Source organism: Muscardinus avellanarius (genome assembly GCF_963383645.1).
Source record: "Muscardinus avellanarius genome assembly, chromosome: 19".
Taxonomy (NCBI): Eukaryota; Metazoa; Chordata; class Mammalia; order Rodentia; family Gliridae; genus Muscardinus; species Muscardinus avellanarius.
The window spans coordinates 23,436,794-23,508,025 of record NC_137805.1 but is presented as its reverse complement, the minus strand read 5'-3'; the positions used below and the strand labels follow the sequence as shown (position 1 = coordinate 23,508,025).

The following is a 71,232-nucleotide window of genomic DNA, read 5'->3' as shown; positions in this document are numbered from 1 at the left end:
AAAAGCATTTAATATTTTAAAACTGGGAAAGAAGTCCAAAAAAGTGTTAGGATTTCTCTTATCTGAAGGCACAAAGAATAAAGTTGGCAGGTAACTGGTACAATCTGACTCGCGTAAACACAATTTAAAACAATTTAGAAGTATAAAATTTGTGAACTACTTTTTCCTCCAGGGCTCTGGCTAATGCTGAAAATACACCTCTGGTCTATTTGGTAACAGGAATTCCAAAAGTCAAAGGCTGGAAAATTGATGCTTACAAAGAAAAAAAAAAAAAAAAAAAAAGACAGTCAAAATTGCCGTAATTGTGAAGGTCACTGTTGCTTGAAGTTGGGTAGACCCCTGAAAGCTGAAATAACTTAAGGCAGGATTTCAGCTTCACACCTAGACAGAATGGCCTGATAATGTGCAGAGAAACACAATTTCAAACACGCACAAGAGAAATACATGACACTGGAGGAGTAATGGCTGAGGGAGGGCTGCTGCTAGTTCAAAGACTTGAAGCTTCATCTGCGTCTCAGCTGTCGATGTAGGAGACACAGCCCCAAGGCCCAGAAATGGCTGTGTGGTGACTGAAGAGGCATACATTTCTGGCCTATTAATAGTTTCCATGTTAGAAGGCTTTAGACATTGGCAAGCAAACCTGGTCTCAGGTTTTCCTTGTCCCGGGGCAGGAAAGCCTCGAGAGATCACAGTGCAGGCCACACTACATTTTGTTTACAATGGTCACAAACACAGAACGGGTCTTTAAAAAAAAAAAATGCTTATTAAACCCAGAATATTCCTGAGAAGGCGATCACTATAGGCATAAGGTCCCAGCATCACAATAATAAATAACAATTCCATAGAGACAGACATACATACTCAGCCCACATGCAAAGGCCTTTCTAGCAGGAGGCAGGCCGTCCCAGAACCCTCCGAGGATAGGCCCGCATTCCCATGCACCGCCCTCCCGCAACGCGAAGCAGCCTCCCGGGTCTTTTGACCACCCGAGGCTCCTGTTTAGACCAAGACCCAGTGATGCAGATGTTTCACCTACAAGGCAGGTGGCAGCGGCCAGGGCCCAGGCCTGCCAGACCGCAGGTCCGGCAAGGCCGGGGCAGGGAGGAGGTCCGCCCGAGGCTGCGGCTCAGATGAAGTGGATCCAGCTCTCCTCGCACTCCCCGCGGGGCAGGTGCAGGGCGTGCTGGCGGCACGTGAGGCTGTAGTCCCGGCCGTCGTGGTTGTCCCAGTACTCGGCTCCGGCCACGCGGTAGCACAGGGCGAAGTGCACGCGCGAGCCCAGCCCCAGCAGGAAGGGGGGCACCGGGAAGCCGAAGGCGAAGACGTCCTCGGCGCCCTGGACGCCCGCCGGCCCGCGCCACCGCGCCGCCGCCTCGTGCGCGCTGCGCCAGCCCGAGAAGGTGTAGCGCACGGACACCTGCTTCTCGAAGGCCAGGTTGAGCACGCGCACGGCGCCGCTCACGCCCAGGTCCGAGCAGGTGACCCGCTCCAGGCACACGCGCTGGCGCCGCAGGCGCTCGGCGAAGTCGGCGGCCTCGACGGGCGGCGCGAAGTCGGGCACCAGGCAGCGCAGGGTGAACTGCGGGTCCGGGCCGCGGCAGCACAGGTCCGCGTCCATGGCCAGCCGCGAGCGCACGTGCAGCGGCACCGCCGGGTCGTCCCCGGCGCTGAACACCTTCACCTGCGTCAGCTCCAGCCCCAGCGCGTCGGCGAAGCGCACGCGGAGCTGCCGGCTGCAGCCCGGCCGGCACCCCGCGCCCTGGCCGCCGGCGCCCGGGGGGCGGCGCTCGGGGGAGCTGGGCAGCGAGCGCGCGCGCCGCAGGATGATGGGGCGCAGCCGGGGGGCGCAGCCCGCGCTGCCCGGGGGTCTGCGGGGCCCGGGCTCGGGGCTCGAGCCGCCTCCCAGGTCCGCGAGGCAGCTGAGGCTCCGGGGCGCGGGCTTGCGGGCCCGGGGGGCGCCGGAGGCCCCGGACATGGCGGGGCCGGCGGTCGGGAGGTGCGAGCCCGCGCCGAGGGAGCGCCCCACCCGCGCTCGGGACCTGGGGTCCGCCGGGCCGCGATCGGGAGCCGCGGGGGTCAGCCGGACCCGCCGCCCGCAGGGGCCCCGGAGCCCGCCACGCCCTCCCGCGAGTCCGCGCCCCGGCCCTCCGCCGGGAAGGATGGACCCCGGGCCGCCGGCGCCCCCCACCCCCCGCGCTCGGGGAGGGCTGACGAGAAGCGGCCCTCCCCCCGCGCTGCGGTTCCGCGCTCCTGCAACTCCGCGGGGCGCAACTTCCCGGCCCCGCCCCGGCGACGCCGCCCCGCCCCGGCCGGGCGTCACGTGCCCTCCCAGCAGCGCCGGAGCAGGTCGGGTCCCCGTCCGTCTCGTCCGCCGGGGGGCTGGGGGCTGTGCGCCGGTCCGTCCGTCACCGAGGGTGTGTGCCCCACCAGCACGAGGAGCTGCGTGCTGCGGGCCCGGATCGGGGGGCGCGGGGGCCGGGGCCCAGCCTCGCCCAGGAGCTGGCCGCTGGGCTGATCGGGAGCGTGCAGCCTGCCAGCCCTTTGGAAAGGCTCCCCGCAGCCTGGACCCGCAGCCGGACCCGGGGAGCCCAGGCGGCCCGCCCGCACGGCCCCACAATGCTTTGCCGCCCCCGGCCAGCCAGCTCCCCCGGGAGGGGGAGGGGAGGCGCTGCGGTGCTGCCCAGGCGCAGGGGCCGAGAGCCTGGGCTGGGGCCGGGTTCCTGCCCAGTGATGGATTCTGCAGCCGCCCCAGTCGGCCCCCAGCGCCTGGGAATATTTCTGTAGCCAGAATCTCTGGCTTTTTGCTTTTTTTCGGTCAAGCCGGAGCCCAGGGGAGGCTGGGAATTTGTTTTCCGCTCAGTAGGACCCCGCAGGCATTCAGTTCCCCCAGTAACTTCTGGTAGAAAACCGCAGCCAGCGGCTGTAAAACTCGCCTGGTGGGGATGAAAGGGACAGGGTGTGACCCTGCTTTCTCAGAGCCGTTTGGGCAGGGCATTCCTTCCAGAAGGTTTCTTCGCACTGTCCAAGGGAAAACACAGAAAGAAAATAGGGTGATGGGAGAGGGTTGGTGAAGGACATTTTCTCCATCTGAAAGGAATCAAGTTTGTTGATTATCATAGTTAATTGTGAGAGCCTGCAGTTTATTATCATCCTATATAAGCCGACTGAAAAAGCTTACATGATTATGGCAAAAAAAAAAATACAGGTACATTTCAGAAACAAAACTGAAGTGTGTAATCCCACCGCTTATCTATTTACAGAGTCAGGGAGTATCATGGGTGGGAGAAAGAAGGATTCACTGTCTAATCGGGGCGCTTCCTATAGGACCCACAAAACAAGAGGAATCACTCCAGTGTGTTCTGTAATTGTTGAAGGTTCCAGGGAAAAGGCAAAGGCTGAAGACATAGGCTGTGTAACATGTCTCTTTTCATGGGTTAATGTGATAGGGAGGCAGAAGAAGTCACGAGAGCTTCCTGGCTCGAGTCTGAGCTCAGGGGAAGAGGGGACAACTCCAGAGACTGCCTAGGAACCCCTGTCACTGCTGAATGAGTGAGTGCGTGGTCATGGGAGCTTTGGAGTAAGAGTTGACCTATGAGCCGGGCGTGGTGGCCCACGTTTGTCATTCCAGCATGCGGGAGGCTGAGACCTGAGGATCACAGTTCGCGGACAGCCTCAGCTACTTAGTGAGGCTCTTTGCAACTCAGTGAGACTCTGTTTCAAAATCAAGAATTAAAAAAAAAAAAAAAACAGGGCAGAGGGTGTAGCTCAGAGGTCAGATGCCCTTGGGTTCCATCCTCAGACCCCCCCCCCCTCCACACACACACACACACACACACACACACACACACACAAAGTTGACCTTTATTGGCTTGGCGAGTTTCCTCAAAACACACTATTTCCAAGGACTCTATTGTGTCAGGGGAGGGGTGGAGAAGGACGCTCTTCACAGTATTTATAGTAGTGTGATCTTGTATGCGCCCTGAAAAGTAAACAGAAGACTAATTGTACTATCAGACAGTGGCTGCTTTCTGATAGTTTGGAGTTCAGAGAGTCATTAGCCCCATAGTTACAGACTCAATGTTACGTTCTGATACTCTAACATAGTCAAAATGAAACCGGAGGAGAACCTGCCGGATCCCGGGTCCAGCTCTTCGCAATCCCCACTTACAGTCAGCGGCGGGCTGTTGCTTCTGGTTCCGGTGGTGAGGGTTCTTTCCAAAGAGAAGAGGAATCAAGAGGTCGCCTCCCCAGCTGTCGTCATCTTCCAGTAGGTTGAGCAAGAAACCTTTGAGCACGACACAGAAGGTACTCTCGAGTGTGAGGGGAGGGGGCGATGCTATTTAGATGTGTCCTGTTTTATTCCTGTTGCGTGGCTTGCGTGTCTGTGTCTCCCTGGCTGTATATAGCGTACTTATCACTGCGTGTCTGTTTTTTATTAGACAGCCCCTCAAACCCTCAATGAAGATCAGCCATGTGATGTTCTCACGAAAAGGAGTAGGGTGAATGAATCGCATCAGAAAACCAGGTGAATCGGTTCAATGTCACTGCTTTTTGTCTTTCAAAAGGCCTGTTACCCCAGTTCTCCGGAATGAGAATGGATGATTAGAAAATAATGTGGATGTGGATAAGAAAGACCCATTATCGCTGTTCTAGCAGGAACGAGCAGACAGAGCGAGACTTGCGTGTTTGGCAGCTAGCCTCGGTCCCGATCCTGGTGGTGGTCGCCCGCTGAGGCCCTCGGCCACCTTGCTCACGCTGGCCTCCTGTTGGCGGGATGCCGTGAACTGGCTTTTCAGGATGCAGCCTGACCGCGAAGGTTTTCGCGGTGTTGACTGGATTCTGAGTGCTGGCCATTCTTTCATGCAGCTGTTTGTTTAGGTCTTTTGAGTACGGGTACTATTGGCGATGGTTCAACAATTTAACATTGTTATTATTATTTTTTTTCCTTGGGTACTGGAGATTAAACCCAAGTACATTCTACCTGTGAGTGATGCCCCCAGCCCTTTTAGTATTATTATTGATTTTAAATTTTTAAGTGGGATCTTGCTAAATTGCTGAGGCTGACCTCAAACCTGTGATCCTCCTGGCTCAGCCTTCTAGTAACTGGAATTACAGAGAGGTGACATTGCGCCAGGCATGTCACCCATTGATTAATTATGAGAAACACATCCTCAGATAATTGCTTGGTGTGAACCTCTGAGCCTTCCACAAAGCCTGCTTACTTATCATTTTTGTTCACCCCTCTGACTGTGTGTGTGTGTGTGTGTGTGTGTGTGTGTGTGTTCCTGCTGATGGAGCCCAGGGGCCTTCTACCTCCAAGCTACACCTATTTTATATAGACCTTTTTTATATTTTATTTGGAAACAGGGTCTCACTAAGTTGCTGAGAGCCTTGCTAATCTGCTGAGGCTGGCTTTGATCTTGTGATCCTCCTGTTTCAGCCTCTCAAGTACTGGGATTGCCACCACACCTGGCACTCCTCTGACTTCTAATACTGAAAAGTATTACTAACCTTAAATGCCATGATCTTCGTAGATGAATTGAAAAGAAGGTATTCTCAACTCTGATATGAGATTCTACCTCAGAGTAAATGATCACAGAGAGAATCTGTAGCTCTATAAAAAACGCACACAACATTCATTCTTTTCTTTGCCTGCTGTTCACAAGAGCATTAACCCTATTTTCATTCATATTGAATTATGATTTTTTTCTATCCTTTAAATACCTTTTTTTCTTGAGTGTATTTTCCAGTTAGAAACATATTTGTAAGCTTTTTTTTTAGGGTATAGGTTGTTTATGCTATACTTTCACATGTTGACATTTTGGTTGGCTCAGAATCACTACTAGTCGGTGGTAATGAGAGGTAACACTTGCACTTTTCATTTTAATTACATTTATTTTAAAATAAGTATGCAGCCGGGCATGGTGGCGCACGCTTGTAATCCCCGCACTTGGGTTGCGGAGACAGGAGGATCTCATAGGTTCGGAGCCAACCTCTCTGGCTTAAGAAACCCTGTTTCCAAATAAAATATAAAAAAATAGGTCTGGGAGTGTAGCCCAGAGGTAGAAGGGTTTCCAGGAACCCCAGCACCACCAATACATACATAAATAAATTAATTAAATAAGTATGTAAAAAGAAGCCATGGGTTTTTATTTCTGAATGTGTTTAAACACTGTTGACCAAGAAGAGAAGAAGATAAAGAATTCCATGACAGTTTTCTTTTCCAAAATAATGTTGTTTAAAGAATTGGTCTAAAATAGGAAAATAAGCACTTTGAGAAACAGTGTTTTCCTTATACATGCTAATACTTGGTATAAAATAGTATTCTTGAATCTGACTTTAGCACATGTATTCCTTAGTATTTCATGAATGGATTGCCATGTGGATTGTCTTCCGGAAACTATTGCTTCTATAAGGGATTTGGAGGTGTGTGTGTGAGAGAGTGAGAGAGAGAGAGAGAGAGAGACAGACAGACAGACAGAGACAGACACACACAGGGGATTGAAGCAGGATGTTCTATATCCAGCCCTGTTTTATTTATAGTATTATTATTATTATTATTATTATTATTATTATTATTATTTTGCGGTGCCAGGAATGGAACCCAGGGGCATTCTACTTCTGAGCTACACCCCCAGTCCTATTTTTTAATTCTTCTCCTCCTCCTCCTCCTCCTCCTCCTCCTCCTCCTCCTCTTCTTCTTCTTCTTCTTCTTCTTCTTCTTCTTCTTCTTCTTCTTCTTCTTTTTGCGGTACTTAGGATGGAATACAGGGGCATTCTACCTCTGAGCTACACTCCTAGCCCTATTTTTTAGTCTTTTTTTATTTTTGAAACAGGGTCTCACTGAGTTGCGAAGGGCCTCGCTAAGTAGCTGAGGCTGGCCGCGAACTGCGATCCTCTGGTCTCAGCCTCCCAATTGCTGGGTGACAGGCCTGTACCACCACGCCCGGCCGTTTTTATCTTGAAACCAGGTTTCACTAGGTTACCGTGCCCTGGCCTCCAATCTGAGGTCCTCTGGTCTCAGCCTCCCGAGGATTTGGAGTACAGACATGCATCGCTGTGCTGGCTGAGACCTGTTTTCTAACATGTAATCATAGCAGAAAAGTTTAACTGCAAGACTCCTTAGGTTTTTCTCATTTTAGCCAAATTAGCTGGTTTTGTTTTTTCTTGTCATATATAATAAGCATGGCAGTTTTATTTTTACAGCACTATGAAGAATGCTGGTCCATCTTGGAATAAAACACAACATTCTAAGACTTCTTCAGGGAAGAGGAAGACGCAGTCACAAGTACCCCGCGTTCCTGCACCCCGGAGAGGCAGTCTTGCTGGTGCCTGCCAGCCAGCTGCGGAGGCACCCGTCTCCCCGAGAGGGAGACCCCAGCAGGACATGCTCAGCGCCAGGTGCCAGGGGGCCTCCGGGAACAAACTGTTCCTTGACTTTCAGTCGATGAAAATCATGACGGAAGCCGCAGATGAGGACAGTGCCAGTGACCTGTCGGATTCAGAAAGAATCCCCATTCCCCCCTCTCCCTTCACACCCCCAGATCTCCACCTTCGGGCTGAAGAAATCGATCCCATGTGCTTTGATTTTCACCCGGGACAGGACCACCACGCAAGGCCTGATTACTATTATCCCGACTTCCTTCCGCCGCCCTTTAGCTCCTGGGACCTACGGGACATGGCAGTGCTTCTGAATTCAGAGCGCAGGACTGCGGCCGTGCCCCGAGTCGGGGGGCTCCTAGGGAAATACATCGATAGGCTCCTGCAGCTCGAATGGTTGCAGATCCAGACTGTCCAATGGGAGAGGGGGAAGGGGGCCAGGGCCAGGCCTCCCAATGCCCCCCGGGCCCCGGGGCCTCTCAAAAGCCCCAGAAGTAAGCTGATTGTTAGTGCTCTGCCTCGGCCGCTGCCTCACCCTGAGGGGGCTGCAAAGTCGGGTCTTTCACGAAAGAAAGATCTTCCCCATGAAGAAGCCCACCTGTCCTATTACCCACTGCAGGCTTCCTGCAGACCCACGGATGTCCCCCGCAGTGCCAGGTTATGTTCTCAGAAGCAAAGCTCAGGGACGAAGCTGGAAGAGAAGAAGAAAAAGTCAAGTAAGACTTCAAAGGTGCCACCGCGCCGGGATTTGCCCCGCCCGGATAGCATCAGCCCCAGGATGGAAACCCAGGGCAACATCCGAACCCCCAGGCAGCCAGCCATGACGGAGGACTCAGCAGACTCCTGGAGGGCCGCCAGGGTGCAGGCAGATCTGAAGAAAAAGGGAAGGGCCGAAAACAACAACGGGGGTCACGCCACTCTGTCCAGCGAGAAGAAACTCAAGATGAACGGAGGGAAACAGAGCGTGTGTCAGTTAAAGTAACATCAGAAAGGATGGATCGCAATCACCTGCCAGACACCTAGATGCTGGAGCTCTTCCAGAAGTTACGACACTGTGAATTTCAAGGCATTGGATGATGACCTTTAAGTAGCAGATTGGCTCCAGCCCGCCCTGGCGCCCAGGGCGTGGCTTTCAAAGACAGGTGTTTTCTAGCCTGTCCTACTGTTGGTAGTTTTCAGCACTTGAGAGTCCTGTAGGTAAAAATTAACCAAAGCATGTGCCATAGAAAGAAATAAAATGACTGTCATCCTGGAGAAGAGTCAAGGAAAGTCCTGGAACGGCAGCGAGCCCTCGGAGGACTCACAGTTTAGCTCCCCATTCTCAGTTGTGTGTAAGGAAGGGAAACAGGGCACACTGTTTTGAATACCACCAGATTGGAGTGTTCAAAGTAAGGTCCTTTTGGCCTCTGCCTCTCTGGCTTTTGCAGAATGCTGCAAGGAAAATTTCTGTGCATTTTACTCCCAAGAGATGCCTCAGTTCCCCTGGAGCCAGAGAGGACGTGAGTTTCTATTTCGGGCTCTCATTTATCACCAAGCTGCTTGCTCACTAGCAATGGCATCTAGAACATTCATTCTCTTCTCAGACAGTTTTTTTTTTTTTTTTTTTTAGGGTACTTTAAATTTAGAGGCAGTGGTGAAGTTCATTTCTGAGTTCTGCAAGCTGAGGGCAAAATAATTTGCAGGCTTTGCAGGTGCAAAGTCAGTGCTTCTAAGGATGGTTATTGTTTTGCTGGGGCAGGAATGAGCTATTTGACACCCTAATCGTGTAAGGCTTCTCTGGAGAGAAACCAGTGGAGAGCCACCTTTCAGAAGTTATAAATGAAGGGCCCTGCAGTAGGCTAAAAACACATGGAACCTCTATGTGACAATTATTAAGTTATGGATGTACCCAGATCTTGTCTTTAGTCCAAAAGAACGATCTGTTTCCCTTTATAAGAGCAGGGTGTTATAATCTTGCCTGGGGTCGGGGCGGGAGAGACATTTCCAGCAGGAGGGGGAGGGGAAGCCGGATGAAGCTGCCCTGCGTGCTTTGAACATCCTTATCTGGTCTGGGGCTTCCTGGCTCTGCTCGGGTGTCCGTCTTCACTACTTGGTCTTGTCACCGTGGTGTGAGCTTTCTGGTGATAGGCCTGAGTGAGTGTCTTCCAGACCTTTGGTTGAGCTTTAAGGTAGTGCGTTTAATGAGCGAGTTGCCTTTATCCCTTTAAACAGTGAGTGTGTTTGTTTTCAATATCCATTTTTCTATTTTTTTTTCTCTGCTTTGGGCAGATGAAAAACTTGGCATGCCGCCTTTGATAACTGTCTCATGGCTTGCAAACTCTTACTGCAGACAGCATAAGGGCAAGATGGCATTTGCTACTCAAACAGCGTACAGAGGTTAAGTAATAAGATCTCTTTTTCAGATCTGATCTGAATCCTACCAAACAACATGTGAGCATTTTTTATTGCTGAGTTTTTCTTTCAGGGGTTTTTTGAAAGTGTTTGCAGATTCTCTTACATTTTTTTTTTTTTTAAATCTCCCACACCACCCTCCATGGAGAACGCATGCTTTTGCACCAAGGTCTCAATGTCTACATGAGAACAAAAGCTGTAGGTAGTAGGCATTGCCCCATCCCTCAGGTCTGCTCCCGCTTTAGTCCCTAGGGTGTGCGTTGTGTTTGAAAATCGTAACTCGACTCTCAAGCCTCCTTTTGTGATTCCTGTGTGGTGTCCTACCTCTTGAGTGCAGATTAGTCCACTCCTCACGCGTGGCGCCCTCGTGTTCCTCCTGTGCTAGATTTTTACACAGCTCCTTATAAAGGTCCATGTCTGATAGATATCTGTAAGCTTGATATTTTATATATAAGTGTCTCTGTAGGGATAGGTATGTAGATATATATTCCTTATACAAATACCTAAGTGTTCATGCTGAGTCGCTGCCCTTCCCAGTATCGTACCCACGTGGGCATTCTCGAGACCATGACAGGTGAGGATGACTCTGTTTCCTCTTCCTTGTATTGAGTGTCTGGGCTGAAGACCGTCATGATTAAGAGATGGAGAGGAACAGGGCGTGGTGGCGCACGCCTGTAATCCCAGTCCATGGGAGGCTGAGGCAGGAGGATCGCAGGTATGTGGCCAGCCTCTGCAACTTAGGCCCTCCGCAACTTAGACCCCGTTTCAAACTAAAACTAAAAAAAAAAAAAAAAAAAAATAGGACTGGGGGTGTAGCTCAGAGGTAAAATGCCCCTGGATTCAATTCCCAGTACCGCAATTAATAAATTTAAAAAAAAAAAGCGAGATAGAATCTCAGATATTTGTTTCCAGCTGTTTGGAGAAGTCGGTTGCTTACTCTGGGGAATGGTCCTTATGTTGCCTGTTCAGATCTGAAAGCCTGAAAAAGTGAGTTTGCTTGTTTACTTTTTTGCCTCAGGTTGGTGGTTTATTTTAACCAGTATTACTAGATTGAATCCAAGCTCCTAATGGCCAGTGAGTTTGTGTGTGTGTGTGTGTGTGTGTGTGTGTGTGTGTGTGTGTTGTTTAAAGTTAGGTTTAGCCAGTGTGGTGGCGCAGGCTCATAATCCCAGCATTTGGGAGGCAAAGACTGAAGGATCCGCAGTTCTCAGACAGCCTCAGCTCTTAGCGAGGCCCTTTGCAACTCAGTGAGACCTTGTTTCAAAAATAAAAAAGACTAAAAAAAATAGGGCTGCGGGTGTAGCTTGGAGGTACAATGCCCCGGGAGTCTATCCCCAGTACCACTAAATAAATAAATAAATAAATAAATAAATAAATAAATAAATAAATAAATAAATAAAATAAAGTTAGGTTTATAACAGAATTTATGTAAGCACAATTTTAATTGTCTGAGCACTGATGCGCGTATCTCCTACATCTTATACACGTACACGGCAGACCAGTCATCTGGCCGTTTTCAAGCCCACGGGGTTAGAAAGCGGAACTGTAAGCTCATTGCCAGGTAGTGGCTGCGCCATTTACTGTATTCCCAAGAAGTGCCTGTCGTTCCCCAGGAGTCCTTTCCATTCAGTCGGCATGCCAGCCAATTAAAACAACCCAAGGTAACAACAACAACAACTTATATATGCTGAAATACGGAGACACATTTCAAGCTCAGAATCAGCTTGTAGAAAAGTGCAAACAGGGATATAAAATATATATGTCGGCCTTGGCTGTGATTGTCTAGTTTGGGTTTATTTCCCAAATCTTTAAATGACTAGAGGGGATGGCGGTTCGTAACTACCTTGGAGGAGGTAGGATTGGTGGCCTTTTATAAAATACGTGGGACATGATCTCATTTGGCTTCTGGTGGCTAGAAGGAAGAGTGGAGGAATTCTTCAGCCTCTGAGCTACATTCCAGAAGGAAGCGAGAATTGCTACTTCCCATAGTATATTGTCTATTTGCTAATTTACCCGTTATAAACAGTCTGTTTTCTCTTTCCTTTATGCTTGTTTACTCAGATTGTTACATAAAAATGTGAAACTGTTGGTGGTACTGTATTCAAAGGTAACAGAGACAGTGTTTATGTATGCGTAGGTACAGGGTGCTGTTTAAAATGACCTAAAAATACTCAGCACGTTTATTTGCTATCATAACAATTGTATGTGTGTTTTTGTATACAATAAAACAAAATTCCACGCAAGTTTTTGTGTGAACGTGGATTTGTTTCCTTTGTTGAGAGCAATTCGACAGCACAGAAATACTCACTGGGTTTTCCTGGTATGGTTTCGTCTTGCTTTTTATACACATCTCTGAATTTGTCTGTATTTTCTCACAGAAATGCTCAGGCTGAAGTTTTCTTCAGCTCTTCTCTCGATGCTCAGAGATACCCTGCCTGTCCACACCAGTGGACATCGCTCGGTGTACCAAAGGAGGCTGGCTGTAAATTTCCTGAGTCCTTGGTACCTTGTTAACCCCCCAAAGGTGGTAAGGAAGAAGTAGGCCAGCAGATGTCAATTCAGAAAGCTTAAAGTGTCTCGTCACACCCGGGCCTGCACATCTGGAAGTGGCTCTGTTCTCTTACAAGGAAGTTCTCTGGGGAGATGGCAGTTGCTGCTTTTACAAACATCCCGAGAAGCCCTTTGCTCCTAAGCCCAACGTGAAGATGAGGTGCATTCTTTTTAGTCCACCAGATTGTGGCAGTAGTGGATAGGGGATTAGGAAATGAATTTTGGGTGTGGTCTGAAAATTATACCCACGCTGGAGGTCTCAAACCATTATGATACTTATTTTTGCTGTTATTATTTTATCATCCACAGGGTGGCGACTAAAGCTTTTCAGAAAGCCATGAATTTGTCTTGGGAGTGCTTTCTAATGAAAAAGGTTTGTACTGCAATAAAAGAGAGGGGGAGGGGGAGGGAGGAATGGGTTGGTTGACTCTAGGCTCAAGTAGGGTCTTTATTTAGCTTTATTTCGGCTTCAGAGAGTGAAGTGATGTGTTTTATGTCGTTAAGTGCTGTGGAAGATTCTTTTTCATTTATGGAATATTCCTGTACTAGAAGACACTGCATCTATTGCTCTCCGAAGGACCACAAGCCCATAATGAATAAAGAAATTGTCATAGACACCCGTTTCTTAAATCATCATTTAAATACCCCTGTGCTCAGCAATGTAATATGTAAGGAATTAACTGTATAACACTGTAAAATACTTATGAAATTTAACTATAGTTGTTCTAGTTTGAGTGATCTTAGAGTGTTGTGGGCTCAGGAAATGGATACTCTGATGTTTGGTACCTTGACATGATGGACACTTTGAACTAAACATGAAGCAGGAGCTTTCCGATCCCCTGCCTGTCTTTTCCTGCCTCTCTCTTCTCCCTCATGGGAGGCCCTAGAAACCAGAACCCTCTCCCCCTGAGGCAGCCATAAGCCCCAGAAATATTCCTCTCACCTCCCCCTTGCTTTCTGTGCAAGAGCTGGCCATGACACCATTCAGAACGGGTCCGTGCCTCTTTCCAGGAGAAGGAAAGACCGGGGCGTAGAGAGACGCAGGGAACCTGAGAGGCCGTGAGGACGTCACGCAGATGTCCTATACGTTCTTTTGTCCGATCCCGTTCTCCTCCCCCTCGGCATGACGTGGACAGTGTCTCTCGGTGGTAGGCCCTCCTTTCTGAAGGCTCCTGTGTCACACAAAAGCGCAGTCACACAAATGTGCCTTCCTTTGCTCCTGTTAACGGGTCTCCTGTAACGGGACTCTCAGCGCTGGTCCTTAGGACAAAAGGTTTCCTGTCTGTCCACCCCATGAAGGACAACTAATAATACAGTCAACTTTAGGTCACATTAAGCTAGCATGGTTTTAGTCCTTGCTACTCAGATTGTGAGCCCTTCCCCAGAAAGATGCGTGGTATACATGTTAACAAGCTCGTTGGCACGTTGACCTCAGCCATGGACGTCAGCAGGTTCTAGTAGATTGCCTTAGTAGCCAGTAGCCAGACCTCCCACCCTCAGGCACACTTGGGCTACTAAGGAAATCACTGGAATATTCATGCTGGTTTTCTTCAGGGTCTAAAGGTACTTGGCTGGCATTTTATCTGCAGAATTGATAACTCTATGAGAGACTTACAGCCTCCAATAACCACACCACAAGCGCGGGTTCAGGAGCTGAGGTTCCAGGGAGCGCTTGACCCATGGCCGTCCCTGGGCTTACATTCCTACTCTTTTTTTTTTTTTTTTTTTTTTGGTGGTACTGGGGTTCCTGGACACCCTTCTACCTCTGGGCTATACTCCAAGGCCTATTTTTATACTTTTTATTTGGAAACAGGGTCTCTTAAGCCAGCGTGGCTGGCTTCAAACCTGTGCGGCTGGCTTCGAACCTGCTCAATCCTCCTGTCTCCGTCTCCCAAGTGTGGGGATTACAAGCGTGCGCCACCACGCCCGGCTTACCTTCCTACTCTTAATCATTCAGACTCTCTGAAGATAAAGCCAGCAGACAGAAGACAAGGGCCTTGCTTTGGTAGAGGTATTTTTATTTTTCTAAATACAGGAATGAAATGCTTCTTTAGTTATAGAACTTAACATAATAAAATGGCCTCTCAAGTTTGATTGAAAATGTTCAGATTTTAAAAAGAAACATACCTTCAGCAAAGTTTCTTGACACATGGAGATGAACTAGACACCTTTTAAGTTCCCTTCTCCCTACCCTTGGCCTTCCTTTTCCTTAAAGAAGCATAAGTACTCTCTCTCACAAAGGACTTAGGGAAGAGCTGGTAACTCCACCATCAATATCAGTGTTGAAAGACACTGGTGCGGTGGCGCACGCTGGTAATGCCAGCGTTCCGGAGGCTGAGACGGGAGGACCGCACAGGTTCGAAGCCAGCCTCAGCTACTTAGTGAGGCTCTCAGCAACTCAGACCTTGTTTTCAAATAAAATAGAAAATAGGTCTGGGAGTATAGCCCGGGGGTACAAAAACCCCTGGGTTCCACCCCCAGTACCACAAAAAAAATTTTTTTTTTAATTAGGGGATGAGACTAACATCTCTCAAAGGAAACCTTCTGGCTTGATCTTGGTGGCTGGCTCAAAATGCAAACATAAGGAATGGCGCTTTCTGATCGATTTAAAAAACTACTAAAACAAAACTAGAAGAGATTAATACTTCTTAGTCATTAAAAACAAACGAAGACATATAAACTGAAGTATTCTGCACAAAGTCTAATACCCCTTGGGAAGGTATTGGGGTGCACCGTGCTGGATGAGGTATGGGGAGAAGCTGGTTCATAGCCAGCCCCAGCTACTTAATGAGGCCGTCCCAACTTAGCAAGACTGTTTCAAAATAGAAAGTCAAAAATAGAATTGGGGCTGTAGCTCAGAGGTAGAATGTCCTGGGGTGCAGTCCCCGGTAACACACAAACACACACACATCCATGACAACCTTGCTGGAAATCATACCTGCCCCTCCATGTGAAGTAGGTTGGACTCCTGGTTACTCAGCCTTCCACCATGGAGGGAGTCAGCAGGACTACGATCCCGGGACCCTTGGCCCTGAGCTCTGCCAGGCTCCGGTTCCTCCGAGGCAGAATAGAAGGAAGTTGGTGGGCATCGTGCCCCGCCCTGGCAAGCTGTCCCCTGCCTGCGGCTGGTTGTTCTCCTCCAAGCAGAGGCACCCGATGCCCCAAAGGCTTTGTCTCCTCCATGCGGGGCTGTGTCCTCCACCTCCCCAGCCAGCAGGAGCCCCTGGGAGTCAGAAGAGAAGGCTCGCCCACCCAGCCGGCTCTTCAGTGTTTACCTGCGTCATAGGAAACGCGGGGAAAGGCTGCAGCGTCAAGTGCGCGCAGCCAGACCCCTCCACAGGAGTCCACGCTGGCTGGGATGCCTGCAGTCTCCTCATTCTTTCCCAGGGATTTTCCTGATGCTCCTATCTGGCTTCCAGAGATGGAAGGAAAGCAGCCATCCCTCCGCTGCAGGGTGAGGCAGTGAGTCCCTGCTCTGGCTTAGGCAGAGAAGGCGGCCCAGCCCCTCTTCCATGCCTGACCTCAGCAGGTCGAGGTGGGAGATGCAGGAGGATGGTGGCATTTCTGCCTTGCGGCTGGGAGTCCTGAGGGGCCTGGTCCCAACTGCAGGTGGCGCTCTTAGGATGTGGTGACTTTACACTTGATTCTCAGCAAAGGGTCTCAGCCACCAATTCCTGGGCAGGTAGGAACATCTTATACAGTGTGTGGTTCCCTGAAATGGTGGCAAACAACTACTCAAGCTGTCTTGGCCAGCAACCCTGAAAATAAAGCTCAGCGTGTGTCTCACACTTGCAGAACTCTCGTTGCATCCAAGGCGACTGCAATCCTTTCCTGGAAGCCTTCATGTTGCGCTCATCATATTTAACAAAATTCTGAAGACACGAGGGGGTCAGGGTACCCTTCGGTATCCAAGGCGGGAATGCGGAGTCGAGGTGATTGATTGTAGCTCACCCCTTCCTTTTTCTCACTAACGTCTTCTTTTTCCATTTACAGGGAGCTGGGAGCTGCTACGGTGTGGTCGGAAGGTATTACTGTACTTCTAAGAACGGAAAGGAGCGCTAGAGGATTGTCCCCGGGATCCCAGATGCTTAGATACCTCCTAGGTCAGACTTTCCCAAGACATGCGGCAGGTGTAGCCCGAACTCACCAGGTGAATCCCAGGACACGCAGCCCAAGGGAAGAGATGCCTAATGGGCAAGTGGCATTCGGTCTTATTTTTAAATGTTTGAAAACACTGGATACTTATTTGCTTCTAATATATTAAAATTCCAATTTCTTTCACCTTGGAAGCAGGTGAACTGAGACTCTTCCCTGGAATTCCTGTTTCCTCCCCAGACAGAGACCTTTGCGCATCTTACATGTCTCTGTTTCTTCAAAGTCTGAATCCCCAACATTATTCTAGCTCAGGGACATGCTGCCTGCATTTGTCCCAACAGATATTTATTTTTTTATTTTTATTTTTATTTTTTGGTGGTACCGAGGGTGGAACCCAGAGGCTTTCTACATCCGGGCTATACTCCCAGACCTATTTTATATTTTACTTGGAAACAGGGTCTCACCAAGTTGCTGAGAGCCTCACTCAGTAGCTGAGGCTGGCTTCGAACCTGCGCGATCCTCCTGTCTCAGCCTCCCAAGAGCGGGGATTACAAGCGTGCGCCACCACGCCTGGCCCCAACAGATATTTAAAGTGGCTTAGTTCATCTGACTTGCAAATTCTGAATTAGTGGTTTTAACTTAAGGGTTCAATAGGCTCCCATTGCAGGACTGTCCACTCTGAAAGCAAGCACTCAGTTGTAGAGTCCATTGTTTTTATTCTGGTTCTCTTGTGCACGGAATACATCCGGAGACCTTAAAAGTTACATTTATGACTCTTCAGTAATAAGCCATCAATCTGAATTAAGATAATAACCTTTTACATTAAAGTGGTCTGAATGTACAGCCAAGGAAATTTACCTGTTTCATCTGCTGGAAAGCTGGCCACTATCTTAAGCAAGCCATGTGCTAACGAGGTAAGGAGTTAAGGTAACTAAGTTTGTGTATCTAGGATTTTGGTCAAAAATTGCTCATTGCAACTTATGTATTGATATAATGGAATCTCAATGTGTCCCTTTCTCGGAACCCAACACAAATACCCCAGATTGCCACAGAGTTCCCATCCACGGGAAGGCTGTACCCTTTTCCCCTCTCTCCTCCCTCCTCCTCTATCTCCAAGTTCAATTAATTCCAAGCTCAAAAAGGCTGGTTAATCTAAGCTCAGAAGAGGTTTAGGTAGAAATATCTAAGCCACAGAACACAGAAATATTCAGAATAGAGATTTATTTTAAGTGCCTTGGAAAGTAAAACTGGTTTTATTCTTTTCATTTTTTTTTCTTCCCCATCCATCCTCCAGACCTTAAAATTAGTTTCTTGGAATTGTTTCCCAGTTTTTAATGATGATAGCAATAACCACAAAAAGCCTGCAATAGAGATTACTGAGCAGTCTATTTAGAAACTAAAAACCAACCAAGAAACAAAAACAAAACACTTGCCTACGGGTGCTGGTTTTTCCATTCCTGGGACTGAGCCATTATCCCCTGGGGTGGGATGCCAGCCAGCTTCCTGTGTACACGGGTGACCATGGCAGTTGTTCTCCAATGGCTCCCTTCCTAGGACTCCACTGGAGCACACGTCAGCATCAGCCAGCCACACCTGGTAAGTTCAAGTTGTAAGAGCCCCCCGCTGGGAAGGAGGTGCCAGGCAGGGAGGGAGGCCGCCGGGCTTGGAGGACTGGCCTTGGCTGCATCCTCTGGGTGCAACCTGGACGTCTGCACGCAGGCATGAGCTCCAGCGGCTGCCCCTCATTGCCGTTCCTGCTTCTTTTTCTGTTTCTGTTTCTGCTGCCGCAGGTCAGGTGGGACAGGTGCCCAGAACTCAGGCACAGGGAGCGCAAAACACAGCACAGGGTGGCTTTGGGGGAAAGAAGGCTGAGCAAGACCTGCTGAGACTGGCGGGGAGGGCAGGCATGCGGCGGGCTGGGCTGGCATCTCTACTGTGGTGGAGAGGTGGGGGTTCTAGAATGCATATGAACGTGGAGTTGAAGTTCTCAGTCTGAGAGAGGAGGTAGGCTAGCTGAGGGCTTATGAAGTCCATGAAAAATTTAATTTAGATTACATCAATATACACAGGGTCTCTAACAATACTTTTATCCATACTTTCTATACGATCGAGACAATCTCAAGGGTTTCTAGCAAAGACAATTTCAATGACCTGACGGGATGGCAGGGCTAAAGCTACCCCTCCCTCCAACAGTCGCTGCTGCTTTGTTACCGAATGCCGATACCTGCCCCAATTTGCCGAATCAAGTACTTGGGGCAAGCCTTTGGAAAGTAGGAAGGAGAAATTTATTGATTTGCTAGCAAATCGGAGAAAGCAGTGTGAACTTCAGCGTGCAGGAACAAGCCCGGGATTCTCCTCGAACGAAGGAAGCAAGTCCCAGGGGCTTGCTGGTATGTTTATGAGAAGGGATACAGCTGACATTTGTCTTTGAGTCAGTTCGTACTCAGCCCCGCAGGCCAGGGGCATGTCGTCATGTTTACCAGGAAGGGCACGGTTCATGTTGGAGTCGTCTTCAGTAAAGGGGAAGAACATGTTATTTGTTAACAGGACAAAACCTCAAAAGTGTCAGCTTTGAAGTAGCCCATCTTTTAGTTGCAGGGCCTGACGCAGGCCCCCACTGCAGCTTGAACGAGCTAGGAAAGTGGAGCCAGGCTGAGAGAAACGTGGGGCTCTTCTGCTTGTCCAGAGCCCGAGGCGTGCACGCCTGTGGGCCAAGGCCTGCACAGCGTGCTTTCTGCAGGTGGAAAGAAAATCACTTCTTCCCTCTGATATTAGCCAAGGCGGAGGCAGCTCACGGACTGGGGGTTCAGGTGCTGGGCTTCAGGCCGGGGCGCTTAAGGGACCAACCCGGGCTTCCTGCTCTCCCGGGGACCCGGACTGATGTGATTTTGTTTATTTTTGCCTTGACTCATGTTCCATTCACCATTGGAGTCTCAAGACAGCTGGATGGCGGGGTGCTAGCCCCAGAGGTTTAGAATAAATGAAAGCGTGTGTCGGTTTGTGTGTGTGTGTGTGTGTGTGTGTGTGTGTGTGTGTTACTGGGTATTCAACCCAGGAGCATTCTACCTCCAAGCTACATTCCCTGCCATATATATATATATATATATATATATATATATATATATATATATATACAAAATAAAAATAAATTAAAATTTTATTTTATTAAATAGTAAAATATAAATATAACAATAAATAATAAATAGTAATAAATCAAATCAAATAAATATAAATAAAATAAATATGCCGGGTGTGGTGGTGCATGCTTGTAATCCTAGCATTCAGGAGGCTGTGATCGAAGGATCATGGTTCGTAGATAGCCTTGGCTACTTATGAAGCCCTTTTCAACTCAGTAAGACCTGGTTTCAAAATAAAGAATAAAAAATAGGGCTAGGGGTGTAGCTAAGAGGTAGAATGGCCCTGGGTTCCATCCCTGTACTGCAAAAAATATATAAATATAAATAAAATATATACTTATTTTGAAACGGTTACACTCAGTTGCTGAGGCTGGTCTTGAGCCTGGGACCCCCCTGTTTTAGCCGCCTAAGCACTGGGATCACGGGTGTGGGCCACCACGCCTGGCTTACCTGGGAAGCCTCATGTTGTTCACCTGCAAATGGAGTTAGTTATTGCACTTAGCTGCTCGGGCAGCCGTGACAGTAACCAAGGAAAGGGATGGAGGGCTTGGCCAACTGAGGCTTGCCACCGTGCCACCGAGCCCAGCTTGATGGCTTCTTAAATATGGTGACAAAACTTGTTCCGTTCTTCTTAGACACCTGCCAGGTACTGTGTGTGTGTGTGTGTGTGTGTGTGTGTGTGTGTGTGTGTGTGTGTGTGTGTGATGGAACCCAGGGGCATTCTCCCTTTGAGCTACAGCCCCATCCCATTTTATTCTGAAACAGGGTCTCTGCTGCCAAGGCCAGCCTGGAGCCTGTGATCTTCCTGTCTCAGCCTCCCGGATGCTAGGATTGCAAGCCTTCACCACTGCACCCAGCCGTAGAAAACTTCAGTAGACAATAGCAGCACACAGCCCCGAGGGGACCTCGAGGCGCACGTGCTGCAGTGGTGGCTTTTCTGAAAGCGACTGCCTTCTCTGGGGCCAGCTGCTTGGGGTTTGGAGAACGGTCACATTTGCTTTGCGAGCGTTTTTAATCAGCCAGCGCGTTAACTTTATCCCCTGTACTTTGTGGAATCCTGTTGTACTAGTGCGTGTTCATTCACATTTGACTACATTGTGCCTCAAATCCCGTCGCCATCTTTCTCGCGCCTGCTCCTCTCCCGCGCGTCTCATGGGGCGGCATCCCTGCTGTCTTCTCCGGTCACACAAACACACCCGAGCCACGTCGTCCTCCTCTGGGGAGCGCTGGGCGGCTGGCCGTAGGGATTGTGCCACGACCGTACTTCAGTGTTGGGTGGAAGCTGCTCCACAGAGACGCCAGGGGTCACAGCAGCCCGAGAGAATGTGTCTTAACAGGTGGCAGCGGTTTGCAGCAATTAGAATGTGGATCCTTCCCTGAGCAAAGACCTGAGCAAACACCTGGGAGGTGCTCAGTCATTTGAAAAATTGGCCGAAAGTAACCCCTTCCTTTCCATTTCTTACTTTTCTCTCCAAATTGGTTTCTAAGCATCCTTGCCATCCATGAGAAGCGCCTACTCCCCCCTCCTCTGGTCTCCATGTTTCAAAACTGGTACCCGTGCGGCCGGGGAGCTGCTAGCCCTTGGTTTTTCTCTGGAATCCCACAGCCCTGCTTTGTCACGTCCACAGGAAGCCAAGGGACCGCAGGATTCTGTTTCGCAGGCTCATGCCTTTTTTGCAAAGTTAGTGACGTCAATACCAAGCTGAGGAAGATGGGCCCTTCTCCCCCGCTGGCCGTCTCCAGTCCTGAGAGCCCAGCAGTTCTCAGCTTGGGCTGGGCGGGGTTCAAAGGCCACAGAGGAGCGAGGGTCGAGGGTCGAAGAGGCGGAAACTGGCGATGTTATTTTTGGTCAGTGGTGTTGATGTAATTTGAAAAATTCTGTTTTTGTGTGTGTGGTACTGGGGATGGAACCCTGGGTCATTCTATCTAAAAGCTATACCTTCCCCCAGCCCTATTTTTATTCTTTATTTTGAAACAGGATCTCACTGAGTTGCAAAGAGCCTCACTATGTAGCTGAAGCTGGCCTTGAGCCATAGTTCCTCTTGTCTCAGCCTCCCAAATGCTGGGATTACAAGTGTGCGCCACCACGTCTGGCTAGTCTGGGAAATTCTGAAATGTGTTACCATTTAAGAAATTGCAAAAGTTTATTGATGCCCTCTTACTCATTCAGACTTGGAGGGGAGCAGAAGGTGGGTCTAGGGTGGTCAGAGGTGAAATGGGCAGGGCAGTACCCGCTGCACCTGATGAAATGGGTGCTTTACCCTCCAAGTGTCAACGTAGAGGATATAGGAAAGTGTATCAGTGTCCAGAGGCTGCAGAAACTGTAATTCTAGTATTTGGGAGGCTAAGGCAGGAGGATTGCAAATTTGAGGCCAGCCACGACAACTTAATGAGACCTCATCTCAATAAAATAAATAAATAAATAAATAAAATAAATACATAAAAATATGTATGCCTGGGGGTATAGCTCAGAGGAAGAATGCCCCTGTGTTCAATCCCCATCACAAAAAAGACAAGGCCAAACAAGGCAAAAACAAGACAAAAACAAAAAACCTGTATAGAAATCTCTTCCAGGAAATTCAAATATTGACATTTAGGATCCAAAATTCCCCTTGAATGAAAGTTGCATTAAAAATATTTTTAAGCATTTCTGAGGAGAAGGGTCTCTAATTCGGCTTCTTAGTTTTTCAGCGTCTTATTAGACACAAAGCCTTCATTTACTCATATGATTTTCTCTCAAAAGCTACCATGGAACCTGGCATGGTGGCGCGTGCCTATAATCCCAGTGTTTGAGAGGCTGAGACAGGAGAATCACAGGTTTGAGGCCCAGCCTCAGCAAACGAGTGAGACCCTGTTTCAAAATGTAAAGAATTAAAAGTAAAAAGGGCATGAGGTGTGGCTCAGAGATAGAATGCCTCTGGGTTCGACGTCCAGTACCACAAACACACACACACACACACGTGCGCCACCCGGCCAGGCCAGCCTGAACACCACCAGTTGCACGCGCACACCCTCCCCATCTGTAGAATGATGCGTAGGGCGGACGTGCCTTAGCAGGCCTGCCTGCCACACTCTGATAATAGGCCTTGGTGGGCCCTGCAGCTGAGAAATCCGCCTCTGGAAAGGTTCCCCCTCACCCCGGAGAAGGCATTATGCAAATCCTCTCAAGTGACAATAAGACCACTTACAGAACCATTTCGGCAAATGTAACGGTTTCCAGCCTGCCTGCGCCGCCCACAGGAGACACCGCCAGTTAATTCCTAAGGCTCGCAGAAAAAGAGCAGGAGCCAGACACTGGCTGCCACGCGAAATCGCGGGCATCTCTGTGGCAAAGGGCGCTCGTGCCCGCGTCTCAAATCCCCTCTGGAACATCCAGCTGGCTCTCACTTGACTGATAGAGGTGCTGTTCATGTGCAGTCTTAACAAAATGAATTCACGGAGCTCCAGTGGTAGAAAGGACCTTTAAAGACACCTTGTCTTAGAAAAACCCTCCATGTTTTCTTAGAAAAACCCTCCAGGTGCAGAAGGGAATACTAAGGTCCGGGGAGGCCCTGGAACCTCACAGCCCCTGTGAGTGGTCTTAACCACACCTGCTTTAGAAACTGAATTAATTTCTTCATTTTGGGGGGAAGAGCTTCAGTTTTCTCTGTTTTAAAATGATATGCCTGGTTAGGCCTTTTATTTGAAACTACCAACAGTACTCATGAAAAGTTCATTGTCTGAATAAATTGGTTTGAGATTTTGGAATTCAAAGAGCTTATAATTTGTTGTCGCTGTGGTGTTGTTGTTGGTGGTGGTACTGGGGACTTAATCCAGGAGCTTTATACCTCTGAGCTATAACCCCAGCCCTTTTTTAAGTTTTTTTTTATATTTATTTATTTATTTATTTATTTATTTATTTATTTATTTATTTATTTTAAACAGGATCTCACTATGTGGCTGAGAGCCTAAGTTTCTGAGGCTGGTCTCAAACCTGAGATCCTCCTGTTTCAGCCTCCCACGTTCTAGGATTATAGGCATGCATCACCATGCCCAGCTACAACTTCTTTTCTTTTAGGTAAATAGATAGAAATATAGTCTGTGGTAGGAAATAATGATTATCCTGATCTTTGATGTTAACAAAACAATAATATCACCAAGAGGGTCACATGAAATGAAGAGTCAAAGAAGACATCTTTATTTTATGTGAAACTACCTTCAAACACATGGTCCATTATTCAAGAATTAAATATTTTCAAGCATTTCTGCATGAAAATATTTCCATGCAGGATGATTTCTATATAGGCTTCTTAGTTCCTTAGTGTTCGGTATTTCTTTCACTCAGATAATTTTTTTAAGTAGGATAAATCCTTGCAGGCGACAGGCCACCACAGCAGAGGGTGATTTAGCAGGATCTGGGTAGACGAATAGTGTATTCATACTGTCCCTAGTGATTTAGGTATAAACCCTAGAGTTTTTGCTTATGTGGCTTATATTTACTAATGCTGTGTTAAAAATCAAAACCGGAAAATTCAAAACATATTTCTCAATTCTTTAAAGATAACAATATACTCCTTGCATGCTAATAGAAATAACAGATTTTTTTTTTTGCACAAAAAGACCGTGTTTTTTCAAATTTTGTTCAGTGAGAAAAGTAGCACTGTTTTATACTCTTGTAACTCTTTTGAGTGTCTGGCTAACAGAGATAGCTAAGTTTCCCTCTCTGCATTTGCAGCTAATCTGTTGGGAATGTTGTTTGGTTGAAATAAATGAAGAAATTCTGGTCTCATGCAGATATGTATTTGGAAAGGGGGAAATATCTTAATAGCCTTGAAGAAATAATTGTGAATATTGTTTTTGCATAATGAACCCAAACTTGACACCTCTTAATATTTTAAGAGTTCCTTTGCAATGAGGAACCTGAGCCCATTTTACCAAACCGTCCTCACTCCCATAAGTCTCTTCTCGGCTCTTCTCAGCCTACGAGGACCCTTGGCAGTGTATGATCTTGAAGCATGCTGGCTGGCTCTTAGGAACGTGCGAGCTCGGGAGCTATACAGAGCTGTGCTTTGGGTGACCTTTGCCTCCACAGTTTTACCTGCTGGAAGTTTTGTCCCCAGTGTGGTGGTGAATGGTACAGGGCCTTTAAGCGGTGGCCCAAGTGGGAGGTCCTTGGAAGGGTTTAAGATAGTTCATCTGGCCCCCTGGGTGTTCTTGGGAGGGAGTTATTATAAAAGCCTAAGCCTGGCCCCACCCAATTCTCTTCCACTTTCTCTTTGGCAATACAATTGCTTCTTTGCACACACACAAATGTGACAAAGCTGAGAGGGTCCTCGCCAGAGCTGAACCCCAAAACTGTGAGCTAAATAAACCTCTTTTTTTGCCGTTCTTGGGATTAAGCCCAGGGACATTCTATTTTTTTTTAATTTTTTATTGGTGCACTGTATTCATACATCATAGTGGGATACAAAAAAACTTTTGTAGACATACACGCACACATCACCCAGTCAGCCCCCACCCGATCCCCACCCCGTTCCCTTCCCATCCCTCCCTCCCATGCTTGGCTTAGTGGTTGACATCTAGTATTATAGCAATTTATCCAAAATTAAAAATGATAATCTCACATAACAGTTTCATTTGTCTGATACCAAGCTTTTGATAACTTAAAGATAACATTTCAATATTTCTTTTTGCTTTCTTTCTTACCGGAGAATATTTTTTTCTTTTTTTTTAGGTGAAACTATTATATATTTATATATTTATTTTTCAGAAAAAAATCTATCCTAATATGGAATATGGACTCTAGATACCCAAAATGATCTTGAAAAAGAACAAAGCTGGAAGATATATATTTTCTGATTTCAAACCATATAAAGCTACAATAATTGAAACAGTGTAGTACTATTCTAAACGCAGATATATAAACCATTGGAGTTAAATAAAAGCCTAGAGCTAAATTTTTCCATATATTGTCAAGTTATTTTTGACAAGGTTTCCATGAACATTTGGTGGGGGAAAAATAATTTTTTAACTAAATATTGTTGAAAAATAATAATTACATGAAAAAGAATAAAATTAGACCCTTACCTAATCCCATATACAAATATTAACTCAAAATAGATAAAAGACCTAAATATAAATCTTTTTTTTTTATTGGTGCACTGTATTCATACATCATAGTGGGATACAAACTTTTGTAGACATACATGCACACATCGCCCAGTCAGCCCCCACCTGATCCCCACCCCATTCTCTCCCCATCCCTCCCTCCCATGCTTGGCTTAGTGGTTGACATCTAGTATTATAGCAATTTATCCAAAATTAAAAATGATAATCTCACATAACAGTTTCATTTGTCTGATACCAAGCTTTTGATAACTTAAAGATAAAATTTCAATATTTCTTTTTACTTTCTTTCTTACCGGAGAATATTTTTTTTCTATTTTTTTTAGGTGAAACTATCATATATTTATATATTTATTTTTCAGAAAAAAACTCTATCCTAATATGGAATATGGACTCTAGATACCCAAAATGATCTTGAAAAAGAACAAAGCTAGAAGATATATATTTTCTGATTTCAAACCATATAGAGCTACAATAATTGAAACAGTGTAGTACTATTCTAAAGGCAGATATATAAACCATTGGAGTTAAATAAAAGCCTACAGCTATATTCTTCCCTATATTGTCAAGTTATTTTTGACAAGGTTTCCACGAACATTTGGTGGTAGAAATAATAATATTTTAACTAAATATTGTTGAAACATAATAATTACATGGAAAAGAATAAAGTTGGACCCTTACCTAATCCCATATACAAATATTAACTCAAAATATAAATCTTAAGACTATAAACTTTTAGGAGAAAATCTGGGTCATAAAACCTCACAACACTGAAATTGGCAGTGATTTCTTGGATATGATTTCAATGGCACAGGCAAAAGAAGAGTATACAAACTCCCTAAAAAATAAAAAAAATATTGTATATCCAAAGACAATGTAAACAGAGTTAACAGTTACTAATAGAATGGGATAAAATATTTCCAAATGCTATATCTGAAGGTATATTAATATTCCAACTAGAAATCCTAAAAATTAACAACAATAAAAGCAAACAATACCATTTAGAGATAGGTAAAAGACTAACATAAGTAATGAATCTCCACAGATAACCAATCTTGGTTGTCTGTTGGATGGAAAATCTTGTTTCTCTAGTTCTGATGTGTGTTACCTATTTCTTCTTTGTAGTTAATCTCTTTGAGTATTTTCTCTAGTGCTGGTTTTGAAGACATAAATTCCTTCAGTTTCTGTTTGTCATGGAAGCTTCTTATTTCTCCATCTAATTTGATAGAAAGTTTTGCTGGGTAGGAAATTTCTGGCTGGAAGTTGTTTTCTTTCAGAGTTTGGAATATGTTACTCCAAGCCCTTCTGGCTCTCATGACTTGGTTTGGGAAGTCTGGAGTGATTCTAATTGGTTTGCCTCTGAATGTCACTTGGCCCTTTGTTTTTGTTGCCTTTAAGATTCTCTGCTTGGCTTCCACATTGGTCATTTTGACAATTATGTGGCGTGGGGATCCTCTTCTCCGATCCTGTCTAAAGGGAGTTCTATAAGTTTCCTGGACCTGTGTATCGACCTCTTGCTCTATGTTTGGAAAATTTTCTGCTATTACTTCCTTGAAGAGATTGTTGATCCCTTTGGTTTCACTTTCTTTTCCCTCCTCTATTCCAATTATTCTTAGGTTAGCTCTCTTAAAATGGGCCCATATTTCTTCAATATCAGATTCCTGCTGTCGGATATTTTTTCCTAGATTAGAAACTATGCGTTCATTTTTGGATTGATCATCTTCTAAGAGCAAGATTCTATTCTCCATGTGGTCTAATCGGTTGTTTGTACTTTGAATTGAGGCCTTTACTTCATTAATTGCATCCTTTATCTCTTTTTGGCTCTCTCTGAATTCTTTTTGAAACACCTCTATTATTTCTACAGTTATTTTCCTGATTTGATCTTCTAGAAATCTCTGAATTTCTGTTTTATCGGGTTCTGATGTTGTGGGGTTGTGGGCATTCATTGCTCCAGTGTTATTCCTCTTTCCCATGATTTCAGAAGTTAGTGCCTTCTCTGGGTTCTTCCCTTGGGTCACTATGACTTCACTTAAGGTGCTCTGGATCTCGAGTCAGTAGTATCTCAGACCCCACTACTCCTTTACTGGGTTGTATCACAGAGTCTCCGACCCAGAGAGTAAATAGAGGCTGCTTTAGACTGTGGGGGGTGCCAGGTTGCACGTTCTCCTATAATGTGATATCTCTGCCACCGCCACTCCCCCACTGGGTCAAGTCCCAGGGAGTACAGTACTGGGATTTCTCCTCTGTGGCCCGCAATTTGACTCACTGTTCTTGAGTACGCAGATGTAGCTGTACTGGATTCGGTGAATTCTCTGCTGTTGCCTCCGGTGGCAATATGGCGCCGCTGCCACGCCCTCGGCCATGAGGCTGGTGTATTTCTTCTTGGTTTTGATTTCCACTCTGAATCCCTGCGGCGTGTGCTGAGCTCAGCCACTGGGAGCTTTAGATTTTACCTGCAGCGAGAAATCCCGCCTGGCTGTTCCGCAGTGGCTCACCTCAGCTTGCCGTAGCCGTCCGGTGAATTTGCCGCTGCAGCCGGCAATATGGCGCTGCTGCCGCATCCTCAGGCGTGAGGCCGGTTATCTCCTCTGTGGCTCTGAGCTCTGTTCTCAGTCCGCTTTCTCTCTGGAGCCTGGTGATTTTTTAAATATAAATCTTAAGATTATAAACTTTTAGGAGAAAATCTGGGTCATAAAACCTCACAACATTGAAATTGGCAGTGATTTCTTGGATATGATTTCAATGGCACAGGCAACAGAAGAATATACAAACTCCCTAAAAAATAAAAAAAATTGTATATCCAAAGACAATGTAAACATTGTTAAAAGTTACTGATAGAATGGGATAAAATATTTCCAAATGCTATATCTGAAGGTATATTAATATTCCAATAAGAAATCCTAAAAATTAACAACAATAAAAGCAAACAATACAATTTAGAGATAGGTAAAAGACTAACATAAATAATGAATCTTCACAGATAACTAATCTTAGTTGTCTGTTGGATGGAAACTCTTGTTTCTCTGGTTCTGGTGTGTGTTACCTATTTCTTCTTTGTAGTTAATCTCTTTGAGTATTTTCTCTAGCGCTGGTTTTGAAGACATAAATTCTTTCAGTTTCTGTTTGTCGTGGAAGCTTCTTATTTTTCCATCTAATTTGATAGAAAGTTTTGCTGGGTAGGAAATTTTTGGCTGGAAGTTGTTTTCTTTCAGAGTTTGGAATATGTTACTCCAAGCCCTTCTGGCTCTCATGACTTGGTTTGGGAAGTCTGGAGTGATTCTAATTGGTTTGCCTCTGAATGTCACTTGGCCCTTTGTTTTTGTTGCCTTTAAGATTCTCTGCTTGGCTTCCACATTGGTCATTTTGACAATTATGTGGCGTGGGGATCCTCTTCTCCGATCCTGTCTAAAGGGAGTTCTATAAGTTTCCTGGACCTGTGTATCGACCTCTTGTTCTATGTTTGGAAAATTTTCTGCTATTACTTCCTTGAAGAGATTGTTGATCCCTTTGGTTTCACCTTCTTTTCTCTCCTCTATTCCAATTATTCTTAGGTTAGCTCTCTTAAAATGGGCCCATATTTCTTCAATATCAGATTCCTGCTGTCGGATATTTTTTCCTAGATTAGAAACTATGCGTTCATTTTTGGATTGATCATCTTCTAAGAGCAAGATTCTATTCTCCATGTGGTCTAATCGGTTGTTTGTACTTTGAATTGAGGCCTTTACTTCATTAATTGCATCCTTTATCTCTTTTTGGCTCTCTCTGAATTCTTTTTGAAACACCTCTATTATTTCTACAGTTATTTTCCTGATTTGATCTTCTAGAAATCTCTGAATTTCTGTTTTATCGGGTTCTGATGTTGTGGGGTTGTGGGCATTCATTGCTCCAGTGTTATTCCTCTTTCCCATGATTTCAGAAGTTAGTGCCTTCTCTGGGTTCTTCCCTTGGGTCACTATGACTTCACTTAAGGTGCTCTGGATTTGGAGTCTGTGGTGTCTCAGACCCCACTACTGCTTTACTGGGTTGTATCGCAGAGTCTCAGACCCAGGGAGTCGATAGAGGCTGCTTTAGACTATGGGGGGTGCCAGGTTGGGCGTTCTCCTATGGTGTGATATCTCTGCCACCGCCTCTCCCCCACTGGGTCAAGTCCCTGGGAGTGCAGTACTGGGATTTCTCCTCTGGGGCCCGCAATTTGACTCACTGTTGTTGAGTATGCAGATGGAGCTGTCGTGGACTTGGTGAATTCGCTGTTGATGCTGCCGGTGGCAATATGGCGCCGCTGCCACGCCCTCCGCCGTGAGGCTGGCGTATTTCTTCTCTGTTTTTGAGCTTCGCTCTGAATCCCTGCAGCGTGTGCTGAGCTCAGCCACTGGGAGCTTTTGATGCTCCCTACGCCGAAGAATCCTGCCCGGCTCTTCCGCAGAGGCTCACCTCGGCTCGCTGTAGCTGTCCGGTGAATTCGCCACTGCCACCGGCAGTAAGGCACTGCTGCCGCTTCCTTGGGCATGAGGCCGGTGTATCTCCTCTGTGGCTCTGAACTCTGTTCTGAGTCCCTTTCCTCTCTGGAGCCTGGTGATTTTTTTGTTTCTCTGGTGATGGTGTTTTCTGGTATGAAAGGCACTGATTTTGTGGTAATGGAGATTGGTTGTTAGCGGGGCTCTTAAACCCCGCTTTTCTCGGTCACCATCTTCCCGGAAGTCCCCGACATTCTACTTCTGAGCTACAAACCCAGCCCTATATTTATTTATTTATTTATTTATTTTTTTATTTATTTATATTTATTTATTTTAGTTTTGTGTTACTGGGGATCGAGCCCAGGGGCATTCTACCTCTGAGTTACACACCCAGCCCTACTTATTTATTTATTCATTTTTATGTATTTTAGTTTTGCTGTGCTGGAGATTGAACTCAGGGGCATTCTGCCTCTGAGCTCCACCCCAGACTGACTTCTTCTCTTTCTTTCTTTCTTTTTTTCTTTCTTTCTTTCTTTCTTTCTTTCTTTCTTTCTTTCTTTCTTTCTTTCTTTCTTTCTTTCTTTCTTTCTTTCTTTCCATACTGGGGATTGAACTCAGGGGCATTTTACCTCTGAGCTACACACCTAGCTCTATTTTTTATTCTTATTTTTGAAACAAGGTCTCACTAAGTTGCAGAAAGCCTCACTAAGTAGCTGAGCTGGTCACAAACCTGCAATCCTCCTGTCTCAGCCTCCCAAGGACTGGGATTACAAGTGTGCGCCACCACGCCTGGGTAATAAACCTCATTTTTTGATAAGTTGCCCATTTCAGAGTTTTCATTATAGCAATGAAAAAGTAATACAGGCAGATATTCTAAACAATATGGGCAGATCTTTCATGCTACAAAATTTTAAAAAGTCATATTAATATCTCCAATGACACTAGACCAAAAAAAACCTTTGCTTTTTGGGAAGCTGTCAGTCTCTTCTTTGTGGCAGGCACAGTTTTCTAAAATTCTGACTTTCACTTGAAAGCTTGAACATTGTCCTTGGGAACGGATGCCGCCATTGTTTTCAGTGGCCAGCCTCATGCTGTTCCTTCTCAAGGACCTGTAGAGAGCCCTGAGAACCCTGCAAGGGAACCAGCCCTGCCTGTCAGTTCTTGCAGGGGCAGAGGTGTTCTATTACAAAAAAGAAAGGGGCTCATTCAGCCTGCAACTCAGCCACAGGGTTGCTTTGCTTGCAGATAAACCACCCGTGAAGATGAGCAGCCATGGAGTTTCTGCCAGCTTTCTGCCTTGTTCAGAGGTTTTAAATGTTGTATATGCAGGAGTTGCAGTTGGATACAATCAGCCATTTTTATTACTGTATCAGTTCTCCAGAGATTAAGTAAACTCACCAACAACTTCATTCTCAAATGAAACTGGTTTTCTCCTCCCTCCCTTTCTCTTTCTTTCTTTCTTTCTTTCTTTCTTTCTTTCTTTCTTTCTTTCTTTCTTTTCTTTCTTTTCTTTCTTTTCTTTCTTTCTTTTTTCTTTCTCTTTCTTTTACTGACGATTGAACCCAGGGACATTCTACCTCCAAGCTATACCCCCAGCCCTACTTTATTTTTATTTTGAAACAAAGTCTTTCTAGGTTGATGAGAGTCTTACTACTTGCTGAGGCTGTTTTTGAACCTACGAACCTCCCGTTTCAGCCTCCCAAGTACTGGGATTACAGGGTACACCCCCACAGCCGGGCTGGTCTTCTTTCTCTTCCTTTTCTGCTCCTCCTGGCAGTGCCTGGTGGTGAAGGTCACGGTGACCTCTTGGGGACTGTGCACTGCAGCCCCGCTTGTGCTGGGTCTGAGTGATCTTATCCACCACCACATGCGCTCTGCCTGCATAAACGCCACACAGGGAAAGAGGCAAAGAGCCCGAGTGTTGGTGTGGAAGGGGTTTGGCCTTGGGAGCCCTCTGATGGGGCTGCAGGGACCTGAAGGCAACCACACTTGGAAAGCCAGCACTTTCAAATCTTTCTAGACATACATGGATATTTATTACCATTTTCTGGTGATAATTAAAAGCTGGAACTAGCCTCAAATGAACATCACTGAAATAAAGTGTAAATACATTATTCCTATAGTGGAAATACACTAGCAAAATGAACAGACTAGAACTGCAGGTATCAACACATACACAGACACACTCAACACTAAACAAGTATCTTAAATAATATATATATTTATCTTTTTCTTCCTCTCTGTCTCTCTCTCCATCTCTTCTTCTGTCTCTCTCTTTCTCCCCTGTCTCTCTCCTCTTTCTCTCCTGTCTTTTCTCTCCTCTCCTCTCCTCTCTCTCTCTCTCTCTCTCTCTCTCTCTCTCTCTCTCTCTCTCCTCTCTTCTCTCCTGCCTCCCTTCCTCTCTGTCTCTTTCTTTCTCTCTCTCTCCCCTCTCGGTGTCTCCCTCTTTCTTTGTCCCTCTTTCTCTCTGTCCCTCTTTCTCTCTGTCCCTCTTTCCCCCTCTCTGTCTCTCTCTTGCACACACACACACTTGGTTCTCACATACATTGCAAGACTTCCCATTTATATTTTCTCGGTCTTATCGTACAGGTACATTTTTATTTGAAAGGAAAGGAAGTTTTTGAGATATAAACTATAAACAAGTGATTCTCAATGTAAGTTATTATGTATGTATAAAGTGCCAAGATCTATTATTTTATAGAGTATTGTAAATAATATCTACAGATAAGGGGGAAAGTAGAAAAAAAGCCCAGTCAAGTCTCATCACCAACTGCTATTTGGTGTTATTGGACATATGTACATATAAGTACATTTGTGTTCATCCTAAATAGAGTTTGTAGTTTGTTAATTAATGGTAGTATGTTAGGGATTTATTCATTTATTTGTTGTGCTACTGGGGATTGAATTTAGGAGCATTCTACTTCCAAGCTACACTCTCAGCCCTATGTTTTATTTTGAAATAGGGTCTCACTAAGTTTCTGAGGGTCTCCCTAGGTTGCTGAGGCTGGCCGTGAACCTGTGATCTTCCTGTCTTAGCTTCCAAGTACTGGGATTACAGGTATGTGCCACCATGCCAGAATTAGGGGTTTAATGTCCCTAATTATTATTGGTATTATTAATTATTGGTATTATTAATTATTGGTAATAATACATTGGAATAATTTTGGTTAGTTTTCCTATAGTTAGAAAAGTGGTAATCATGAATTGGGATATAGCCAATGAAATTATAGTTATAAAAACTAAAAGTAGACTTTTTTCTCTGCCGTTTCTAATTCTAGATTTATGTGACTATGGGATTCTGATAAATACAACCCCTACCAATTAATGCTGTTTTTATTTTTAAGGGCAACATCATTAACGGCTTCCAACAAGAAAGAGATGATCTTTCTGGGTACACAAAGGTGGGCTTTCGACATCCGTTTCTCCATACACAAAGCCAGTAGCTACACTTGACCCAGAGAGTGGATTGCGATTCTGAGTTTTTTAGTGTCCTGTCAATGTTTGGTTTTCAGAAAATCAAGTTTTAACTAGATGTGGCCTTTTAGACCCTCCAGGTACTGCCGGAGAGTTGCCGATGACTCTTTGATGTTATAATGAGTAGCAGCGACCTGTGAACATCAGAAATCAACTGCACGGCGCCGGCCGGCGGCCATTCACACCACTTTCTTTATGAGATTAAAACATGTTGGTTTTAATATCTCCCAGTACAGGACGTGCGCACAAGCACCACTGACAACCTTGAACCTCACCAAATCCTCTTGCCATCTTGTGACACTTTTCTGAGTGTGTTGTTCTTCTTTATTATTATTTTTTACCATTCTGATTTATCATTAACTTGTTAAAAATAACTTTTATTGAACCCAGGGTCATTCTACACTCCTCGACCTTTTTATTTTTTATTTTGAAACAGTCTTCCAAGTTGCTGAGGCTTCTGCTAACCTGCTATGGGTCTCTAAATTGCTGACGCTGGCCTCAAACCTGTAATCCTCTTTTCTCAACCTCCCAGGGATTACCGAAGTGCGTCAGCACAACTGGCTTAACAACTTACTTTGTGTGTTTATGTGGATAAAAATCAATGTGGCTGGGAATCATCTTCACTTATAATAGACAGATAGTAGCAGGCGTGGTGTACATTTGTAATTCCAGTACTTGGCAGGCTGAGATAGGAGGTTTGCAGGTTCTCAGCCAGCCTCAGCAACTTAGTGAGGCCCTCTACAATTTATTGCGATCCTGTTTCAAAATAAAGAATAAAGAGTAGGGCTGGGGGTGTGACTCATAGGTAGAAGGCCCCTGCATTCAATACCACACACAAAAAATAAATAGTGTGTGTAAAAATACATATAAGGAAAACCAAGCCCTGGTGTTAAATTATTTCTGTATTCTTGAGCCTGACAAATACCTGAGCCCAGGATTCGAATCGAAGTCTCTCCCTCTCTTTCTGTTTGTTAAAAGGAATATTAGTAGACAGAGAGTCATTAAAGTCCCATCAGGAGCCTCTTGTGGTGGTACACCCTTATAATCCCAGTCCTTGGGGGGGGGGGGAGGATCACAGGTGTTAGGCCAGCCTCAGCAAATTAGTGAGGCCCTCCACAACTTAGTAAGATCCTGTTTCAAAATTTAAAAAAAGGAAAATAGGGCTGGGAGTATAGCTCAGAGAAAGAATGACCCTGGGTTCAATCCCCAGTACCACAAAACTTAATAAGTTAATTTATTAATTAAATAATTTCTCATCAGCGCTGAGTACATTCTCATCAATGTCTTCAGGAAGACTGGGAGAAAATTGGGAGGGGGGGAACTTTCTCAGCACCCTTTGCATGCCGGCCACAGAGCACGGAACAGTACCGTAGTGGGCAATGATCTTTATTTTATTTTATTTATTTTATTGTGGTACTGGGGGTAGAACCCAGGGGCTTTCTACCTCCGGGCTGTACCTCCAGACCTATTTTATATTTTATTTGGAAACAGGGTCTCACTAAGTTGCCGAAAGCCTCACTAAGTAGCTGAGGCTGGCTTTGAACCTGTGCGATCCTCCTGTCTCAGCCTCCCAAGTGCTGGGATTACAAGCGTGCGCCACCACGCCTGGCGATCTTTAACGGTTATCTATAGAGCCCCTAAAACCATCTCATGAGCTTTATAATACCATCAGCTGCACCTGCTTCACAGCTTAGAGATAACTTCAGGGAACAGACACTTGCAATTTCCAAGTTCGGGGCCGCCTTGGGGATGGGAGGGAGGCTGCAGATCGCACGCTAGCCAGCGCCTGTCCGGGAGAAAAGCCTGCCTGTAAGTCCCGTTCTCTGCCCTTCAGTATGAACTGGGGCGCTTCCCTGCAGTGGCCACACGATGCTGTGGATGCCAGAGTCCTTACCCTCCGCCTTCCCTGATTCCCATCATCTTCAACGTCCCCCAGGGAGACGGCCACCAGCCTCTGTGGTGATCCAAGAGGAGATGGGTCATCACCACCCTGGAGCTGACTGAAGAGGACCTGGGACTCTTTCCAAAGCTTGTTGGTGAGGTAAGGACCTTCTCTTAAGCATGTCCAAACCAGTCCCCAGACTTTGATGAGCCTGTGCCTTTGTGAAGGTTTTGGGGGGATTGTCTAGGGAAGATCTATGCTGGTGAGACTGAGTAGCAAAATGGAGTAAAAAGAATCCGGATGGGGACTCAGGAACCTGGTGTCACAGCCCATGCTTCCCCCGCCGCGGCGTCACCGTGAACAAGTTGCTTTTCCGTGAGATCTTATGAGAGTCACATGCGGCAGCAGACCGATCAGTTCCACTCTGTGGGCCCATAGTATTTTTTCCATGCAGTCTTTAATTTTTTTTTTCATTGCTTAAAAATAGGGACCTTGTATTCAAAATCCTGCCCTTCTAAAGGCATTTTTTTTTAAATAAAATTGGAAGTTCTAAAGCTGGGTGTGGTAGCACACATTTGTAATCCCAGCACTTGGGAGGCTGAGTCAGGAGGATCACAGATTCAAGGCCAACCTCAGCTACTTAATGAGGTCCTCCGCAACTTAGTGAGACCCTGTTTCAAAATAAAGAATAATGCCGGGCGCGTGGTGGCGCACACTTGTAATCCCTACGGCTTGGGAGGCGGAGACAGGAGGATCGCGCAGGTTCGAAGCCAGACACGCTGGCTCAAGAGACCCTGTTTCCAAATAAAAAGTATGAAAATAGGTCTGGGAGCATAGCCTGGAGGTAGAAGGGTTTCCAGGAACTCCAGTACCAAGAAAGAGAGAGAGAGGAGAGAGAGGAGAGAGAGAGAGAGAAAGAAAGAAAGAGAAAGAGGCTGTGGATGTAGCTTGGGGGTAGAATGCCTCCGTATTCAACCCTAGTTCCACACACACACAATACTTGGAAGTTCTAACCAGCTAGAATCCGCATTCCCATAAGATGAAATTGGCTAGGGCTTGAGTCGCCTAGGACGTCGCAGTCTCCACACCGGCCTGCTCCCTCCTGCCGTGGTCCATACCCCGCTACTGTGCTTCAATAAGGAAGTCACGTGATGATGTCGGCATCCAGAACTTTTGCACTTGGCCAGTTGTATTTATTTTCTTTGTCGTCTTGGTACCAGTGGGCCTTTGAATTATGTACTAATTTCTCCTATAGCTGCTCACAGTCTAGAGTTCTTAGAAAAAGCTGGGGATGTTTTGTAGTTTGGAAGTATCTATGAAACTAGAATTACAATTGGGTATTGTAAACGAATACTCAAGTTACAGGAAGTTTTTAAGGCTCCATGGTCAACCTGTGTACTCCCAGGATTCGGGGATTGAATCCATTCAGTTTCACTCCCCCACGTGGCCATGCTAGACTTCCTTACTGTGGCTCTGTGTGAACCAGGGGCCAGGAAGAAACCAGTATTACAAAGTTTGAAAGATTAAACGTAAATGGGGGAAGGTAGGTCAGACAGTGAACCAGCCCATCCTCAGCTCTTTCTTTTTAGATATTAGATAGCAATGTCTCCTTCCTTCCTTCCTTCCTTCCTTCCTTCCTTCCTTCCTTCCTTCTTTCCATCCTTCCCCTCCTTCCTACCTTCCCCTTCTTCTCTCCTTTCTCCCATTCATCCTTTTAATTTCTTTTTCTTCCACTGAAGATTAAACCCAGGTGCATTCTACCTCTGAGCCTTACCCCCAGCCTTATTTATTTGTTTTTGCGATACCGAAGATGGAACCCAGGGGCATCCTACCTCTGAGCTACACTCCCAGCCCCATTTTTTATTCTTTATTTTGAAACAGGGTCTCACTGACTTGCAAAGGGCCTCACTAAGTAGCTGAGGCTGGCCGCGAACCCCGATCCTCCTGTCTCAGCCTCCCGAGTGCTGGGATGACAAGCCATGCCTGCCTGACTCTTATTTTTTACTTTGAAACAGAATCTCACTAAGTAGCTGAGGGTCTTACTGCTTTGCCAAGGCTGGCCTAGAACCTGCAATCCTCCTGCCTCTGCCTCCCAAGTACTGGGATTATAGGCTCGAGTAATCGCCACCACACCCAGCTCACTGCGTCTTTGCTGTCTGGATGTCAGACAGCAATCTTCTGATCCTGTCTTTCCTCTATTAACAAACTGGCACGCATTCTTCCAGGTACTCCTCTACAGACTTAGGAATGTGGACCTGTTTTAAAGAAGGGAGACATGCTCTGGGTATTTGTCTGCAGCTCGCCTTGGTCCTGCAGCGATGTGACTGGCCTCTCTTTCCCTGGCAGGGCACACACAGCCTTGAAGGCTGCGGAGTGGCCCACGCGGTGGGACCGGAGCACCATTACGTGACTCTTTCCATATTAATGGACATTTGCGCTGTTTCCGGCTTCTTACTATTTCAGACCCACCTGCCGCCCATACCTTTGCTTCCACACCTTTGTGCAGCTGTGTATTTCTTCTGTAAAACCCCAGGTGAGCAAGAGCTGCTGGTTTCTGAAAGGTTCGAGTCCCCCTGCCCCACAGGGGGCAGGGCCAGAAGCTAGGAGGTGGAGCTCTGCGATTCCGGGAGGGAACTAGGCCTCCTGGTCAGGAAGAAGAGAGTGCAGAGTTCGGAGAGGAGCCCGAGAGGGAGGGAGGCACTCTCCCCCGCCACCAGCCTCTGCGGCCACGCGGGGGCTGGAGGCCGATCTCCCACGAATAAAGGCATCCATAATATCTACTATGGATCTCCGCGTGTCTCTATGCGACTGGGGGACACACACGCCCATCAACCTTATACTTTTCTTAAAGATGCCTTTGCTTCCTCACCTTGCACTCAGGATCATGGTCACTGATGCCCCCCTTTCTTTTTCCTTTCTATTATTTTTCCCTCCAGCTGTTCAATAACATGTACGGCAACATGTCGGTCTCTCTGATCAGTGGGCCTGGTGTGAATGAATACCCAGAGATTGGTTTGTTTCTATTGAAGATCCCGAGAGTGGAAAAATATACATTCACCGTCCCATCGATCGAGAAACTACGCCGTCTTTTATGGTACCTAAAGTTTGATGTATTCTAAGCTTGGATTTATGGTAAAGCTCCTGTCGGACTGTTGTATTTGGTAAACATTACTTAAGCTGAATATGTGTTAGAATCTGGGAGGTTGCTATATCATACACTGTGACAGGATATGGAACTCTACACAGAACATGGGTTAATCTGAGATCTTCTTTTAGTGTGCAGGATTTTGGCTTCGTAACTGATGATTTCTGCAATCTTTATGAGCTGCTATAGATCTTCATTCTAATAACCAGTGTCCCAACATGATCAGAGTGTGTGGAGGCATTCGGGATGCCTGTAAAGCGCTGTGATTTGGTTTCTGATAAGCAACACTTGCAACATGGAGGCGAGCTGTCGGCGGCCCCAGGGCTTGCCAGTTGCTGGCGGATGGGGATTTGTGTCTCCGTTGGCAGGGACCTATTGTGTGTCCAGGTATTGTGTAGGATTCCATTTGTTCCAACTCCACGATCTCCTATCAAGTTGAAATTCAGGTTCTAAACCAGGAAAGAAATTATTAAAGGAAAGCACCTTAGGCTTCATGGTGGCATATCATGTTTCCCACCTGAGGTTCTTAGGAAGCCTGTGTTTGTTCTCCTTTGACTTCTGTGGAATGGGGCTGTGGGAACTGGGCTCAGTTCTCAGGTCTGCTTGGTGTACATTGACTCCTTCTTGGTGGGAATATGTTGTCAAACACCTGAGAAAAGTAATTTATGAGCCTTTTCTCCAGTGGCTTCAAAGTATCTATAGGAACAATAAAATATATACCCTTAATTTACTGATAGCTTCTGAATTGCTACTTTTTATTTTTTTAATTTATTTATTTATTTATTTTTTTGCAGTACTGGGAATTGAAGCCACGGGAATTCTACCTGGTAGCTACACCCCCTGCCCTATTATTTATTCTTTTATTTTGAAACAAGGTCTCACTAAATAGCTGAGCTTAGCTGCAAAGCTGTCATCCTCCTGTCTCAGCCTCCCAAGTACTGGGATTACAAGTGTGCACCACCACGCCCAGCTCTGGTGAATTTCTACTTTTTAAACAGGCAGAAATTCTTTCCAAACTCCAACACACACACAGATGTGTCTCAAGGTCTTTTCATGTAAACTTTTCCTCCCCTCTCTGCAGAAACTGCAGTGTTGTTAAGAAGGACTGTATGATAGTCATAACGGGGGCCCTGAGATAGCGCTTCTCAGTCTGTAATGAACAGATGGATCACAAGGCGAGAGACCAGCAGAGGAGTAGAAGGGAACTGGGAGAGAGAAGGGAAAGGGGAGGTATAGGAAGAAAATAGACCAAATAATGTTCTGTGCATATGAGAATGTATCACTCTGCGTCTCACTATCACATAAAAGGGAGAAGAAGGCGGAGGGAGGAGCATCGGGAGCACAGACCGAGCGACCTTTTGTGCAGACACGCATCCATCACTGTGAGCCTCACTAGGATGTACCATGACAAGGGACCAATAAAAGGCCCATGGGAAATGCAGCTGGGGGTCTTAGCAAAATGCAGGCTCTGTTCCGGAAGGTTGGAGGATGGCCTGATATTGTGCATTTTTAGCAAGTTCACAGGTCACTCCAGAGCGGCTGGGCCTGGGGCTTCCACACGCCGGGGAATGGGGACCTGGCACACAGTGCTCATGGGCACCCGCTACGGGGGAGTGGGACCGCTTAGTGCCTGCTGGGGATTGTTGCCGCTGGCTGGCTCTTCACGTTTTTAGTGATGTGTTAAGAGCCAGCGTTCATAAGCAGTATTATGGGATTTTGTGCTTACAAGCCAATAACGTTGAAGTTTAGGCACTGGGAGTATTTTCTAAATGTCCCCCAAAGCTGACCGCTGTCGTCCTTGTATGTGGATTTGCGTAATTACTTGACACCTGCTTTCCTCATTTGACTGTCAACTTCCTCAAGACACGGGGTGGAGATTCTGAGCTCTCCCGCCCCACCTGTCACCCTCCGACCCATCACTCTGTCCTTTCTTACTGTTCATCGCTGCATTTCATGACCAGAAATATGTTTTGGGGTTTGATTCTCTGTGGACAGTTGATCTCTCCCCAATCATAAAGTAGGTTCTAAATGGAGTGGATCCTGCCTTGTTTGTAGCCAGTTCCCCAGAGCCCAGGGCAGGGATCCTGGAACAGGTAATTATATAGGCAAGTGAAGGAGTGAACCTGGCCAAACAGGGTCTCTGCCTTGGGGGGTCATGGCTTGAACTGTGTCTATCAAAAACAGACACGTCCTAACCCCTAGTACCAGTGAAGGTGTCCTTGTTTGCCCGATTTGGATGTTTGCTGGTGAAATTGAGCTAAAATGAGCTTGCACTGGATTGGTTGGCTCTTGATCCAGTGACATGCATCCTTAGAAGGTCAGCTGGGCGTGGTGGCACATGCTTGTAATCCCAGAACCTGGGAGACCAAGACAGGAGGATTGCAGGTTTGTGGCCAGCCTCAGCTACTTAGGCAATTGACAATTTAATGAGACACTGTTTTAAAACAAAGAATAAAAAACAGGGCTGGGGATACAGCTCAGAGGTAGAATGCCCCTGGGTTCAATCCCCAGTACCACAAAAAAATAGGAAAAAAAAGAAGATGAAGGGAATGTTGACACAGAGATAGACACGGGAGCATTGCATGTGAAGATACGGTAACCCAAACTTCTATGCTGGGAAATAGCAGGCTTGCTGCAGCCAGAGGAGTGACCGTCCCCAGGAGCCTGCAGAAGGACCTGCCCAAGGGACACCAGGATCTCATTCATCTCCAACCTCCAGAACTATGAGAGAGAATGTCTGCTGCAAGCATGGGAATCTAGCCCATGGGTTTTCGCGTGGGTTAGGAGCACAGGCAGCTGTCTGATGAGGAGGACTGCCAGCCAAGAAAAGCGCCGTAAGCAAAGTGTCACAGGAGCACTACATGAAGGCTGCATCCTGGCTTAACCATCTGCTTCTCTCCCAAGAATGCTTATTATTGCTTTTGGCAGACCGTGAAGACAAGACGCTATTAAAAATCAAGTCAACCCCATGTAGCTGCGAAAAGACATTCTAAGAGCATGCTCTACTCTGGCGGGTCCTGCGTCTATCAGCCAAGACAGTTTAAAACTTGGGTTTGGAGGTAGGGGAAGGCGCTGACTTCTTATTAATTCCACAAACCTGCAAGAAAGCAGCGGTACCAGCTGAGAATGGCTGCAAGATTTCAGATAGAGTTGGAAAATGACAACATCTGGCTTGCTTTTTTTTTTTTTTCTGTGCAGGCATTTTTTTCTGTTGATTAAATATGCTCAGTTTTGTAGGGTATAAATGCACCCCCATCCATCCATTTATATTTGTTCAAATAATAGGTTATTGATTTTTATCCCTGTACAGTCATCTTTGCCTACTTCTAGCATATGCGTGTAAGTGATTTTGAACTGTACATCTGGCATTTAAGATATTTCCTTATGCTCATTTGTGCATAAGACTATAATTCTTGTCATGTACTTCAGATGGCCGTATGGCGATCCATCATGTTAATGCACCATGGTTAGTTTATCCCGGGGCATAAATCTCAGGGCATAACAAAAGGCTGAAAGCCCTTTCCAAGTGCAGAAAATATCCATGATCTTTCTTTTCTCCATTGTGACTCAGAGTCTCCCAGAAATTGAGCATCTTGCCAACGAATAAACAGCGCTCACACTTCTCAGGCAGCTCAGAGAACTAAGGTCTCAGATGTAGCTTTTAGGATAATAAATGGAATAGGAAATAATAAAGATAAAACAAACATGTGGTTCTTGTTTTAAGTGGGAGGATTATGCTTGGCCCAGTTTTGGAGCCAGAAGTCAGGGTGATTAAGGAGAAAAGAGCTGCCAGCCGAGCCATGAATTATGGAGGAGAAGGGAGCAATGGTGTGGGAGAGAGCCAATTTGCTGGCACAAAACTTTAAAAATGTATGTTTCAGTCCCTGAAGCAGAGAGCTCAGTAGCAGCGGCCCTGCAGCAACAGCACCCTTCAGTCTCACGGGGAAGAGGAGAGCGGCTGGGAGCAAATGTGGGGCCAGCTGCTGGGGTAGCTGCCCTGCTGGGCTTTGGGGAACCCTGTAGACACATGGAATGCTGGCCCAGTGCAGCTCTGCTTGCCTGGATTGAGATCCAGAATGACCTGCCTCCTCCAAAGGCTGAATGGCCACTCGGCCTCCCTTTGCTGCAGTGGACCACAAGGTACGCTCTTTGGGGCTTCTGCCAGAAGGAAAGGAGCTCACCTATTTCCATAGCCAGGCTTCTCCTGTAGGAAGCCTGGGTCTTCCTCGGTGCCCCCAGCAGGATTCTGTACCTGCAACTGGAGGGCCGTTGAAATCAAAGTTCACACATTTTCAACTCGTATGAAAGGGTGGTTGCTGCACTTCATGGAAGGATGTCTTTAGTTTTGTAAGAAAGCGCCCCAAATTCCAAAATGGTTGTGTCCTGTTGTGTCCCCATCAGCAACAAATGAGCTTCCTTGGTGTTACTTAGGTGTCAAATTGATAGAAGGCTTCTTATAAATTTTTTAAAAGATGCAGAGGTCTGTGAACTAGTAATTAAGAATCTTATATCACCCCAACTCTGCTCTCTGGTCTGATTCCACAGAGAAAAGAGAAAAAATTATCAGAGAAATCACACATTCATTTTCTACTTATTAGATTTAATATAAAGTATATTTTATAGCATCTAGGACAACAAATGACCGTAGAACCCTCAACTACATGATTGCTTCCACATTTTAGGTGTATCTTACTTTCTTCAGTTGTTTGTTTATTTACTTATTGCACTGGCAGTTGAACTCAGGGGCATTCTACCTACAAAATACACCCCTTCTATTTAAAATTTTTATTTTGAAATAGGGTCTTGCCAGGTTGATGAGACTCTAACTACTTGCTGAGGCTGTCTTGAACCTGGAATCTTCCCATCTCAGCCTCCCAAGTACTGGGATTACAAGTGTGCCAACACGCCTAATGGCAAGTTTTATTTTAAAAGTTACATATTGTGAGCCAGATGTGGCAGCACCCACCTGGAATCTCAATATTTGAGAGGCTTATTTATGTTTTTGCATGTGGACATCCAGTTCCAGCACCGTTCGTATCACTTTTTCACAAGTCCACTAGCCGTGCGTGGGGCCTGTTCCTGCACTCCCGGCTCTGACTGGGAGATGTTCGTGTCTTTTCATTAGTACCACATTCTTTGTATCTCTAGATCCGTCTTGATACCCGTGGTCTAGAACCCATCTTGAAACCATACAGTCTGAGTCCTCAAACTTTACTCTTTCTTCTTTTTTTCAAAATAATTTTAGCCATTCAAATCCCTATGAATTTTGGGGTGAGCTTGTTGATAGCTCCAAAAAATATCCCATGAGTCTTTTGTTTGAACTTGCGCTGAATTTATAGGTCAATATGGGAAGAATCGCCACTTTGGCAGTATTTAGTCTCATAATTTTTGCTAATTTCTTTCATTACTGTTTTCTAGTTTTCAGTAAACAGGCCTTGCACAGGGTTTAGATTTGTATAAAATATTGTTTTTAAAATTGTTTTTAAAAGTTTTTGAAGCAGACATGGTGGCGTACCTTTGTAATCCTAGTACTTGGGAGGCTGAGACAGGAAGATTGCGTAGGTTTGAAGCCAGGCTCCGCTGCTTAGTGAGACTCTGTTTCCAAATAAAATAGAAAAAAAAATAGGTCTTGGAGTGTTGCCTGGAGGTAGAAAGCCCCTGGGTGCCATTACCAGAACCACACACAAAAAAGTTTTTGATTTCCAATTATTCATTGCTGGTTTTAGAAATGCAATTGACCTCTAGATAGGAATTTCATATCTTGTGACATTGCTAACTCTGTCTTTCCAATGCTGAACCAGACTTCTCAGGAAAAGGCCCATTTTGGCACAGTGTACTACTACTCTTCATTTTATATACTTTAGATACTGTTTGCTAAATTCTTTAAGGCTTTTTGAGTCTAGGTTATGAGGTTCTGTGGTTTTCTTCTACTTCTAAAATAATCTGCTTGTGTATTTGGGTAATATTAGTCTCATATAATAAGTTGAGAAGTTTTTCTTTCTTTGTGTTTTCAGAGGAGATCCTGTTAAATTGGAGTTCCTTCTTCCAGAATTTGCTAGAATTTGCCCTTGACATCATCTGGGCCTAGGGTTTTTGTTGTTGTTGTTTTGTTTTGTTTTTTGGAAGAGTTTGAACTGCATATTGGATCTCATTAATAGATACGAGATGATTCCGGTTAGCTATTCCATCTTGAGAAAGCTTTGGTAGTTTTTCTCTCGAGAATTTGGTCCCCTTAAGTTTAATTTGAGCCCATTGACATAAACTTTCTTACTATCTTTCTAATATATGTAAGCTCTTTAGCGACAGCCCCCTTTAATTCCCGAGGCTGGATGGTGATCGCTGTCCTCTCCCCTCTCGCTGCCCTCTCCCTTGTTCTCTCTATCCCATCAATCTATCCAGGGGTTTGCTCATTTATTGATGATTTCAAACAAACAGCTCCTATTTCTCGACTTCAGGGTTTTGCTCTTTTCCATCTCATTAACACCTGCCCTTATCCTTCTTCCTTCTTTCTGTTTGTTTTGGGCTCAATTTGCTTTACTTTAAAAGATGTCTTAGGAGTTTAAAACGAGATCCTGTTTTAAAATAAAAAATGAAGAGGAGCTGGGGGTGTAGCTCAGAGTTAGAATGCCCCTGGATTCAATTCCCAATGCCAGTAAGTAAATAAATAAACAAATAAGTAATAAGTAAGTAATTGGTTGAAACCTTGGGGAAGGAAGGATGTCTCTGGCATTCCACACAGAGCAGCAGGACCAATGACCTGTTAGGAGCCCGCGAGTGTGGGTGGCTCTGCGGGTTCCTGTAAGTGATGGCTTTCCTCAGGTCTTTATGTGGTGCTGACCAATGCTCAAAAGCAACTTGCTGTGTGTTCCTTGGTGGAGGCAGTGTGATTGGAACCTGATAAAAGCTGGTGATGTTTATTTCATCGAGCCGGGGTGAGGATTTGTTCTCCCCATGTTTATTTGACACCTCGTCTGTGCCAGCAAGATGCTCAGTCCTGGGGTTACAGGGTGCACACAACTATGATATTTCTGCTCTTGGGACCGCTCAGCGGAATAGAGGAGACAGCCCCGAACCCATGACTTAGGATAACAGTTTTAATTAGCATCCCCCACCAATGGGTCTGCAACGTGCATTCAGTTCTCGGCTTCCCGGGTGTATTTCGATGTCGTGGATCGCTCAACAGGGAATGTTGTGGACGAATCCTTGATTTTCAACATCAGGGTCAGCGAACGTGAATGATCACGCACCCCAGTTTCCTGAGACGGAATTTAACATCAGTGTGCCAGAGAACCAAGCTGCAGGCGTGTGCGGCTGGCGGCAGGGCAGGACTTCCTTCTCGGTTCTGTAAAACCTCCCCTGTTTGAATTATTTAAAACAGTTCTATTGGTACATTATAATCATCCATCTTGATGAGGTTCAGGTGGTAGAGGTCTATGCATTCAGCACTCATTTAGTCCTCCCCCAGTTCCCACCCCGTTCCCTCCCCCTTCCGGTTTCCCTATGCTCGAGGCAGTGGTTGGCCTTGATAAGCTTGGGTGTGTACATCATGTCCACTGAGGTGTTTCCCTCTTCCCCTCCCACATCCCCAAGCTACGTCATCTTCTTTACTCATCCAAGGGTTCTCTTTCTTTGTCCTGTTTTTCTCCCTAGCTTCTGCATATTAGGGAACACGTCTGACTTTTTACTTTTTTTGACTAATATTACTTAGCATAATGTCCTCCAGTTCCATCCATTTCCCTGAAAATGACACAATTTTGTTTGTCTTTATGGTTGAGTAAAATTCTCTTGTGTACACATCCCATAGTTTGGGGACCCTGTTTGATTTTGATTGGGAGCTTAATTCCGGTCCTCATAGGGAGACTTTAAGGGTCGCATCTCAAGAATTGCAGGTTCTGGACCAGAGCGAAGGCTCTGAGGTCTGCAAGTCTTACTTTATCCTGGCGACAGAATGATGTGGACATCGTGCAAGTTGTAAGCCTGGAATGTAAATGCCAATCCAACGGCAAAGGGTCCAGCAGAGAAGGGCAGGGTGCAGCGAGGTCCCGAACACCTGCCAGCTCCTCATCTGTACAGTAGCAGCGAGTTGACATCCTGAGTCTTTGAGTGACTGATGCCATGAATCCTAAAAACCAAATTACTCTTTCTAGAAGACAGACCTCTCTTAAGAACAACAATGCATCATTCCATTTGCAAAATGATCTTTAAACAAGTTGAATAATTCCAAGAAATGAGAAGGTATAAATAGAAAGCATCTTTAAGCTGGGCATGATAGCACACACTTGTAATTCCAGTACTTGGGAGACTGAGATAGGGGGATTGCAACTTAGTCTTAGCAACCTAGCAAGACCCTGTTAAAAACAACAACAACAACAACAACAACAACAAATAAATAAATAAATAAAAAGGGGTGGGGATATAGCTTGAAGGTAAAATGCCCCTGGGTTCAATCCTCAGTACCACAAAAGAAAAGCATCTTTAATACTATCAACTAGAGGTGAGCACCACTAGTTTTTTGTTCAACAGTTCTCTTTGTATTTTATATGAGCTATAACAATTTTAAAATATTTTCCCCAGGGCTGCCTGTTTTTCTCATGGTAGTGGTTGACTTGGATCAGGAGAACACTCCCAATTCTCAAGTCCTTTATTTCCTCATCTCTCAAACACCATTGCTGAAAGAAAGCGGCTTCCGGATTGATCGGATCAGCGGGGAAATCCGGCTTTCGGGATGCTTGGATTACGAGGTTTCATAGATTTTTATTCTTTCAGAAATTCAAAACAAGTTTCCTATCATGGAGCCCCAGACTTGGGGTGCACATCCGCAGCGGGAGCCTGCTGGGCTAGCTTTGCTGCTGAAATGGGGTGTTGCTTTACTAGTGTGTCCCTGTCTGTGCCTGACGGGCTCCCTTTGTCACCCTTCACATAGGCTGTCCCTCGGTTCACCCTGCTCGTCAGAGCTCAGGACCGCAGAGCGCCAGCGCTCTCATCCAGGGCCATGGTTCACGTCCACGTGCGAGACGGCAACAACCACAAGCCCATGTTTACCCAGGACGAGGTAAGGCTCGGGGCTGCCCTGATTCCCAGTCAAACCAAAGCATTCCTTGAGTTTGGTTGGGTTACCACCCAAGATTTGTGCAAATCTCCAAAATAATTTGAGCTGAGAAGCTAAACCATGGTGATGGAGAATCATTTGACAGCAGTTGTGTTGAGGCGGGACCCCTGGCTTTCTCCTTAAAACTATTTGTGGCTAAAAGCAAGATGAAAAGAATAAATCTCCTTCCCAGCCTCCCCCCCCCCCGCCCAGATGTAAGCAAGCAGTCGATAGTGGAAATAAGATGGCACAGTGTCCCTTGGACACTCAGAAAGCAGAGTCACCCTGGACAGCCCAGGGTTTCCCAGCAAGGCTCTCTCAAATATAAACAAAGCAGTCATTAAAAGAGAAGCAATGTTGTGATTAATGTAATGATTAATTGCTTGGCTTCCTTCTGTTATCAAGCTTACGCTAGGAAACACACGTCTCATGCTTACCTCTCCTCTCCCAACATTGGGTGATTTTATTTTCAAAATTCTTAACAAAATAGCACACTGAGCTGAGTTTAAGAGTATTGCAAATGTTATCCAGCCCGAGACCACAAGACAGCAAACCATGGGATTCTGTGCCAATGCTCCTGTGGATGTAGGCAGAATTTCAAGTGCCCTGGGTCAAGTTCAGTAGCGAGGGACATATCTAGGTGCACTGGGGACCTACGTTGTCTGTCTGTCTCTCTGTCTGTCTGTCTCCTTATTTCTACCCTACCTCCCTTACTTCTGTTTCTTCATCTCCATGACATGGGAATCATGGTTGCCTTTTTAGTACAGGATTCAGGTTCCCGAAGACCAAGTCAGCCAGGGCTTCTTGCATCTCCTGGTTCACGATGGAGATGTGCCATTGACATCAGCTTGGAGAGCACAGTTCAACATATCGGACGGCAACAAGGAGGGGCACTTTGCCATCGTGACTGAGCCTGACACCAGTGAAGGGATTTTAAGTGTGGTCGAGGTAAGGCTATAATCAGGACACACCAGCCAGGTGGTTAGACACCGGATCTCCTCTCTGTAGGATAAATAATGAGGACCTTGGAGCTGATGCTGGGTGAGTGTGTGCCGCAGGCTGAGCGTATCAAGCCCCATAGACCACTATGAGTGACACAGGTCCCCGGTGCAGCCTGCATCTGAGCCAATGGCATATCTTGCTAAAATAATATAAATATTATATTACACATTAGTTTTTTTTAAATTTGTAGTTCTAGGGATTGAACCCAGAGGCATTCTACCTTTGAGCTACACCCCCAGATGTATTTTATTTTTTATTTTAAAACAGGCCCTCTCTAAGTTGCTGAGGGAGGGCTGCACTAAGTTGCTGAGGCTGGCTGCGAACCTGTGATGTTCCTGCCTCAGCCTCCCAAGTACTGGGATTATAGGTGTGAGCCACCACCACGCCTGGCTTAAACATTAGTTTTGCTATGACTAAATACTTTAATATTTTTTGCTTTGGGCAAATTTAATATATTTACATAGACCCTAAATTAAAAAAATTTTTATCCTGATGTGAAATTTTATTATTTTTTGATGTGGAAAAAATGAAAATGTTTCTTCAACCTTCAAGTTCTCTTGGTTTCTTCTGAGTCTTAAGCATTTTATACTTTAAATGTAAAAGAACTCGGGACATTTTGTGTGGTTTCTTAAAGCCTGATGAGCCCTGGACACTGTGCCTACCTTGCCTAAGGGAGAAGTTAGCCCTACAGGAAGTATCACATTTTACTGATAAGGTAACAAAGGTCAGAAAGGTGTGCTCCTCAGTACAAAGTCGCACAGCTGAGAGTCGTAGCCTGGAGGTCCGCGTGGCAGAGCCTGCCTCCAGGGCCTCTCATCTTCCTTGCTCTCAGTGGGGCCCCAGAGTGTCTGGGTTTCTAGCACAGTGCGGGTGAGTCCTCTGGTGGAGAGGCACGCAGAGCTGGCAGGTCTGGATGGATCCAGTTCGCCTGTCCCTTTAGAAGGCTTCCAGGCGGTGCTCATGGTGCACGGCAAGGCTGTCCATCTCTACATCGCAGGCCTGCCATCGACGTTTTCAAATATCCCCAGCCTTTCACCCCTTCTAAGTCACCAGCTATTTTGTACCCTGAATAACTATGATCATTAATATCTATATTTCCCTGATTTTCTTGGCCGCACGGTTGTCACATGAATGTTTCATTAAGTTTTGGGTTTTGTTGCATTTTTTATTACCCTGTGATAGATGGTGGCTCTTTTCAACCAGGAAAGGAAGAAGAAAAAAAGAAAGAAAGAAAGAAGCTCCATAAGTGATTTGAAAATGAGCTGAAGATTGTCTTTTGATCATTATCAAAGGCAATGTCAATAATAAATGAGGTGCTAAAGGCACGAGCTCCCCCCCCCCGCCCCCCAGGACATCGGCGCTGAGTTCCTCAGGCCAGACGAGTGGCAAGTGCTAACAGTCCTCTCTCTGGGCTTTGCGGCCTTTGGATTATGAGACGCAAGCAGCCCACAGCCTGGTCATTGCCATGGAAAACCAAGAGCAGCTCTTCTCCTGCGAGTGGGGCCAGCTCCACTGGCCGAGGGGGGCAGCGGCCAGAGCCACCGTGAGCGTGCAGGTGGTGGACGCCAACGACCCGCCCGTCTTTTACCCGGAGAGCTTCACCGTCAGTCAGCAGGAGGGCGCCGGGCCTGGAATCCAGTTAGGAACTTTCAGTGCTACGGATGCAGACAGTCCTGCAAGCCAGCTGAGGTGGGGCCAGGAGGGTGGCTGGCTCGGTGGGACTGGCCACAGTGATGCGTTCTCCGCTGGCCAGCTGGCTCCCCTGACCTGTTCCTGGGGTTGATGCAGCCTCCATGATCCACACAGGAGAAGCCACCTGGCAGAGAGCCACGGTCAGGCTAGGACCTCCCTCAGATTTCAGGGCCTCGTTCCTGGGATTTCTGATTTAGAGGTCTGGAGTGAGGCTTGAGATTCGCTGACACTGCTCTTGCTGTCCGGGGACCTCACCTGCTTCTGGTAGCCACGGGTGCAGAGCGTGGGTCTTCTTCAATGCTGTTGTGTCTCTCCTGAGATGATCACCGTGTCAGCGGATCTCAATTAATGGTTGTACTAAACTCAAGAACTAAACAGTGTATCCTTCTAGCCTCAGGCAGTGCTTTTCCAGGGTGCTAGTTGAGCGAGTCTTGCAGCCAGGTGAGGAAAGAGCTGTAAGCAGGTTTCGTTGCATTTTGTTCAGCTCTGCCCCCATCTGTTGTAGTTACCCTTGACACCCACTCCGAGGCCCATCTTTTGGCCTGAGATTACCTGCAGATGCACTGTAAGTTTCTACGCCTGGTTTGTAAACATTGCAAAACCACCACGGTAGCTTCTAAAGCTTCCCCCGAGAGTATGGGAAAGCTCCACCCCTTTAAAACTGGGCTTCCTTGAGTATCAGAGGGGTGGGTAGCTGTTGAACCTTTCGAAAGCATTTTTCCAGTTGAGAAAAAACATGAAGAGAAATTGGCCTTTTCCACCCCTCTGGGGCCAGAACTTCTATTTGCTTGAGGACAGGAAGGAGGTTCCTGCTGTGAGTCCCTCTGTAGGCGCGAGTTGTTGGCAACTGACATAGGTCCAGTGGCCACCATCTGGTGGTAGGTGGCTCTCAGAAACCCGGAGGACACAGCATGCCCACTTCCTGCGGCGGTGCCAGGTTCCCACAGGTGTGGGTGTAGAAGACCATTTGGTGGGCTACGTGACCCATGTGTGAATCCTCCAGTATCTGTTGCAAAGCAAAACTCCAGGGCAGTGACGCCCTGAGCTTCTGTTGCCAGGGAAGTCTGGCCCTTAGCATTAAGCTGTGGCCACCCACCAGCAGCTGGAGATTCTGCTCCTCCAGGACAATATGATTCTCCTGGCAGACAAAGCCCAGGTCAGCCCAGCAAAGCGGGGAAGGGCAGCACACCAGTGGGCTTCACCAAATTGCAAACCCTCCATTGCTCTTCAAATTCCTAAATCACTTGAGATAGGAATGACGTTTCTAGGACATATTTTGATGTGTCATTTGATGTAACGTCTTAATTTTAAACATTGGGTGTGGGTTTCCTTCTTCCAGATATAAACTGGTTCACGATCCGACAAATTGGGTCAGCATGGATGAAAACTCTGGAGTGGTCACCACTAGCAAGCAACTGGACCGGGAGTCCCCGCATGTAAATGACAGCTTCTACACCATCGTCGTCCATGCCGTTGACAGTGGTGAGTGTTTATACAGAAGCAGACAAAAAAAATAATAATAAAGTGCTCATTCATTGCTTCCTAAGGGAGAGTTTTTCAGCATAACAGAGAAAATTATGAAATAAACCTTGTTATCGCTTTGCATCCACACTGGTGATTATTTTTGATAACAATTCTTGAAACGGCAAACTGGGGACCGATATTACTGAAAGAAGGACAGTATTCATTCAGAAGAGACAATTAAACCAGCCAGGAAGGAACAATCAAACCCACATTTTTCATAAGATAACACCATAGCTCTTTGTCAGAGCCAATGACGCGCGATAAATATTTAGCCCGGCGTCCTGTACTTAGAATGGCGTGCACGCTCAGACAAATGTGACTGGATGGGACACACTTGTCATAAACCAGGAGAGGTGGTTTTATGAGCACATTTTAACACATTTCTCTGCAGTCTTTCAAGACTGGGTTTCTAAATGCATCAACACATAAAGTTGAATCAGAAAAATAAATTTTTCAAATAACTTTAAGCATTATATTTAAGAACTAAAACCCGGGCTTTGTGCGACATGTGGCTGGCTGCCCCTTTCACTCCTATGGTAGAGCGTTGGTTGTGAAGATGTGAAGCAGGCTCCTAATCAGTATTCCGCCAGGAGGAGAGAGAGGAACTGGGTCAGTGTTTCGGGGTTCCACTCTAGTGAATGGTTTCATGATTGGCATATATTTTTTATTAGGAAAAATGTTCTTAAATAACTAGAGATTCATATACAGTGTTAAGTTGCACAGTGGTTCCCGAGGACTCTGCCCGGTTTCCTTGAGTGTACCATCTTGCAAAACCATACAACGAGGTGGCAATCCAGGCAGGGGTGTGGATACGGCGGGGAAGAGCAGTTCCATCCATGTGGGAATCCTGTGTCACCCCCTTTGTAGTCAGCCCTTTCGTGCTTAGCCCCCCGCATGTGGCATGATTGGCAGATCAATTCATTTAACCAGTCCCTGATCTACCTTATTTACAGATGATTTGAGAGGCCAAGGGTTTTCTTCTCTTACCCAGGTAGTCTGGAATTTCACAAAAGCAAGAAAATGGATGCAGGCTCTGCCTGTGGATGCCATGGCTTTGGAGGAGCAAAGATTCTAATATTCTGATGGACCAGGTCTTCCTGGAGAGGCTGAGCGCTCGTTTTCCCAGGCTCAGGGTGCAGGGGAATGATCCTTCCATCCACACACCACCTCTCCGGGGTTCCCTCCCCTCCCAGGCCTCCCGCCACACACCGGCACAGGGACTCTGCTGCTTTTCCTGTCTGACATCAACCACAACGCGCCCTCTCTTCGGCCCCATTCCCACCACCTGGAGGCCTGCGAGTCTGCAGTGAGCCAGCCCCTCCTCCTGGAGGCCGAGGATCCAGACCTGGAGCCCTACACGGTCACATTTGCACTAGGTGCTGCCTGGGAAAATGAGGAAGGCGGTTGGAGAGTGAGGGAAATTCAGAGTGAGTGTTTATCAAGGACAAAAGGTTGAACACGACAGAATGCAATTCAAATGGACTTAGGTGAAAGCCAACGCGTTGGCTGGCGCTGGAAGAGTCGGGCCGGCTGTGTTCTGGCGGAGCCAACCCAGGTCCTCCTCCAGAGCCGCCCAGCCATGCCCTGGCTCTGCCCCCCAGCCGGGCTCGCTTTGGGAGGTGGAAGCCTGGCTGCTGTTGTCCTTGGGATGTGTCCTTGAGCTTGGCACGAAGATGCTGTCAGCCCGAGCTCTGGGGCTCATCTTGCTGTTGGCTTGGACCACGGGCCTCACTGTCATGGTGGCAGGTGGGCGACAGACATGTAGGCTGGCTGGTCTGAGTCACACCTGAACCTTGCTGGGATCTGGGCTGAGAATTCAGGATGTATGGACTCCTCCAAGGAAAACTGGGGTGCTGTTAGCAGAGGAGCCTCGGCTGCAGAGTGGGTGGAAGGCCAGCGGCATCCACGGCCAGCATCTTGTCCTGTCAGTGGGGCCTGCGGGAGGCAGCATGTTCTTAGGAGAAACCCCATGTTCCTAATGTTACACGGTAAGCACTTCACTTGGCCCTAGGAGAGGCCTAGTCTTTGCCCTTGCTTTCTGGGAGGGAATTTTTAAACCCTTGGGAAGTCATGGCTGATGTAATTGTCTTTGCTTACCCGGGGCACCTTGGTTTGAGCCAGGTGGGAGCAATGTGGTTTATGAGGACGTTGAGGGGAAGGGAATCATACACCAGTCAGTCCCTGGAGAGGTAAAAGATGGGTGCGAGTCCCGGGGGAGGCTGGCCAGGTTCACTGGCTGAGCCCCAGTTAGGACGCTGAGCACCCAGGCCTGGCTGAGCGTCCCTGGAGGGTGACATTCCAGGTGTGCGCCACTCCATGCTGTCCTGGCTTCCTGGGGACAGCACCGCTGGAATTTCTGAGTTTGGTCCTTTTCTGGATGCTGACCTATGCTTGTCTCTCCTGGCCTGATTTTAACCCAAGTCCTTTTCCTATAGTAAGCAGGAAGCATCACCACAAAGCTTTTGGAGAACTAGAGAATTTGGAACACTTGAACTTGCAGTTGGTGTCGGTCAGAGCGAGGGTGGGCATGCGTGGGGCCTGGTCGCTCTGACATGGTGGTGGGCTCGTGGAGGGTGCTGAGGGTGTCTGGTCCAGTGGGTGGGTGACGAGTGAGTCCTTTGCCCTTTGCAGGTTGCTTGGCGGAGCTGCTCATGCCACGGAGCATCCTGCCCGGTCACTACTTGGTGCCACTCTTCATCGGAGACAGACAGGGGCTTTCTTGGGAGCAGACGGAGCACGTGAGGATCTGCCCCTGCCCCAATGGGTCTGCATGCCTGCAGCACTCAGAGGCACGAGCCGGGCTCCTGCTGGGGGTCCTGGCCCCTGTCTGCACCACACTTGTGGCTCTGGCAGGTCAGCAGGCAGTGGGCACGTCTGGGCATGCGGCCTCTCTCTCCAGGCTGGAGGCCAGGGGTCTGGAGTCTGCAGGGGAGGGAGCTGGATGGAGGTAGGAGAGGTGGATGTCTTTGAACATGACGTCTGGGCTGCCAGGTGAGCCAGCTGGCTGGCCAAAGCAGCTTCTGCTCAATAGGCAGCAATCCCATAAGGAAGCCAAGGAGGAGCATAGCTCCTGGGTGGCGCTAGGCTTGTCATCAGCAGGAAGACAGTCTTACGCAGACGTCTGGGTCCCTGTGCTTGGCCGAGGCTGATAAAGAAACTCACTTTCCCACGACATCCCACAAGACATTCCTAGCTAGGTAGTATTAATCTGTTGATTCAGTAAACAGTTCTCTGGTGTCTTCTTGACCTCACCTCCCAACCAGCAAGACCAACAAACAACATCCTTCCCGGATAAGTCACCCCGGCCTCAGGGCGCACCCCTCCTCGCAGCCTGGGCTTTTCTCTGTGGTGGCACTGTTAGTACAGGTTTGGGGAACATCATTCCTAGCCTTCCAGTTCCTTGCTGCCTCCTGTCATTTTGTGTTTGTCTCTTCCCCTGTGTCCTACAGACTTGGTCGGCTGCGGAGGACCAGACGCCAGCCCTGTCTGTGAACACAGCTGCAGCCAGGGCCAAGCTGGGTCCTCAGGTAATGTGCCACCCACCTATTCGTGGTTTTAAACAGCCGGTGCTGATGGTTTTGTGTGAGGAAACATACTGGAAGCTCCTCCCAGAACCATTCAATGAGGTCCTTCTGCACGTCCTCCTCCACCGGCAGAGCCTCCTGGTCCTACTCAGCATCCGCATCCTGGGTCACTCTTCGCCCATCCTTTCTCAATGCCAGTCTCTCTCTTCTCCTCTTGTCTCTCCTGTCTCTTCTCTCCTGTCTCTTCTCTCCTGTCTCTTCTCTCCTCTCTCTCTTCTCCTCTTGTCTCTCCTGTCTCTTCTCTCCTCTCTCTCTCCTCTCTCTCTTCTCCCTCTCTCCTCTCTCCTCTCTTCTCTCTCCTTTCTCTCTTCTCTCTCCTCTCTCTTCTCTCCTTTCTTTTTCTCTCTTCTCTCTCCTCTCTCTCCTCCCTCTCTCCTCTATCCCTTCTCTCCTTTCTCTCTCCTTTCGCTATTTCTCTCTCTTCTCTCTCCTCTCTCCTCTCTTTCTCTCTTTTTCTCTCTCTCCCCCTCTCCTCTCTCTTCTCTCTCCCCTCTCTCTCATCCTCTCTCCCCCTCTCTCCTCTCTCTCTCCCCTTTCTCTCCTCTCTCTTCTCTCTCCTCTCTCTCCCCCCTCTCTCTCTCCTCTCTCTCCCCTCTCTTTCCTCTCTCTTCTCTCTCCCCCTCTCTCTCCTCTCTCTCTCCCTCTCTCCTCTCTCTCCCCTCTCTTTCTCTCTCTCTCCTCTCTCTCTCCCCTCTCTTTCTCTCCTCTCTTTCCCCTCTCTTTCTTTCCTCTCTCTCCCCCCTTTCTCTCCTCTCTCTCCCCCCTTTCTCTCTCCTCTCACTCTCTCTCTCTCTCTCCTCCCCTCTCTCCCTTCTATTGGGGTCTTCGAGCTGGTGATCAGGAGGAGTGTGCAGGATCACAGGGACCTATCCCTTAAGTCCTGGAGAGCAAAGCTTTATCCTGGAGTAAATTGGCATTTTCTTCTAGGGTTTCAGTGAGATGACCTTGACAGGGGCCTTGGACCAAGTGCCTGCTCTTCCGCGGACACTGCTGGTAAGTTCCAGAAGGCTGGGCTTCACCGCAGCATCTCACCAGTGAGTGACAGCTGGTTTCCTTCTAGAAAATTCTTGGACAAAGAACACTTAGTCAATGAAAACCCAAGAAGTGGGGCTTTCTCTATAGGTGAGGTGTATGTTCAGACGTCTTCCCATCCATCTAACCAGTTGTTATTATTTTTGTCAGGGGTTGTTCTTTTAAGAGTTTGGTAGTCCTGATCAAATATCACACTTTGAGGACATGCACACAGATACATTTTGTTGTGCCCATTCCAAGGGCACCACAGCCTTTTATAAGATTAAGGTTAAGAGCACGTGCTTTTGGCCTTGACGGAGTTCATATCCAATGACCCCATAGTTCCTGCCAGACGAAGCCCCAGGTTCCACTCTTAATCATGTCTTTATGTGATTTGCACGCAAACTCTACAATTACTGCTTTGTTGTGAAAAAATGATTTTTCTGAAATAACTTTAGATTCCAAAGATGTTGCATAAACAGCGGGGGAGTTCCCATGGCCCTTTCCCCAGCTCTCCCATAGCTGCATTTTAGATCAAAGCCAGGACTGCTTCAGTGAAGCACATCAGCACAGGTGTTATTAGGACCTCACTACCACTTTTTTGTACTAGGGTTTGAACCCAGGAGCATCCTACTTCTGAGACATACCCCTACCGCCGCCACCACCACCACTACCACCATCTCCTCCTCCTCCTCCTCCTCCTCCTCCTCCTCCTCCTCCTCCTCTTCTTCTTCTTCTTCTTCTTCTTCTTCTTCTTATTATTATTATTATTATTATTATTATTTTGAAAACAGGATCTCACTAAGTTGCTGAGGGTGTGTCTAAATTTCAGAGGCTGGGCTTGTACCTGTCTCAGCCTCCCAAGTGCTAGGATTACAGGCATGTTCCACCCTGTTCAACTTTGCTACCAAACTGGGTTCTGGGACTAATGACAAAACCAAGAGTCAATTTTGCAGTGAAATAAAGGTTATTTAATGGCCAGAGAATAAGAAGAAGGGAGAGAAATAACTCTAAAATCCAGCTTCTCCCTGAACAAAACATGAGGGTTCTTTTATGAGTAAGGGGAGAAAGAGGTGGATTTTAGTTGAGGAGTAGAAGTATTATACTTGGCTTTTTGGGAAGGGGACTGGGTCTGTCCCAGAGATAAGGGATCATCCTCTTTTGATCTTATGTGGAATTGTTTCCATTGAGGTCAGAAGCAAACCGGAGACAGCACTGGTGGACAGGAATTTTATCAAGGCCATATGTCATGAAGGGATGGGAATGAGGTCCACGTGGCATACTTTACAGCTGGAAGCAGGTTTTCCTGATTTCATTCTGTGTCTGGCTTCACACAGAAGCCCAGATCCTGGACATTTGTAGGGCTGGCAGGTAAACATCGAGTGTGGAACAGGGTGCTGGCTAGCAAGAGGGATTGTTTTGACAGATATGAGAGGGAATTTGTCTGGTGATAAAGTAATTAGCTTCGTGTGTGTGTGTGTGTGTGTGTGTGTGTGTGTGTTACTAGGGATGGATCCCAGGGGCATTCTACCTCCGAGCTACATCCCCAGCCCTATTTTTATTCTTTATTTTGAAACAAGGTCTCACTGAGTTGCAAAGGGCCTCACTAAGTAGCTGAGGCTGGCCGCAAACTGCGATCCTCCTGTCTCAGCCTCCCGAATGCTGGATTACAATTGTGTACCACCACGCCAGGCTAGCTTTTTTTTTTTTAACAGAAGTTTGCTTTTCTAACATACAACTGAAAGGTATTCAAGGTCTAAAGAGCTATAGGCACATATCTTATTTGTAGGAGGAACGCTGCTAAAACAAAATCCTCGATCTCTGTAATTTGCTATCTTTTCTGGGGCCGTGTTTGAGCAAACATGAGAAGATTCTCACTATTCTGTGCACAAAGACAAGACCAGAAATGCACCAGTGAAGTGTTCATGCGTTGATAACCCTGGCCCTACAGGTTTGGCAAAGCCAAGCTTTTGGGCATGGAACCTGTGCCAGGGCACAGAGCCTAGTTCAGGGTCTTGCTGCCACCATCTTGAGATTCTTAAGTTTTGAACAAAGGCCCCACGTTTTCCTTTTGCACCAGGCCCTGCAGGATATGTCTCCAGTCTTGCATCCTAGGGGTGAGTGAGTATCAGGCTCATAGCCCAAGGTCACAGCCATGGCACAAAGGACATCTTACTGAGTGCTTGTGGATCTGAGATAGAGTCTACACTTTGTGCATGGATTTCTCCTGTGATCATCGATGCCGCTCTCATTGGAACCCCTAGACCTCTGGTCCCAACATGAAAGGCAGCTGGAGTTCCAGAATTTCTAGTTCTGCATTTTCTTCCTTTGATAATTTATATGAAACCAATAAAACTTCATCTTTCTTAATTTTCAGGGTTGTGCTGTGGTCTTTGGGCCAAGAGGAGTGCCAAACATGTGTTCTACTCCTGTGAGTACAGCTGAACATGATTCCATAAAGACTTGCCTTATTATCCTGTCTAATATTTATAGACAGATGTGAAAACTGGAAATTTGAAAGGGGAGAGTTATACGGAATATACCCAACCTGCAAGCAAACTAGAGGGTAAGCGACTGTGGGACGTGACCAGTAGTGAAAGCACATGTATCTGGTGACTGAAGTGCAGGAGTTTGAGTCCTTGGAAATTTCCCTCTGCCACTGGGCTGCTTCCTATTGGTCTGCAGGCAACTGTAGGTTTGCTGTGCGTCCTTGGACTAAGGGAGGCTTTGAGCTAAGGGCCTTAGACACCAGCCAGTCCATTTCTTCCTCCAGTATTTTTAGCAGCAGAATCTGTCTTTTCAGCTGAGATCCCACAAAGAACGTCATTATAAATATAGCAGATGAGAGCAGCTTTAGCGCCAATTTTGTGTGCGTTGACATTTATAACGTGCAATTTGTACCAAAATAACAAATAAAATGAGTGGCTCTGATGAAAACAAACAAATGAACAAACAAACTTGGCTGTTCAGATGAAGTTCTCAAAATTACACTTTTTGGACACCTACTTCTTTGCATTATTGTGAATTGGTTTTTGAAGTATCAGGAAAATATTTATATAGACCAGGAATGGTTTCAAATATTAACAATATGCAAACAGCCCAATTTATATACTAGGATTCTCTTTGATCAATCAAACATGAGACCAAAAGCTTAATTCAAGTTTCACAAAAGTAAATTAATGTGGCATCCTAAATTAACACACTGGGGTAGAAGGGAAGATCAAAAGGACCCAGCCACTTTCCATTATATTACCCATTGCAATATTAAATAGTGTAGTAGAAAAGCTGATAACTAAGATAAAAATTGAAACTTTCTTGATAAAGTATCAATGAGCTGTCAGAGGTCCTGGGGACACAGTCTGAGGTCAGTGGGTAAGGCTACAGAGGCTCAGAGAAGGGAAAAGGTACTGTCTGGACCACAGGGGAGTTGTGTGTAGTATGAGAGCAGATCCTAAAATTGGCTCAAGGCCAGATCACACCTGTGCTCCCTTGGGAAGAAGGCTGACGGGAGACTGACCTGGTGTCTTCCTCTGGCTCTGGGATGGACCGTGTATTTAGCCTTGAGCACCTGGTGAGAGCCCACTTTGTGCCGAGCTGCACCTTCAGAATCTTCCTTGGAGAGGCCCACGGTGGCCAAAGTGGGGGGCGAGTGACCAGCGAGTAACACAGTATCTTCAGTCCAGGGTCCTGGGGTTGGGAGCTGGGCAGGCAAGGTCCCCATGGTCATCCTTAGCAGTCCTCCTTGCTAAATGCGTTTAACTCAATTTACCTTGGTATAGTGTTGCACATGCATGGTGATAAATGCATGTATGTATGTATGCCTGTATGCATGCATGTTTACATAGGTGCCCACATGCATATAAACCCCCATGGACATATAAAATTGGCCAGATTTGATCATCTTCCATACTTGTCTTCTGGAATCCAATAGTATCCCCCAATCCAGGGCTGAGCAGCAATGAACTCAGCCATAAAGCCACCGTCACTCTGCGGAAAATCAATCTCATCACTGCCCAGGTTAAAATATCCCTGAGGCTCGTCACTGCAGCTGGATGGGATCGGCAGCCCTAGGCCCTCGAGGTCCTGTGCCCTCACTGGGATCTGGCCTCTGCCCCTCCCTTCCCCCGGGGGACTGGCCAGAGCTCCCTCTGGCTCAGGGTCTTGGATATTTCTTCCACCTATAAAGCCCTCCTCCTCTCCCTCTTTGTCCTCCTCTACCTCTTTCTATGCCTCCTCCTCCTCTTCCTTCTTTCCTTCTTCCTCCTTTTTCTGTTTCTCCTCTTCTGTCTTCATTTTCTCCTCTCCTGCTCTTCCTCTTCCCTCTTCCCTTCCTCCTTCTCCTCTTCCATATCCTCCTACACCTCTTCCTTCTCTCTCCTCCTCTTCTCCTCCTCCTCTTTTTCTCCTCTCCTCTTCTTCCTCCTTTTCTCCTCTCCTCTTCTTCCTCCTCTTCCTCTTTCTCCTTTTCATTTTCTTCCTCTTTCTCCTTTTCCTCTTCCTCTTCCTTCTATTTCTCTTCCTCTTCCTCTCTCTTAGTCTTCCTCCTCCTTCTATTTCTCCTCTGCTTCCTTTTTCTTCTTCTTCCTCTTTCTCTTTCTTCTCTTCCTCCTCTTCCCTCTCCTCCATAGCCTTCCATTTCCTTCTTGTGTCTCTCCTTGTCCTGAGAGCCCTCCCTGGCCTGGCTAGGTGAGGTCCCCTCCTATCCCTCTCTGTGTTCCTCACCCCCGTGTTTCTTCCCACTCCTGCTGGGCACTGGCCTGCACCTGCATGGGCCTGCATGGGCTGCCTGATAGCTCCAGACCCCAGCCCTGCACACACCACAGCTGTGGGACTTGTGGGCTCCCCGGCAGCCATACTACAATCAGGTCTCTTCCCCACCACCGTACCCTTGATCCTTGGACAGTGCTCAGCATCCCCACCCATAAACACAGGTTCATGCTGGTTGCACCCACCATGGGGCAGCACCCGGGGCTAACCTGAACAAGGTCAAGAGGGAGAGAAATTAAAAGAGCAGAGAAGACACAGCTGTCGGGGGAGCAGAGGCACAAAGAAGGATCTGGAAGGAATCACATGTTTGCTGAAGCACAATGGTGGAAGGGCTCTACAACACAGGCTGAGCATGGGTATGCTCAACAACAGAGGCATGGGGAAGACTCGTGATGGAACGTGCAGGTGTCCCCTCTCCACCACACAAAGAGGAAAGACGGGGGCACATGGCCCTTGACCCGATTCTTCATGTTTTAGTCTACTTTTCTGCCAAAATACCTGACATGAACAACATAAAGATGGAAGAATCTGTTTGGCTCAGGGTTTCAGAGGTCAGTCCATAGATGGCTGGCTCCAAGGCAGAGGTCCTGACAGCAAGCATGGCAGAGGACGCTGAGGCCAACTCACTGGTGGCCAGAAGCAGAGAGAGTGGCTGCAAGTGACAGGGAAAGATACTGTCTCCAAGGCCACACGCCCTGTGACCTCCCTCCTGTAGCCACACTCTCCCTGTCTAAGCTGTCCCCCCAAATCCAACCAAATTATTAATCTTCCCGAGGGTCTATCATTGATGAGATTGGAGCCCTGATTCAAGTGTTTTACCTCTGAACATATTTGCCTTGCCAACACATGAGCTTTTCCAGGGGACAGTCTGTTCAAACCGTAACACTTCACCACAAAGACAGCTGCTGTGTAGAGTCTGCCCTGCTTCCAGCGTCTCTGCCAGGGACCACTGATGCCCAGGGTAGGGGGCATGACACGCACTCCTCAGTGACGTGAGGATTCTCCTTCTCCCTGCAGGCTCACCCGGGTCCCACAGTGCCCAGACATCCCCTTGGGCTGATGGAAGGAAGGACAGTGGAGATATGGAGGCAGGTAGGGGCTCCCTGTGTCCTGCAAACCTGCTACCCATTGTACGTTCCCCCCTCTGCTCCTCTTCAATCAGCGCATCATCGGTCAGCTCAGGCCGCCTTAGCAAAACAGTGCGGGCGGTGTGGCATCAGCAGACGTGGGTCGCCTCACACGCCTGGAGACTGGAGTCTGGGATCAGGGCGCCAGCGCAGTGGGTCTGGTGTGGGTTCTCTCCCAGCTTACAGATGGCGGCCTTCTCTCTGTGAGCCATGTGGCAGGGAGGGAGAGAGACCAAGCTCTCTGGTGTCTCTCCTTAGTAGGGCACTGGTGCCTCTATGGGGTCCCACCTTGTGTCTTCATCTAAACCTGGTCACCTCCCAAAGGCCCCCGTGACAAATAGCATGATGGCACTGAGCACCCACATGTGAATTTAGGGGCGGGGGGCACAATTTAACCTTCTCTTCAGGGCTGCTTCGGAGAACCCAAACCAAGTAGGACTATGGGTCCTAGGAGGTAGATGGATGGGAGCGCAGGCTCCGAGTCTCCGCGTGGCTGGGCTGTGAGGCGCAGAACCGGGCTTGAGCACGGCTGCTGACTCCAGCCCAGCCTGCTTGACCCTGAGCAATGCCAGGGAGTCTCTCTGCCTGCCTGAGCCTTAGTTTCCCCATGATAAAGGAGGGTTGAGACTCTCCACATTGGCAGGGGAGGTGTGTGCCAACGGGAACAGACCAGGGTGTAAACATTGTATGTGAAGATCATGGCTGCTGGCTACCCATCTTCTTGTATGTACACACACACACCCCTCTTGCCAAGTAGGCTGCATCGTCAGGGGTACAGGAGGGAAGGCAGGGACAGGGAGAAGTTGGGTTCCAGCCCAGGAAAGGAATGCCATTCCTGCCTCCCTCGGCCAGGCAGCCTGGAGCTTTATTGAGGCCAAGCGAGGAGAGAGAGAGAGAGAGAGAGAGAGAGAGAGAGAGAGAGAGAGAGAGAGAGAGAGAAGATTAGAAGGCCTAGTTCTTTCTCTTGTGAGCCTTCTAACTTATTTGGTGGTTTATGATGAATTATTGATCTTCTGAGACTCTGAAATCGCTGAATCAGGGTGCAGGCACCTGCTGCCCTGCTGCCAGCCTCGGGGGTTTCGAAGTCGACTTCACGAGGCCCAGACCCCACTGCAGTTCTCCTTTGCTCTGCACACCCCAGGTCTGCCTCTGATTATCTATTCGGCTTCACTGAGGGGACGTGACAGGACTTCCAACACCGAGGCTGCGCTGGTGTGCCTGCTTGTTAGCTGGCGAGAGCTTTCTCCCCTGCCTACCACCCCGTCCTGTGCTAGATGGCCACTCAGTGACCACCGTCCACAAATACCAGTTGTGGTTAGTGGGTACATGCATAGTATAGCATTCCTGGTCTTACCCTGGGAGTACCAAGCTCCATCGACCTTTGGGCACAGGGCCAGGGGTTGGCATTGGAAGGGCTCCTTCTGTGAGCCGCCGGAAGCTAGAGACAGCTGCCTGACACCGAGGAGGAGCTCACGGACGACAGCTCAGAAACTGAGCCTTGGAATTGGAACGTGATGGAGCCCTGGGCCGTGGCTGCCTCCTCCACGCCTTCCCTCCCTGGGCTCTGAGCCCTGGTGTTGCCACTGTCTCCATGCTCTACGTGGGCTAGCCACGGAATCTCTGCTGGCTAGTGAGAGCTTAGAAAGACTTGCTAAGCCCATTCCCACTGAGCCTGGGGAACTGGCTCAGATTTCAGATAGTATTCTTCTAGAAGTGTCAGAAAGTAAGTAGGCTAAAGCTGCTCATTTGTCCATCCATCTCTCCATCTGTTCATCTATCCATCCATTCATCTCTCCATCCATCCATCTATCCATCCATCCATCTATCTGCTCATCTTTTTCTCATCCATCCATTTATCCATCTACCCCCTTCTTTCTCCCCTAGATTTCTCTCTCTCTCTCTCTCTCTCTCTCTCTCTCCCTCCCTCCCTCCCTCCCTCTCTCTCTCTCTGTCCATCCATACATTTACCCATTCAACAAATATGTTTTGACTCACTCAGGAAGGAGAAAGACAGAGAAGGCCTCACAGTGAGGCGCCGGGGCTCTGAGTAATGATTTGGAGTTATAGACGGGGGGGGGGGGGGCTGTTGTTCACAGGGAATGGAAGAGACAGGAGGATCACAGATTGGAGGTCAGCTTCAGCAATTTAGCGAGACCCTCCGCAACTTAGAAAGACCCTGTTTCTAAATTTAAAAAAAGTGCTGGAGATATAGCTCAGAGGTAGAAAGCCTCTAGGTTTCATCTTCAGTACAAAAATAAACAACAAAACAAACAAACAAACAAAAACTGGAAGAGACAAACGTCCAGATAAGGATCCAGGTAGAGGGTGGGAAGTCCTTCTCGGTGGCTACCCAGTTGTCACAGTTTCCTCTAGCAATAAGGAAGGTGGCATCTTTCTCCTCATCCTGTGTCTGGAGAAACCTCTGTGACAGCGAGAGCCTGGAGCATGCCCCCCATCCCCAGTGTGTGGAGGCACCCTTAAATCCAACCCGGGGAACCGACTCTGCGGTCTCCGGGCCTAACCCTGTCTTTCCCTCAGAAGCTCTGCGCTATCCATGGGCTGGAAGATGATCCTGGACACCGGCCTCACGTCTACAGAGAGGAGGGAGAGTGCAGGCAAGCCTCAGCCTCAGCCCTCTCTCCGTCTCAGAGCAAGAGCTGCCGCTAGACGTGCTGGACTGTCTGGGCTCAGAAACTTTTCCATGGGAAGAGAAATCTTTTGAGTCAGGTTTTGCTTAAAATGCACATTTTAGAGAACTGCTAAGAGCCCCAAATGTGGACTCTTTTTATTTCTTTTACTTTTTTGCATTCTGTGTGTGTGCGCGCACGTGTGTATGTTTTACTGGGGATTGCACCCAAGGGCATTCTGCCTCTGAGCTACATTCCTAGCCCTATTTTACTTTGCAGAGGACCCTGCTAAGTTGCTGAGATTAGCCTCAAACCGATGATCCTCCTGTCTCAGCCTCTCAAGAACTGAGATTACAGGCGTGCACTTCCACAGCCGCAAGTTGTTTGTTTTTAATTACCCCCTCCTCCTGTGATAAGGATCAACCATTAATCTGGATTAAATGTTTCAAGAGCCTCAGACCCGTCATCTCAAATCAGCGTAGAACAGCATGTTATGCTTATTAAATTTGATTTGTCACATTTTCTAGAGAAACTTGAACTTAATTGTGTTATCCCTAGCTTCTGTTAGCAACCTAGCTCTGAGGGTAAATGAAAACACAACCCACGGATTACCAAGCTATTTGGCAACAGCAGGTAGCACTGGGGAAAAAAATGAAAATAGATTTTTAAAAGGTTATTTACATACATATAATTATGATCCTGTTTTAATTTAAGTGGAAAAAAAACCCTAGGTAAACAGGGAGATGTTTTCTACATTTGTAAGCAGTATTTTTAGTTATTTAAAAAAGATAAATATCAGTCTCTCTTCACTTTTTGATTAACTAGATAAAATATGTTGTCTTGAAAGAAATGATTATGTTTAAAACTTGGTAGGCAATGCATGTTTTGCAAAACTAAATAACTGATATAATTTAACTTGTGCATAGCACATGAATAAAAGAATTTAGGAAACTTTGAATCAATAAGTTCTGATTAGATTTAATTTAAACAAAACCACAACCTGCAATTGGTTTTTACTTGTCCACTATTAGTGTAAGTTATGAATGTCCTCCTCCTCCTCCTCCTCCTCCTCTTCCTCCTCCTCCTCCTCCTCGTGCTGGAGATTGAACTCAGAGGCATTCTCCTTCTTAGTTCCACTCCCAGCCCTTTTTATTTTTTATTTTGAAACAGGGTCTTGCTAAGTTGCTGAGGCTGGCCTTCAACTTGCTATCCTCCTGCGTCAGCCTCCTAAGTACTAAGGTTACAGATATAACACCACTGCACCCAGCTAGGGTTGTTTTCTTTGAAAATCTTTTAAAAAATGTATGCGAGAGGACATGTGGCCTCTAGTTTTCTTATCAGAGTGACAGGAAAGAGAATAAGTAAAGTTTAAAATGCCCCCAGAACCCTTTTATGTCTATATTGAAGATCTAGAAACCCATAAACAAATTCTTTAAAAGTTATGTAATTACTGAGCACACTCATTTGCAAAGATCCTCTCACTTGCCTTGGGTTAAGTAGAGAGAAGCACATGTTTACATTTGAATCTGTAAAGTATTATATTCAGCAGGAGTGGCACATACTACATTAATAATATTCTATTAGACCAGTGTTAAAACTTTTCCCTTCTTTCTAAAGCTGTGCAAATATTTACTTCAAAGAGACCTCGATTGTTTGTCCACGGCTGCTCGCTCGTTCTCTGGAGCTTTGGATAATTGAAAAAGAAGAAAAGACATGTCCAAGGCGTTGACACCTCTGAGCCTGATGAGTGAGCATTCAACAGCTGTGCAAATACCGGGACAATCCAGAGGAGAATCTGGGATATGTTCTGGGTTATTCAGGATAAAAGCAATTTTTTTTAGAATAATATACTTTGAGTCTTAATTGTTGACAGAGCGCAGTAAGTGAGTATTAGACCTTTCTAGTTCTGCGCCAAGGGTCACAAAACTACCACCGAGGCAAATCTGGCCCGCCATCTGTTCTTACAAATAAAGTTTTATTGGCATACAGCCATGTTCATTTGCTTTAAGTATTGTCTACAGCTGCTTTGGGCTCTAGCTGCAGAGTTCAGTGGTTGCAACAGAGACCACCTGGCCCACAGAACCTAAATTGCAGTGTTTGTTTTCTGGCCTTTTATAGAAAAGTACACTTGAGCCCTTCTCTAAGGTATTCTTCTTGGAAACTCCACACGATAGCAAACACTGAGATGTATCCCACCCCTGCGATCAAAGCAAACACATCGCCATGCAAGTGCTGCAAGGCTTCAGCCGTTTGCTTTGGCCGTGGACAGCTCATTTAATTTACTGCTGGTTATGGGGTCCTGGCAGTAGTTTTACGTGTTTGTGAATTCTTGCGTTATGAAATGCGCCCCAGCAAATTGTTTTCAAAAGTAATAAAGTACTCATGCAGTATTCATGAATGCCAAGTTCAACAATTATGAGAGACCAAAAATGTTGCATTTTGTAGATGTTTAATGAGACATTTATTAATTTTGATTTTGCCGGGATATTTGTGTATTTTGAAGCCAGTAGCTACTTCTTTCTGGATCTTGACCCTCTCCCTACATCTCAGGCCTTGGGCTTCTAACATGGGCATCGCCTGGCATCTTCACAACGCACTTTGGCAATGCTACTCTAGCTTTTCCTATTAAACGTGTTGATATTACATACTGTCACCTTCCCCGGCCCACGCCTGCAGGGGCATTCCTAGGTGTCCTTGGCTGGCTGTCTCCACAAGTTCATCCTCGAACCTACCGATGTGCTTAAAAAAGATTCTCATTAGCAATGTGAGAACTGGGAGGTTTGGGAGAAACCCGTTAGCGTTGGGCGGCATTCACGTTTATTCATGAATTAAGCCAGTTCTTGCTAATGACAAGGAAGGGTGAAGGTAATAAGCAGAAACAGTGAATATTTCCAGGAAAACATACTTTAATTAAGAACAGTAGCTTCCCAGTTACCCAGAGATAGCTGCGGCCTCCACAGTTCAATAGTTGTGCATATTAGCAGCTTAGTATCCCATGTTCAGTGACAACCTCATTGGTCTGCTGGGCATTCCCATCCGAGGTGTTCATGTTGCTTAACTTTATGATTTGTGAAACACAGGTAAAACTTTTCTTTGCCCAAGCACAATGCTGCCCAAGGAGGCCTCATCTTATGTTCCGGTGAAGGGGACATAGAACAGTCACTGCTGACCCACGCAACTGCCAGAAACCAAGATAGTACCAGGTAGAGGCAGTATTTGAGGCAGCTTCCCCTTATCAGAGACCCTCTGTGGCAGAGACAAACCTTGTCCATTCGTTGACTCCCCCATCCAATGCCTGTGTCAGAGGCTAGTGAATCTGCCACGGAAAAGGAGGGTAGAGAATTCTGGAGCTGTACAACCACGCCCTTTAACTTCTCCCCAGACATGGACGCTAGACCTGAGATTGGATGTGTATAAGGCTGCAGAAAGTGCTGTTGCCCAAATATGTGTTACCTCTTCTTTCTGAGAAAAAGCATCCTCAGTTTCACCATGCACATGACCAGAGGGAGCAAGGTTTCCATCCTCCTCCACAGTGGGCGAGACGCAGCCACGTGACTACAGTCTAATCAATGCAAGCAGCTTCCAGGAAGTGTCCTGGAAGGTGGGGATGTGTCCGTCTACTTCCTCCTGGAGATGTCTGGAGCTGGGGCAGCCATCCTGGCTACTGCCATCAGAGCCCTGCCTCAGCTCCAATGGCAACAGGGTAGAAGGTGTGCGGATCCCTGAACCCTTGGAGCCCATTCCATCCAGATGCCACCTATGATTGGCTCAAAATGAAGAAGAATGGAGCCAGGCGTGGTGACACATGCTTGTCATCCCAGCATTCAGGAGGCTGAGACAGGAGCATCGTGGTTTGGGGTCAGCCTCAGCTACTTAGTGAGGACCTCTGCAACTCAGTGAGACCCTGTTTCAAAATAAAGAATAAAAAGTAGGGTCAAAGGTGTAGCTCGGAGGTAGAATGCCCCTGGGGGCCTCTACTGCATTCCCCAGTACTGTAAAAAAAAAATTATGAAGAAGAATTAAATGCGTCTGGTTTAAGGCATGGCTCTTCTGGCTTTTTTTGTCACCGATGGCCAAACCTCAACTGATACCAAATGCGGAACCACAAGGAGTGAACTGCAACAGTAGAACTGGAGGCCGTTGCATGGGCTCAGTGGATATGTCCCTGTGGCGGGGACTCCAATATTGTGGACGAGATAGTTGGCGACTCAAGCTATGCAGAAATAAAGCATTCGATGGAACAGTCTCCCGTTGTCTTTTGTAAAGCAGCCCAGGTTGTGAATGAGGATTGCGGGAGGGGATAGCAGGAGAAATTAAAAATGTAGAGCTGAGCTGCATCAGCTGCCACCCTGGCTGCTTTCAGCACCATGCTACAAGGGAGAGATGGAACTTTGGCTACTGCTGGCCACGGGAGGGACAGGAACGGCTAATGGAGGTGCTCCCAGCCTGCGCCCTGCACTGAGTCAACAGAGAGCTTGGCAATTTGGAGCTTGAAAGATTTGAAAACAGTAACTGCTGAGTCTCTCAAACTTTACCAGTCGTAGAAATGGTTTCTGCAAAGCAGGCACTTAGCGGGCAAGTGAGATCAGTGTCCCATCACACCAGCTGGGACCTCGCGCCCAAAGTCAGTTTGAGGTCATATTGCCTGTTGCTTCAGATGATCCCAGGTGGGCTCTGTGATGCTGAGCGAGGGATGTGGGTGGGCATACAGGACCTGAGGACCAAGCTGCAACCCTCAGTGCTGTGCACACTCTCTTAACAGATGGAGTGGGCTGGACACCACTGGACCAAGAGGCTTGGGTTCATAGCGGGTGTGGTGCACACACTTGTAATCCCAGTACTTGGGAGGCCGAGACAGGAGGATGGTAGGTTCTGGGGCAGTCTCTGCAACTTAGGCCCTCTGAAACTTAGAGAGACCTTGTTTCAAAATAAAGAATAAAATATAGGGCTGGAGTGTAGCTCGGAGGTAGAATCCTCCTGGGTTCAATCTCCAGTATGACAAAAACAAACAAATAGTTTTGGTTGCTTGCATTCAACCCAAACTTCAATCAGAAAAGGCTGCAGACCACCCAGATGGAATATTCAAATTATTTAAAATTGCATAAAGTAAAAAGTCCAGTTCTTCAATCTCAGAAGCTACATTTCAAGCGCTCAAGGGCCATGTGTGGCCAGAGGCTACTGTGTTGGTCAGCGCTGACCATTTCTATCATGGGGGGCAGTTCTGTTGGCCAGTGTTCATCTGTATCTTGCTTGGGGCATGGGTTCCGTCGTCGAAAGTGTGCGTCGGCCCTTGTGGAAGGTAAAGTTATGACCCGTGCATTTCGTCTGTGAATTTTACCTTTAAAGTCATCAAGCTTGCTTTATGCATAGAGCAGATTTCTCCTCTTTAAAAAAGATTCAATTATGAATTCAGGCATCTCAAATTTAACCCTCGAGAATTAAATGAATTGAACGAATTATTTGTAAAAACATCCGCAGGTTCTGCAGATGAAAGGGGTGTCGCAGTCATGACATTCTGTTCGTCATTTCCACAGCGTCGATTCTCCTCGCTCTGAGCAGCGGTATGGGAAGTGAAGGTTCCATATGACAGGCTGAGAATGGGCAGAGGGGACCAGGCCAGATCTCCCCGCTCGACTCCGCCCCTCTGGTGTTTACCACGTAGCAGGAGTGACCATTAAGTGATCTCACTTTCTTCTGGTTTTGTACTTTTTTTTAAAAAAAACCACTGCCGGGCGTGGTGGCGCATGCTTGTCATCCCCGCGCTTGGGAGGCGGAGACAGGAGGATCGCGCAGGTTCGAAGCCAGCCACGTGCGCTGGCTTAGGAGACCCTGTTTCCAAATAAAAATGTAAAAAAAAATAGGTCTGAGAGTGTAGCCCGGAGGTAGAAGGGCTTCCAGGAACCCCAGTACCACCAAAAAAAAAAAAAAAAAAAACCCACATGCATGCATTTTTAATTTTCATTTGTATGTGTGTGTGTGCTACTGGGGTTTCTGGAAGCCCTTCTACCTCCGGGCTACACTCGCACACCAATTTTTTTTTATTTTTGGAAACAGGGTCTCTTAAGCCAGCGCGGCTCCTGTCTCCGCCTCCCAAGCGCGGGGATTACAAGTGTGGCCACCATGCCTGGCAACTTTCATTTTTAATATGCTTTTATTGGCTTACTGTAATTATATACCATAATGTGGTAGGATATCCA

General features: G+C 46.8%; 2 protein-coding genes across 2 annotated transcripts; one reads left to right on the top strand and one right to left on the bottom strand.

The window, feature by feature from the left end:
• Positions 1-1,055: 1,055 nt before the first annotated feature.
• PPP1R3D (protein phosphatase 1 regulatory subunit 3D) lies at positions 1,056-1,975 on the bottom strand (the record flags this gene model as incomplete). The annotated part of the gene is made up of 1 exon (XM_080716859.1): positions 1,056-1,975. One exon carries the CDS (start codon positions 1,973-1,975, stop codon positions 1,127-1,129), a length of 849 nt encoding a protein of 282 aa, XP_080572985.1. The 3' UTR covers positions 1,056-1,126.
• Positions 1,976-18,137: 16,162 nt separating this feature from the next.
• On the top strand, positions 18,138-62,713 carry CDH26 (cadherin 26; the record flags this gene model as incomplete). Its single annotated transcript, XM_080716475.1, is given in 19 exon segments — positions 18,138-18,206; positions 35,421-35,546; positions 35,550-35,627; positions 38,405-38,486; positions 38,489-38,562; positions 45,766-45,843; positions 45,845-45,914; positions 47,188-47,354; positions 47,537-47,665; positions 48,464-48,649; positions 50,103-50,392; positions 51,735-51,877; positions 53,113-53,330; positions 53,521-53,665; positions 54,551-54,772; positions 55,369-55,446; positions 62,299-62,373; positions 62,444-62,506; positions 62,670-62,713. Coding segments are annotated over 19 exon segments (2,337 nt in total).
• Between the last annotated feature and the right edge of the window lie 8,519 nt (positions 62,714-71,232).